The sequence below is a fragment of the Carya illinoinensis genome, chromosome 6 (assembly GCF_018687715.1).
Source record: "Carya illinoinensis cultivar Pawnee chromosome 6, C.illinoinensisPawnee_v1, whole genome shotgun sequence".
NCBI classification, from domain to species: Eukaryota; Viridiplantae; Streptophyta; class Magnoliopsida; order Fagales; family Juglandaceae; genus Carya; species Carya illinoinensis.
In genome coordinates, this window is record NC_056757.1 from 35330406 (window position 1) to 35384446 (window position 54041).

The window sequence follows — 54041 nt, forward strand, 5'->3', positions numbered from 1 at the left end:
TTATATCTTTAGTACATGGTACAGATTGATAGATGGGGGGTTGCATGTGGGTGGGTTTGATTGCATTTTGTGCCAAAAAGATTCACTTGGTTGATTCCTCAAATTTCAGAATCAATTTCAACCTATCGTTCTTGCTAACCAAAACCCAAATATCTTAAGACCTAATTTGGTGGCTTAGGAACTCGAGCATTCCTAAAAATTAGAAATAAATATATGTATATATTAATCTTAGAAGGAGCCATCAGCACTTTCATAGGTTACAATAGCTGTTCATTCTTTTATTTATTTTTAAGCATGTTTCATTCGTAAAGTTATAAAAAGATATAAATTAGAGTGTTGTAGCAATTTAATTATACAATAAAATGAGGATTTTTGTCACTCGGGAAATTCAGTACACGATGAGGAATCCAAATTAGGAAAATGATTCTATACATTTAGTTGGAGGCTGTCTATTACACTAAATTGTATTCATATTGATTTTGAGATCGATGAATTTTCTTTTTTACAGTTCATTGTTCAAAGTTACACAGCAGATGTTGACTGTCTCTAGTGGTTGTCTGGATTGCCCTTATGTTACAACAGCTGTTCATCATATTAGAAATGTCTAGCATTTCAAGAATATTTTGAAAAAAAAATTATTCTATTATTAAGTTAATATGCAGAACATACTATACATATTATTTAAATGATAATATTTAATTTATAAAATTTAAAATTTATCTTAAAAATTAAATTATGTATTATAAATAATTTATTAAATATATTATCTGACTTAATAAATTTGTATAATTTTAAGTTAATTTGTAGATTCTTTTTATAAATATATCATTTATTGTGAGCATAACATCAGCTCGTGCCGACTCAGCAATTAAGGTAAAACCTTGTATTCTCTGACCACTCACCACTCTGTTCTGTCCGCTGCCGTAGAATTGCCGCATATTTCATCTGTTTCGCCCCCGCACCCTCCAACAGTGGCATTTCCCGTAAATAATCCCGTAACTTCTTTCCCCTTTCTTCCTCTCTCACCGCTCACCATAACTGCTCAATCCTTCAAATTTCCTGTACGGTTTAATTACCTTGAACGTTGGATTTCATTAAAAAAGAAATTTCTTCGCATTTTCAATTATTATACCACTGCGGTAAAACTGAATTATAGGTTTTTTTTCAAGGATAATTCAAGCTTTTTAATAGTTACTGGAACTTATTGGGTTTGAGATTTAATTTAAATCCTTGATATTTTCGCTTTTGAATTGTTGTAATTCCGAAGAGCTTTCTCCTGCAATTGTATTCGTAAATTTCAGGTCTATTTTAGGACCTTCCGCTGTGAAGACTTTTTTTTTTTTTTTAAATATTATATATATAGATTTTGCTGTATTTATGAAATTTAGCTTTTTATTAGTGCTTCAATGTGTTTATGAATTCTAGGGGTTTCTGTTTTTTGTACTTCGGAAAAACAAATTGAATGGGTCCTGTAAAGTAAAGCTGCGACAATGCCGGAATCGATTCGTGAAGCTTCGATGTACAATTCAGGAGCAATTGACAATAACATAGAGAGTCACGTTGATGAAGAAGACGAAGATGTTGCAGGAGGCGAAGAGTCCATTGACAACCCCCATATGCGGTTCGAAGACAACGCCTTAGCGGTGACGTTAAACGGTGGCGTCCAGGAAGTTGCTGCAAATTCTATGTATGTTCCCGGCTCTGAATACCCTCCAGTGACCGGTAACGGAGGCGCTGACCAACTCACTCTCTCGTTCCAGGGCGAGGTTTATGTGTTCGATGCGGTTTCTCCGGATAAGGTTCGGGTTTTTTCTTCTAGGTGCTGCTGAAGTTTGTGAATTGTGCTTTGTTTTATGTGTTGATGGTGATTTGGTAGAAAAAAGGTTTAGGATCTTGACATGGGTTTTGGTTCATTTGGTGAATTTTCTAGTCGTTTTGCCATATGGTTCCTTTTTTCTTAATTATGCTAGGTTTCATAAATTTCTGATGCGGCTTAGGGCTTACCCACCCATTAGGGTTTGGGTTAGGTTTTTGGAATTTAGTATGATTATGTGGTATCTTAACTATTTTCGTTTTGCAAATTTATGTTTTGCTAGTGTCCACCTAAGCTAGTTTGGTTTTCCCTTTTTGGTCAAATTCGTGCATCTGATTTACTTTTATGTATATAGCTTTCATTTACCCTCAAAGACTATTAGGACTTTTCGATTGGATTTTGGCTATAATGCCATTTTTATGTTTGGATGCTGTGTAACCCGAAAACAATTACTCTTCTATCTGCTGGCTACGTTTTTAATGACGTATGTGCTTCTCCTTTCTTTTTCTCCCCGTTCTTTCTCAAGTTTTAAGAAATTTTTAGTGCATTGAAGAATCAAAAGGTCATATTAGGCTTGTAATTTATATGGGATATAAAAGTTATATTGGTTTTTGTCAGTGGTGATAGATTTGGGTGAACTAAGTGTCCATGAGTTTCTTGTAATGGGTGTTCATCAAGCATAGGTGCATCTATTGTATATGTCGGGTATTTGGGCTATGCCTATATTCTTCATTAATAAAGTCCTTCATTACTTATAAAAAAACAGTTGGTTTTTGGGTTATATTCCTGTAACTTTTTTTATTTTCCTGAATCATTTCAGAGTTCTAGACTTGTACAAAGATCTAGTTGTGTTATAGTTATCAGTAAAATACTGTTTTTTTTTTTTTTTTACATTTTTTTACATATTGCTACTCGATGATGGATTGTTTTTCCAGTTTAAACAGCCATGTAAGTCGAAGTGGTTCTTTTAATGGATCTTGGTTGTGGTAAGAAAAATATTAGAACCAGATTACTCTATCCAAGAAAGAGAAGGAAACAAATAATGCGGTTCTGGTCATCTTCATACACATCCAGTATTTTAGGGTTTAAGGCTTGTAAATATGAAACAGTAAGTAATTTAAGATTTTCTTGGGTTGATTTGACAGGTGCAGGCTGTGTTGTTACTTTTGGGTGGATATGAAATCCCTTCTGTCATGCCGACCATGGGAGCAGCACCTCTTAATCTAAGGGTGATAAATGCCTAAATCACACAAGTTTTCTGAAAACTATGGCATGTTCCAAAGTTGTTGATTTGTTTGTACTTTCACTGGCTACATCTGTTCCAGGGTATTAATGACTTTCCTGGAAGATCAATTCAACCACAGAGAGCTGCTTCTTTAAGCCGTTTTCGAGAGAAGAGAAAAGAGCGGTGTTTTGATAAGAAAATCCGTTATAGTGTACGGAAAGAAGTTGCACTCAGGTATGTTTAAATTGCACTTTCTAACTGTAAAACAAGTTGCAGATTAAAATTTGATTATTCTAGTTGAACTAGCTGTTCTCATATTAAGTCTAATGTTGGTTTTATATCCAACAAAAATAAAAATTTAGTTAGATATACTAGAGACTCAAAGAGGTTGGCTTTGAAATACTTGTGATCTCAATAATAATTTAGGGTTGCACTGTCTCTCTCTGTCTCTGTTTTTGAGAGAAAAAGGAAGGAAAAGGGAAGAGGAGGGGGGGGGGGGGGGGGGGGGGGGGGGGGGGTGGTGTGGTGGTGGTGGAGGGGAGTAAGTTGGATATTATGGAATAAATGCAGCATTGTGAAGCTTTGCCCCGTTCCCTCTCACTGTCTATTGGTTTCTTTTTTCCCCGCCTATATCTTTATTGCCTTTCCCCTTCTGCCAGAATGGGTTTCCTTCTGGTCACCTTCTCATCTTTCATCCGTGCCTATATGCAGGATGCAGCGTAAGAAGGGTCAGTTTACATCATCGAAGGCCATAGCTGATGTAGTGGGGTCAGAGTCTTCAGTTCTTAGCGGAGCACAGGGTTCTGGACAAGATGATAGCATGCAGGAAACTTTGTGAGTGCAATCTCTCTCTCCAGTGTATACTTTTCTATTCTGAGGACCATAGAATGGATCTTCCTATCACCTGCCTATAGTGCCCTTCCCATTTAAGTTGATATAAACGCTCCCCAAGTTTCTGATGCGTCTTTGAAGAAGTTGATGGTGGCAGGTTTGAACTTAAGATCATTACATACTTATGAAAAATATGCTCTCTCTCTCTCATTTTGTAAAATCTTTTCTGTGACGTTCTTTGCAGATGTACACATTGTGGAATCAGTTCAAAGTCCACTCCAATGATGCGTCGAGGGCCAGCTGGTCCAAGGACTTTGTGTAATGCATGTGGGCTCAAGTGGGCCAACAAGGTTTGTGCAATTACAAAAACAATATACTGAAGTCATGTACATTGAGTGCTTTGTGGGTTGCAGTACCGGTTCTGTAGATCTTCACATTACTGTTTATGGCTGTATTCACCTTGTTTAATTTGGTTATTTAGTTAACCTCTATACTGTCTACTTCCACTTCGACCTTGGGTTGATCTTTCCTCCTGGCTTCTAAGGGATTTTGTGAGGGTAGATGAGGTTGTAGAATCATAGATTTCTTTTACTTCGTTTTTTATCTTTACCACATGGCACTTGAATTGTGTTCCTTTTTGTTCATCCACACAAAGTTGAATATTTAACTAATCTTGAAGACACATCATACTCACAACCATGCATGCTAAGCCTTGTAAATTTCCTCAAAGATATTGTGCTCTCTCCAAAACTAATTCCAAGTGCTTTGAGTGATCTTAATATCATAACTTGGGTTTTGTAGGGAGTTTTACGAGATCTTCCCAAGGTTTCCAATGTGAGCGTCCTGGATTCCTCTGTGAAGACAATTGAACAGGTAGAGCTACACCCCTTGTGAAGATGTCTGTGAACCCTTCCCCCCACCAGACAATTCTTTTTCCTGCCCTCGTATATTTTTTTTTTCTGTATATTTGTGGGTATGTGCGTGTGATTTTCTATTCCTCCGTCTTCCCCCTCTTCCTCATGGGTGCTTATCACAGAGCGATGGTGACGCAATCGATTCAGATGCTGTAACCCCGGCTGCAGAACTGGTCTCCTCTGCTAATGGCGATAACTCAGCTGTAACTGCAGAAAGATGACTGACAAATTAGCAGCCTGCATTGCAGTAGTTGGGGATCTAAATTCGCCTGTAGTAACGTACAATTTGCTTTGACCGTGTACATATAACGCTGTATCTTCAACTCTTATTTTACATACATGTCATTTATGTTACTTTTCGATTACCTACTGAAAAACAAAAAAACTTGTTCTTTGTGTGTGTGGCTATAATTTGTACGGGCGACAATGGGTTCATCTCCTCTGTTTTGGGCAATTCTTTAATGTCGCAGCAAGAATCTTGGCATTTCTTTATACCTGCACACGAAGATGAACGAACATCTTCGTTTTTCACGTGGAGACCAACAACTCTAGGGGGAAAATGAAAAGGTTATTACTACCGGAAGGAAGTAGAGCTAAATCATCTTACAATTTTTTATACAATTATATTTTAATTTATCAATTACCGACATTATTATAAAATAATTTAAAAATTAAAATCATTTTATATAAATATTCTTATTTTAAAATATGGTTATATAAAGAATAAAAAGGTTGAGTGTGTGTCATTACTCTTTTCTAATACTGATAGGAATAATGGTAAAATCAGTTTACGATTTATGGTTTTAATGTTCACAAAAATTAATACTTGAATGAGTAATATTATATATAGTTCATTTTAGAAAATGTAGAATCTATCATTAAAAAAATAAATTTTTATATAAATATCAGATTCATCCACTATTTTAAAAGAGTTTCCAAAGTCTTAAAATTATAAATTCATTTCTTTATTTCGAATAATGTTGAGATAAGTTAGGATTAAGGCTGAAAATTAAATAAAATATTATTAAAATATAATTTTTTAATATAATTTTTATTTTAAAATTTAAAAAAGATAAATTATTTATTATATTTGATACGAGAGTTTAAAAAATTTATAATAATTATATGATATAAAATAAAATTAGATGGTTAGGTTACTTAAGATAGAAGTTAAACGAGTTTTTTTGTACTTGATATTTGTATTATTGGTAGTGCTATTATACTACTCAAGTTTATCGTCTTGGTGGGTTCTTAATATAAATTATAATTTTTTTTATTTTAAATATATTTAAATATTTTTAAAAAATTTAAAAAAATACTAATATATTAATAATTACTTCTATTAAGTAAAAAAATATTAAAAATAAAATAAAATACATAAGAATAAACTGGAATTTGAGCCGATTAGAAAGAATTATATACCATAAAATATTGGACTTAGTATGACAGCAGCAAGCATAAAGATAACGCTCCTCTCTCAACCATTGGATGTGTTTTCAACGGTGATACACGTGGAAGTTCGTTGGGACTCCTTCGTGTCCGTCCCCACTTGACACACACCCTCCTCCTCTCCGTTCCACACCACGTGACCTACTACGTCTTACTTCATGGGCCCCACGTAATCTCTCCATCACACCTTCCTCTATTCAACGGCTCCGATCGCCGTCAATCTCAAGTTTCTGGAAACAAGTCTTGAAATATTCTTCTCTTTCTTCGTTTCAGTATTCCAATGGACTCTTCCTTCTAGGAAACTCCAACCAACATAGCTTTCATTATCTTTCCATTTTCGTCGTCATGAGTCCTATACTTGTATACATATATAGGGTTTTATAACTTGGGAATTGAAGCGATTGGGGGTTTAAGCGTCCAAGTTCCTGTCTGGAAAGCGAGAAATTTTTTTAGGGCCGAGAAATTTCGGATAGGGAGAGTGACTGAGTGGGTGATGTTTGTGGAATGAAGATGGTGAATGCGCAGCCACTGCAGGCGAGGCCATTCGAGGAGCCAGAGTACCAGCTGGTGCAGGTGCCGATAGAGGTGGTAGGTGGATCCGAAGACGAATACGTGAATGGAGGTGCCCCGCACGAGGCCATGAATGGAGTGGAAGAGGTGGAAGCTCGGGTGAATAGCGGTTCCGTGTTGAAGTCTCGCACCAGCGAGCTCACGGTTGCGTTCGAAGGCGAGGTCTACGTTTTCCCCGCGGTCACGCCGGAGAAGGTTGGCGTTATTTGTTACTACTATCTTCGTCTTGGTTGTTTTCGGTCTTTGAGGTCTGATTGGTTCTGTTTAACAAAAGAAAATAAAATAAGGAGGATGAAAATCAAGTGGTTAACAAAACTAAGTGGCTGTCCTTCAATTTTATTTATTTATTCATTTTGGTAAACGATTATAAGCGATTTACAATTAGGATTTTTTTATTAGAAATTCGTATATGATTGAGATATTTTAGTCGGCCTGCTTGAGTTTTAGGTTTCAGGATGACTGTCGCCCTATAGAAATGCATCATTTGGTTAAGCCATTTCCCTTTGGGATCTAGATTTATTTTTTTCGCTTTAATAGGACTGGGATGTAGATTGTTGACTCACTATTTTTTCTACTTATTTGGGCTGGCATGGGATGGGTTGTATGGAGTATTCCGGCCACTGGTGGTCTCTTATAAGGTTGTTACAGCCTGATGAGTTTCAATAGATAAGGGCCAAAGTGTCCAAATACTATTCTATCAGAGGGGGATGTGATTAGGTTTTGTAGTTATCTCGTTTCAGTGGGCTGCTTGAGTCGTTAGTTTGGTACCAAGTTGACTATTATGTTTGTTATGATTTTTAATATTTCATGTGTACTTCTACTCAAATTGCAATAGGAATTTTGTTTTGGTGTACTTTAATCTTTAGTTTGGTTTTCTTCTTGTTTGAATGGCATTGGCATGTGATGCTTGAGAGTTTTTTGGGTTAAATAAGCCTGATTTGCTGGAATTTGCACATGCAGGTGCAGGCAGTGCTACTACTGCTGGGAGGGTGCGAAATACCTGATAGTGTCCCTAGCTCTCAGTTTCTGCTACAACAGAATAGCAGGGTATTCCACTGAAGAACCGCTGTGCTTGTGAAAATTCTTTTAAAATTTCCTTATTTTCATTTTTTATTTTTTCAATTACACATTAGGGTATAGGTGATACGTCACGTGGTTCAAAAATTTCGCGAAGAATTGCATCCCTTGTTAGATTCCGTGAAAAGCGAAAAGAGAGATGTTTTGAAAAGAAAATTCGGTACTCTTGTCGAAAGGAGGTTGCTCAGAGGTTAGTTCTAAGCATGTTTTGGAAACTTCTGTTATACGCAGAAAAGCAAGGCCTTCATATATATATATATATATAATGTAAAGTTGTTGACTTCAAATACTCAATATTATCTTGAAGGGATCTCTCTGGGATTTTCGCAACATGCTTTGTACACTCCTTACCAAAAGTTTTATAGATCTTCGCAAGGACATGGTTCTATAAAAGGCACATTATACAATAACCTAGATTTTCATCTATAGAACTTCTAAAGAATTGAAAACCTTGATGTTGATGGTTGATTTCTTTCCTAATTTTCCTTTGACTCTTACTGCATCACTCAATTGAGATGTCAAATAAGAAAATGCTTAGAGACAACCATAAAACCAATTACTCTTGTTCTCTTATTCTTTTTTTCTTTTAAATTCATGGCATTTTGTTGTATTTTATACTCTTTACCTATCAAAAAAATTTATGGCATTTTGAGCTAGAGAAAAACTGAATCATTTGTTGAACCCAGTACACCATCATCCAATTCCAAAGAGCTCTGACCTATTAAATCCTAGTTATTCCTAATCGGACAAATTATGCCACCAATATTGAATGAGAACTGAAGCATGTTTGTATCACTTCAAAAAATATATCTTTATTATCAATACAAATTTTGTTTACCAATAAAAAAATGTAAAATATATCTAGTGGTGTGGAGAGAGCGACTCTCTGAAATTCTCTCCTTTCTTAACCATTGTGGTAGAGCTAACTTTGATTTGTCTTTTAGGATGCATCGTAAAAATGGACAGTTTGCGTCTTTAAAGGGCACCTACAAAGCGGCTGCAGAAAATGGGGATTCAAGTGATGGCACACCTAGTCATGCAACTATGTGAGTTTGAAGCTAAATGTTCATTTGCTTGTTTAAACTTCATGGACAAAAGTTTAAGTCAGTTTTCCCCAAGTATGTCATGGTGCTTGTAGCATCCACTACTCAATGCTGAGATGGCTCTTATTCTTTTGTTTTGATTGCTCTGTTTTTGCATTGTGTGTAGTTTACGTAGATGTCAACACTGTGGTATTAGTGAAAAGTCTACTCCAGCGATGCGTCGGGGGCCAGCTGGGCCTAGATCCCTGTGCAATGCATGTGGACTTATGTGGGCAAACAAGGTAGGTGTTGGCAGATTATGCACACACACACACACACACACACACACACATGTTATTGCAATTATCAAAGAATGTCTCTGTGAAGATTGCTTCTTCATTTAATCTTTCAAGTCTTTTGAAGATTCTATGAGGCAGGGCTCTTTATGACAACAGAGATTGATATTGCTTATGGTATCCTCAGATTTTGGGAAAGATTTATTTTGTGATGAAGCAAGGTACGAAAATATAAAAAGTAGATTTCCATGAGAATGAAGACAACAAAACATGAAATATAAGATGGGCAAAAAAGGAAAGATAAAATAAATATTTATATACCCAAAGCCTATGAACCAAAGTTTTGAATTCCGTTTTGGTGACCATTCTGGTTGAAGCACTGGAACGGAATATTTCAGTACCGGTACGTTTCGGAATCGAAGTTATATGAATAAATTATATAAATTTTATATATAAACAATTATATATCAATACCAAAAAAAAAAAAGTTCGGATAGCATATAAATATCTTAAAAATAAATCATATGCTTAACATATAAATAAATTCAGTTATTAAAAAAAAATAATCGCACGTAGCAGAACTTGGACCATCTTCCAGAATTATCAACCCATTATACGAACAACATAAATATAAGAGCTTTAAAGTTTAAACCTTTTTTATTCACGATTTTTTTTAATCATTATTATATTTTATCTACATTTTACTAACACACTTAAGTTACTGACACAGCACGCCCCTTTCCCAAGATTCTACCTAAGCACTTCAACTACATGGTCAACCAGTCACCTCAAAAGCAAGTTGACTCTTTTTTATTTTTCATCTCACCATTTCAGACCGAAACACTAATTTCGGCCGGAATGGACTGGAACAGGTTGAATTGCCCGGAATTTTAGCCGTTACGGAATATCTACCTCAACCATTCCGGTTACTGTTCCGGCACAGAAAATTCTGGCCATTCCGGCCGGAACAAAACAAAAATAAAAACTATGCTATGAACTATGAATTTACTCAGCATCAGTATTTGGCTAGTGCAGTCAAAATGGATGCCAACAAGCCAAAGCCAAGCCAAATATCAGGCTGCTCAACCGCAGCTCTGATGGTTTTGGATCCGATAAACCTTGGCTAGATCTGAAGTCAAGACTGAAGTTCGCTGTTCCATGCAGATTATCATAAACTTGAGATGATTTAGTTAGAAATCTGACAGATGATCACATATCTCAAATATTTCTTTGGATTTTATGGCTGTAAATTTTTTAAAAGAAAACTGATCGAATTAAATATATATCCTGATCATGAGCCCACTTGAGCTGTTCTTGAGCCTTGCCAGTACTTTTAGTGGGAAATCCTGCCATCTTTCAGTGTTGTTTAACATTTTTAAGGAATGGATTGCTGATTTCCCAATCTTGAGGTGTAGTACACGAAATCTCTCGACTTGCAACTTGGGAACTATTTCTGGCATGGCTATTCTATTATAATGGGATCATCATTATACTTGTTATTGCTAACTTTATGTTTACAATTATTTTCTGTAAATATTGTTGAATATGTTCATTCAAAAGGACTTATAAAAAACAATTAGTTTTACGGGAAAGCTCAAGTCAAGGGAAGACTAAAAGGAGGGCATTTTGAAGACGTTCTTGTAGTGGGATTTTTGGGTAGAGGATTAGTTATACAAGAAACAAGGGGCTGGGGTTGGGGATGTGTGTTACATTCCAATTTGGGCTTGGTGTATTTTGGGTAGTTTTCACGGATTTTTTTGGTCATTAGGGGCTCTCCAGTATGGGCTAGGTGTTTTCTTGTATACATCCAGTGTAGTTGGTTACTCTTATTGATATATATAATATTTTTACTTATAAAAAAAATAAAAAATAAAAAACAATGATGTTCATTCAAAAGGGATTGGGTGTTTAAGATATGAGAGGGGGTAAGTTTCTTTATGTAACCCTTAGGTCAAGTGTTTATTTTTCATCTGGAGTGCCCATTCTTGCAAAAATACGTATTACCTCTCTGCCATGTGTATTGAAGTGTTTTTGTATTGATGTTCTTAAATTCTTTTTTAGCTTCTCTCTTAAACCTGTATTCTTGTTTGTAATATTATTTAATTTATAATGGTATTTTCCTTTTGGTTCTACTCACCCTTTTTTAATCTTTTTACCGATCTTGAAGGGAACCTTGAGAGATCTTGCAAAAGCAGGAAGGATCATTCCTCTCGACCAAAATGAGCCTGTACGTATTTTGATCTATATTTCCTTAATACTGTCCCACATGGTATCTGCATGCATTTGTCACTGGGAAATGCTACTACACACGATGTGTAATGAAATTCTTTGAAAGTGGATGTATGCCACATCTAGATACATACTCGAACCTGACATCACAAAGCCGGTTTAGGACAGATCGAGTCATAAATATTAAGAAAGAAATTCTCGTCAATAAAATCCTTATTTAACAATCAAAAGAAAAATTAAGAAATTTAAGATTAAATAATTTTCCTTAAGCTGACAAAAATCGATGTTCGTTATGGGCAATGTTTTTAATGCCTTCTTTCTTTATTTAGATCTTTTATGATTTATCAACTGAAAATCTGGTGGTTATAGGGTACTTTGTGGACTCATCTGCCAAATTTCTCGTAACATGTAGTTTTAGTATAGAATGTCATTCATGAAGATATTGTTTGTACCTCAGGACACTCCTGCTGATATTAAGCCTTCGACGATGGAACCTGAAAATTGTTATGCTGACGAGGATGAGCAGGTATAAATTCTTAGGATTAGTGGTGATGCATTTGAGCTAAACAAATAAATCTCCAATGCTGATTTATCTGAAATGTGTGTGCACCCATGCGTTTTTTCCCATCTTTTTTTTTATTTTTTTTCCAATCCTAACAATTGGTTGTATTGGTTTCCCCTAACCATCGGTGGGTTATTGAAGAACCTCCTGGAAGCTTTGTTTGATTACAAGTGAGAACCGAGAAGTTTAATGCAAAAACCTTGTATTTTTACTCAAATACCCCAAACTTATCTTACGATTTTAAGATACATTATCATTCAAAAAATTATTTGTCAAATTGCTTTCTGAAATTGTGTATTTGTTGATTTTTCCAAGAGTGGTTCCAGATAAAACATATTTTATGCTTAATAAATGCAGTCTAAAACTATTATTGTATATTACTAATACTAATGTTCTAATACCGAATTCTCCTGTGTCGACTGCTCAGGGAAACCTGAATGATGCAAAACCTGTACCTTTGGAGCTTGAAAATCCTTCTACGAGGTCAGGTGAGCAGGTAGGACATGCTCCGTTCTTGACCAGACACTGGAAAACCTAGTTGGCTAGCATGTTGTATAATATTTCACAATGTATTATGTTTTTATCCTATAACATATCAAAACAAAATCTTTTCATCTTATAACGTAGATGCTATGATCCTTTGTGGTCTCACATTCATGTCACTGCTTTAGTACATTAGAGATCCTATTTATAGCAGAAATGCTGCCTAGAAGTTGCCAATTTGAAAGTGACAGCTTGTATATCTGTATCTGGTTTAAGTAAAACATTTATAGCTGATGCAGGATTTCCTGCAAACAACGGAAGCTGTTACTGACCGTATGTCCATAGAACTGGAGAATCCATCCGTTGACCTTGGTGATCAGGTACCGGCATAATAATATATTCTCAGCCTTATAAAAAATATTATTATCTTAGCATCTGTATTATATTTATCAGTTATCGAAATGAATAACATAGAAGATTAGAGAGAGATGCAACTTGCCAAAACATGAAAACATAAATCAACGAGTATGGCTTGCTTCTCTTTCATGTTCTTCTCAGCGTCTTAAGGAACTTATTTCAGATCATTCTAGAAGGAAGCTCTGTGGTATGATTTTACACGCTTGGAGGTTGTTGAAACTTATCTGATTTTTGCAGGAAACCATTGATGAACTTGCAAATGCTTCGGGCACAGAATTTGAGATACCTGAGAACTTTGATGAGCAGGTATTGGTTTATACATGCCAACTTTGATATAAGTTTTTGTTAGTTCTTGAACTTCATGTATGCGTACTGACAGGTTGACATTGACGTCTCGAACACGGGGACTGATTGGCCAAGGAGCTGAAAGTGTGCCCATGTACCCCATAACATGGGGGGAATATGCCTTGCTCTTGACCGGGACGCAGGTACACCGCTGGTTTTCACTAACGTTAGATATCCAGAGGTGGTTTATGTTCATAGACAATTGACTTGTCGATGCAAGTTGTACAACACACATTTTACTTATTTATGTGAGTGGCGCCGTACATTGCATTAGATCTATATTGTGAATAATTCTCCTTTTTTCCTCGTTATTGCCTCTCTCGTCCACTCAATTGCACTTTATTTTGATTGTTTAAGGAGAATTGGGAAAAAAAAAAAAGATATTTGTAGTCTAGAGTGTATAAATCCCATGAAAATGAATAAATAGACAATCTATATAAAAAAATTAATTTTTTAATAATAGATTCCATTCTTTCTGAAAAATAAAAAAAAGTGCGAGGTCTTACCTACTTTAAAAACTGGATCTAACATTAATCGATGTCGAGTCAAATAGTTGGAGGCTAGCAAGAATGGCATTCCATCCATACACTTTTTCCTGTTCAATTAGAAAGGAGAAATAATTTATACAGGGCTCAAATTGTAATGCTACTAGCCTCTATAGAAGGCTCAAGCCATTTGTCTCTTCTCCAAAAGTTTCAAAATAATTAATCAGTATTATTGGAGCTCTATTGAAATATTATAAAAAAGCAAAAATTTCTTTCTCAAAATATTGTAAAATTTTATACACCATCTATTCTTATATGAGATCCTTATTCTTATCATATAGAGCATCACACAAATAGACAAATTCTGTACAGTCTCTGAAAAACATAAAATCCACCACGAAAAAGTAACATTTCGTATGCTAAAATAACAAAGTTATCTCACAAAAATTAGTTCACAAATTTGACGTTGGCGTGCGTGATATGATATGATATTTATTTTATAGTAAAAAAATACTTTATAATCTAATGCATCGTTCGTAAGTTTATTTTCCATCAGATTTCTTTATCATGAATAGAATAGAAAGACTGCAAATCGAATCAACACGATATTGATAAAGAAGCCGATACAAAGTGGTATGAATCAAATAAACCAATAACATATTCATGGAAAAATACTGCTATAATAATATATTCTCTTCAATTACAAAACATTCCATTATGATCAACACAGCCTTACATGTAAAGCGTCAACAACAGAGCAAAGGAGCTTGACTGAAACAAACCATCCTCCCATTTGGTAGCGGCGCATATTGGCACAAAACCACAAACATGGATTATAACTATACAACTGGCTGAAGCCATAACCATTCAACAAAATCTCAAACCAAAAAGCTCGTAAAGAAAAGAGAAGGAATATGTGGTAAGGCTGCTGGTTCTGACAAAAAAGAGAGGTATATGTGCTCCGTGTTATTCTTCTTTTTGCACACTCATTAATAATGCAATTATCGCCTATATTATATTATATTAGAGGAACCAAAAAGAAACATATAAAGAAGAAAATGATACCAATATCTGGCTTTGCACAAAATCTAGGTGGGAGAGAATATGCTGACTCCCCAACCGACAAGCCAGCCCTGACAGGTCAAATTCCAACCATCTCCAAAGTTGGGACAGGGTAATGAAATGAATAACAAAGCCTTGATATCGTTAAGAAAAGGACATGGACCAACACGCAGAGTCAAATACCTTACAGATCCACCGTTGGATAGAGACCTGGCATGTACATGCGTCCACTTCCATTAGAGTCTGCATTACTATAGATTGGTGGCTGAAGCTCCCCCGAGTGAGATGACTTTCGGGACTTCGGATTTTTGGGAGAAGCTGAGTAGGAATCATTGGAATTGCTCATAGAATACATAGATGATGTTGGCAATCCATGGATCTTTGGCAACCCTGTCGGATCACAGCCCAAACTGTAGCCCTTCTCAACTGTCTCAGCTTCTAAAGGCAATTCATCCAAGGTCTACACAAAAGAACTAGTCTCAATGAATTCCACCAATTTCCCATCAAATTTAGTGAGCTTATTGAACCTAAGACAAGACTATGGAATTTATAGCATCTTACAGCTAGTAAACTTAAGCAAAGAAAATTCACCTCCATAAACCCAAGGCTACATAGTTATACACGGTCAGGAAAAGAGCAGTGGGGAAGAAAAAGTCACCCACCATGCAGACAACAAATATTGCTTCCACTAGGTTTATAATAAAAAACCAAACAGAATGGAGAAATTAAAATTTAATTTTGGAGACCCTATAAATACACTAAAGCCTCTGATGCTGGTTACCAATCAGGAAATGATTACCCGGAAAGCCTGTTGAAGAACTCGGAGTGTTTCTCGAGTGCGCTTTCTCTTCATCGCTACCTCCTCTGGCTCCTGCAACATCTCTTCAAACAGGTTCTCCCTGATTTCGACCATAAAAATACATGGAACAATCAACTATCAGCAAGGACAGAAATGAGTATCAAAAAGTCAAATTATTTAGGTACACTGCTCTCCCTTACCGGTAAAGTTTTTTTATGAAAACATTGTGCAGCTCACGTTTCGTATGGTTTACCTGGATGCATGGCAATAAAAGTTGTGGAACTATCAGAACCAAAACAATGCATGATGAAGGAATATTTTACCACACAAATAATGATAGAGAGAACGAAGCTATATAAATTTTTACAGATTGTTGACATGCACATTGATTCAGATGCAATCATAAGAAATAATGTGTAAGACAGATGGATGGCACGTTCTATGCAAAAATACAAAATAATTTTTTTTCCATGATATTACAGGGAAAGCGGATGAGAATACCAGAAAGTGCATAATTGCTTTAGGTACACAGTCCTCGATGTTCTTCCGAACAATGTCATAGTATGATCTCAACAGCAGCTTTATGGCTATAATTTCAATAGCCTCCTCCTCTGATTGGTTTTCTGTTGGCCTCAAGACACTTGGGGGCTTAAAGGATATCAATAAATATTTATTAGAAAATATGAACAGGGGGAAGAATATCAGTTAGTCCACAACAGACACTGGACAGCTAAAAGTACCTCTCTCAACTGGATTATAGAGACGGATTGCTCCAAGCTATGAACAGGTTCACTAAATGACTTGTTTATGAAGCTTTCTTTTCCAGAAGTGCGGTTATCATTTCCACCAAAAATTGATGAAATTCCCCAACTTGAACCACTTGTATTTCCTGATCAATTATCATTCCTCCCAAATTTTAGAATATCTTGGAATCCTAGTACAGATTCTTGATTTTTACCCGCTTTTGCTGTCAGGAACAGCTTTTGCAACCAAGGAAAAAAAGATTTTTTTTTAAAAGTAACCAAGGAAAAAAATATTAAAAGCCTTGGGTTTCAGCTGCTTTCACGCAATTCGCATCATCGAGGATTTGAGGAGTGTGTATCATACAAATTCCAAAGAATGAAGTACAAATAATAATATCAGAATAACACATTACCAGACGATGCAACTTTTTCAACGTCAGCCACAGGCCTAACACCCTACCAGTCCATCAAAATAAATCACAAAACAAAAGTAATTAGACCAACCGTGAATATTAGTGTAAATAAAACCTTGTATCTTAAATAGTATAATGACAAGTTCGAGCACAAATTTTGCATAGTTTTTTTTTTTTTTGTCGCTGTATAAGGGAACTGCTCATTTGCCATCAGAAAAGGACAAAAAATACCTGATCAGACACAACTCCATTGGCTTGCCTGGCAAGCATGGCTCGAGACTTCACACTCCTTTCTGATGTCGGCACCTTATCAGGCTCTAAACCATCCTTTCAGACCAAGGGATGTAAAAAAAGCATCAGGAGAAATGAGAGATCTTAACAATTGCAAAATATACACAACTATAAGCACAGCAAATGTATACCTTTTGCCTGGAAAGAGGGAGAGAGACCTTAGGAAGCTGTTGCTTTGCAATCTCTACAGCTTTACTCCCACCAATAAAATTTGGGTGGGAAGTGTTTATGTAGTCCATCTGCAAATTTGGTTTTATACAAAATCCTCAGCATTCTTTTTTTTTTTTTTTTTTTGGGACAAGTAAAATCCTCAGCATTCTTATGCTTCACAATCAAGTTAAGTGCAGCCAGTATGTATTAAAAGATTCATAATACAAAGCAATATGAATAATTGTATTGCAGAAATAACGCAAGGGAAGTAAGCAAAAAGGACTTTAATTTCTTACTGCTGACCTCATTATTATTATAGACTCCCTGTCCATCAAATACCATATTAGTTATTATCTCCCGCCCCCACGGCCCCAGGAGAGGAGGGGGGGGGGGGGGGGGGGGGGGGGGGAATAACTAGCCACAGAAAATAGATGGATCTTCTGTAGCTACCAATAATGTTTTTATGCTACATTATGCGTATAGGCATGCTTAAAAGAAAAATAAAACAGTCTGATAAGAAATGTTTCGATGCAACAAATGCAACTAAATTAGATGAAAGATTAACAACAATGAAATTACCGATGACCAACACAAGCAAACCACATAATATACAGATGCCAAAATCACCACCATAATTAATCAATCATATCTTTTGCAATGGCTTTGATACCTCCTCCTAGACCATTAGGTTCAATCCTCAATGGGTACCAATTAAACCAATAATCTTAACGTTAGTAAGCATTGTAACATTTGATGGCAAGAAATGTGAAATCCAAGTCGTGTTGAAAATCAATTGCTGTTATCCAGGTTTATAAAGTGGAACAAAAATTAAATTGGAAGGCCCCATAATGAAAAGAAAGTAAGAACATGTCTATCTTGACTTCAGCATACCTCCATCTCAATAATATGCCCAATCATTGTTTCCGAGGGTTGAAGGCCTTCTCGGAGAAAGTTGCCTATAACTTCATCCATACGCTTTCTCAAAACAGGAAATCGCTGCAGTTCATTGACTAGACAGCGGTGGCTTATCTGAGAAGAGAACTATTTTATTTTGAGATTAAGATTTACATGTAGTGGCATTGTGAGACCACCAGAGACAGGACATAAGAAATCCCCCACCTTAATCAATTCGTCATATATGAACCTGGCACACTGAAGGCTTGGATCCAATAGTCGTGCTATTTGCCTTCGAACAAGAACCTCAAACGGCACCTAATACATGGAAAAAAATTAGAATGATATTAAAGCACCAAAATCAAAATGATATTACAGAAATCATTATGTAAAAAAAAAAAAAAAAGGTAAGACCTACTTCCGGAGCAAATAATGCAGATCTAGTGCCAGTTGCATTCTGAATAGAAATTCGAACATCATCATCAGTTAGGTCCTCACACGGATCCACCCCCTGCAAGAGAGATCAAATTGCGTCAGAGACGGTCAATATCACACTACAAACTGGCACTTTAGCCCAGCTACCAAAATGGAATTCAGCACATCACATCTTGGGTGCAAGCTAGCTCACTCATGAAAAATAATTTTAATCAACAAGAGGTTTGGGTGATAATCAGCTATACACTAGTAAACAGTTGTAATGAGTGGGGTATAGACTATCAGGAGCAACTTTGAAAGAGTGATGTTCAACGTTTTTTTTTTTTTTTTTTTTTTTTTGATGCTGGGGAACCTCTCCAAGGCAAGGCCCTTCGGAACCACCCCTGCAAAGTAAACCCTGGTCCCATGTACCACACCCTTGGAAGTTTCCCTACACAGAACTGGTTAAATCGTTGGCTTTTCACCAGGGGGTGTGGCCCCAAATGATTATTTGCACCCATGAGGTGTTAAACCTTGGACCTTGAAGGGAGTGAGACCCTAAGACCAAAGCCTTCACCACTTGGGCCAACCCCTTGGGGTCATGTTCAACAGTTAATTGGTTTAAGGATATCTTTTGAGGTGAATATGAATTTATACACAAAAATCAAAAACTACCATAAATTTGTTCACTTAAAAAATAATCTAAAAATCCAAATCTAACATCATTTACAATTTTCTATATCATTGTGATGTTGGTGGTACAGAAAGACCAATGATTATAGATTAAAAAAAAAAAAAATCATTGAAAGAAGTACCACAAAATCGCAACACCAAACCAAAAAGTGTAAAGCAAATCCCATTGGGAAAAAAAGGCCCAGGGAAAGTGCCTATAGATATCGAAACACACCTCTAAACTCTTGACAAAGATTGATTGAAAAATATAGTGAATTCTTGCTCCACCAGACAGCTCCAATGTTGACATTTCTTCATTTTTCCCCTCCACCATCGAAGAAAATGCTGTTTACAAGAAGGCACAAATCTTACAATCAATGAACAAAACATGGACAAAATAGACATGCTACAGAACGTTAGTTTGAGAAGGCATTGTATATAGAGGGCTAAAGACAACAAATCTAAGGCAAAACCATATTTACCTTCAGAGTACTTTGAAAGAATGTTAAGAAGAAGAGCTCCCTGACCAGCCTATTGAATCCAATAAGTGAGTTAATATATGGGAAACATTCTAATAACATAGAAATAGGATGCCAGAAAAAGCAAAGACTTAGAAAAACTGTAGCAAGATGCTAGTAGTAAAAAAGAAGTTTCCAACTAAGTGAATAAAGAACAGATTATGAAATCAGTCAATGACATCTGAAAAATGTGGAGCCAATCCAACACACAGAAGAAAGTAGATCATAGGAATGTAAAATGCAGGAAGAGTTCCCTGACAAGCTTCTTAGATGTGAAGGATAGAATGTAGGAATCAGTATAAACATTTAAAGAAACGACAAGAGTGGACAGCTTTGAAGTAAATATAAGCAAAGCGTTAGTAATAGCCAACAGAAGCTGCCAAGCAATTTAAAAAAAAAAATATCAACATCAGTCATCAAGTAGTGACAACATTAGACAATATGAAAATTGATTCAAAAACATTCCTTACTGTAGATGACACTGGATCTCAGTGGCATGGAATGCAAAAATAATAATAAAGTCCACTGTCATGACTAGGACAAAACCAATAAGCTTATGACATGCAATGACGATGCAAAGTTGTATGCACTTTCAACATAATAAAACATGCCTTTGATTCTGTGATTTCTCCATAACTAGCATGCTCCTTGGCAACAGAAACCAGTGTAGAGCTTATGCGTGACTTCAGCCCTGGAAGCACTGTCTTGATATGTTGTACTAGAATCTGCAAATGAATCAGATGTAACAAATCTCAGGTTCATAAAGAATTTAAGGATTAAAACCCTAATTTAGCATTCAAGAGAGGAAACTTCTGGGACATATCCAGAACCGCACTAACTTACAACGGGGAAAAATAATTGGATGATAATGCCGAATGAAAGGAAAAAGGGCAGGACAAGGGAACAAGGTGTGTTGCATGTGAACATACACTTGAATTGCAGGAGATGATGAAAAACAATCATCTATTTCAGAATAGCTCAATTACGTTCCAGACTTCCAGTATATTTTTGTGATTAGTGAGTTGTAAAAGTATCTACCTGGTTCAACTTCTTTGCTAACTGAGGAACGCCACAGCGATCAGCTAGACCATTATATACCTATTGAGAAAAATAAAATTAAGTCAACAATTTTATAATGGAATCCAACTCACATAAAGCAATGAATAATATGGGATGGCATGGGCATACTGGACGACTCCGGAAGAACTTTTCCTCAGCCACAAGAGCATCTTTGATACTCCGGTTGAGCATAATATCCTGTTCAAAGCATTAAATTGAACAGAGAAATCAAAACCTAATCCAACTTGCTAACTAGAACTGTATGCTACTTTGTCCATCTCAGTCTTGATTTAAAATTTAAAATTAAAAAAAAAAAACCAAATAAATAAATAAAACCTAAAGAGTTACATGATTACCTCTTGACTACGATTAACAACTCCCACATATCCAAGTCGGAGGGGAATCACTTTCCCAAGCAATAAATTACGGGCATCAGTACCTCTATCCATTATATCCAACTAAATTCATATAGAGAAACACCAAACCTCATCAGAGAATGACCACAGTTTGACAATGTTTGACAAGAATTTTTTTTTTTTTTTTTTTTTTGCTAAGTATGTTTGAAAAGAAAATTAATAGTGAAGAGAATCAAGTTAAGGTATAAGGTACCTTTGTGATTATACCTATGGTTCTATGACCTGCCATTAGAAAATTAACACTTAAAAGTCAATTAAATACATGTAAAAACAACACACAGAAAGAAAACATACCAAAGCAGAAATTTTCCTCAATTCAGAACTCACCATCAGGATCAGCATTTCCAGCAATCTGAAGCGCATCTGAATTTGCTAAATCTGAATTTGCTGGTGTAACAGCCAGAATTAGACAACTTGGTGTTCTAATGTACGACATGATCATTGTCCTAATTCGTGCTTCAATATCAGAGGGCTGGTCACCAACGGGAACCTTTGTTATACCCGGTAGATCCACAAGGGTGATATCAAGAACATTTGGTGAAAAAATCTTCAGACGAATCTGCTTGTCTGAGACACCTTTGTTGCCTCCTGCTTCCCTCTCTGTCTCAGCCTATAGTCCATTGGGAATTATTTAAAAATAAAATATGTGACAAGAAAATAAAAGAAAGGAAAGAAAAGCCAGAGTTCATGGTTTACAAAAACTACTTAAAAGTTCGTTACAAGGATATGTTAAACAATTTGAATTGAGAAAAACAAGCAATCACAAACTAACTTAGCCTAAGAGCAATGAAGAGAGAGATATAGGTGATGTTCAGAGCTTCAAAGAACCTAGCAAAACTGTCACTTATAGCCTACGTTTATATATATATATATATATTTATATATATATATATATATATATATTCTTGGATCAATAAAATCTCTTTTACCTATCAAAATATATATATTACATTAAGTTACAGTAATGTTTCTCTTTCTATACAAACCTTGCTCATGCACAACGAGCAGATTACCTCAATATCAGAAAGAACCGGAGAAAGAAGACAATTTGACTTACACACTGGGTGAGTGTGTGCATGTCAGTGCACCTTCAAATACAATTGACATCATGAATAAAGTACCTGAACTTATAAGGCTAATGCAACAGCTCCAGTGCAAATTAACCAAACCATTCCAGACCGATCAAAGATTTTTGCGCCAGTAATACTAATGCATTCTCATGTATCGTATACTAAGAAATCACGTATCAAAATCAAGATTCATTATCTTCTCCCAAACGTCCTAAGCAACCAGACTCATTTTAACCGTGTATACTCTCTCCATCACTTCCTCAGCAAACAAACAGAAAGTACAGAACCATTAACCCCTCCACTAAAATCTACGAGTCCTACCAGATAATCGAAATCATCACATTTAATCATATTCTCCTTTCTCAGCAACTAAAAACAATCTCCATTGGAACAAAAATTCGAAAAGCAACAGATTAGAAAAGGCACCTGAATTTCTCTCCGAATCTCTGAGAAATCGAAGAACCGTTTCCCCGGCAAATGGAGGAACTCCCCGTACTCCTCCTCCGTTCCGTCCGGCTTCCTCTTCGTCTGCAACAACTGCAGCACGAGCGGCCTCCGAGTGCAGATTTCCGATCCCCTGGGTAGAAAGTCGCGGCCGACTAGGGCCTCGAGCACGCTGGACTTGCCGCTGCTCTGGCTCCCGACCACGGCTACCTGTGGGAGCTCGATGGTCGACTGGCTACCGAGCTGCGCGAAAATGTCCTGTAGCTTGTTGACTATGGGAATCACCGAGTGGCCCAGCGGCGGGGCCGATGACGTCGACGAAGGTGACTGGGACGCCGACGGGACTGCCTCGTCCGCCATGGATGAATGGAACCGGAGTGGATGGGATTGGATCGGTGGGTATGTATGTGGAAGAGTGGAACCACACCTAGGGTTTTGGAATTTAGAGGGAGAGGAGATCGTGGATGTGTGTAATTAGTTATTCAGAAATTTAAAATAGATACCAATATAATACAATACGAAAAATATATTTTGGGATTGAATAAATAGTAATTACTCGGGAAGGTAGGATTCTGTTTGTAGAATTTTTGTGACAATTCCTTGGGAAGGTGGCACACGCCACACGGCTTGACGGACCCTTTCAATTCATTTTTTTAATATAATTTTTTCTCATCGTCGTACTTCAGTCAAATAATATAATATTTTAATTAGTTTTATTTTTCAATTATTTAAAATATATCACATTAATAAATATATTTAAAATATTTCAATCATGTTTAAGAGACACTTAATACCATACAATTAATCAATAGAGTCCATAAAAAAAAAAGAAATATTTCTGTCTTATTATATTGTTACGAAATTCTACAATTTTTGCATTAGCTTTCATTATTTAAAAACAAAAAAAAAGGGCAAATAAACCAGTTCATAAGTTAATGAAAAGCACTTCATTGGTCAAGTGCAAAGTAATCCTCTTGCCTGGCTAATAATTCACAATTACAGGAGTACAAATTTAAATCAAAATTAAATTATTCAAATGTTGTGTTCCAATCTTGAATGAATGATTGAAACTGCCAAGTGCCAAGCTTTTGACAAGGAGAAGCCGCCAAATATATGTATCCAAGAAGAAGTTGCTCCTGGCTATATTAAGCCACCAGTGTAGGGCACTCCTGTCCGAGGCAACCAGTTTTCCCCCAGTAACATATCAGACGCAGTGAAATTGACAGCATCCGTGGTGCTTTTAATCACATGACAACCAGGCCATGTCACTCGAGCTGCAGTGTCCGATCCAGGTCCTGTGTTGTTATATTCAGCATAATACAAGGTGCTTAGTGCAAAACTTCCATCCCATTCACGCCAACCAGCAGGATTTATCAAACTATCCATAAAACTCTGCATGAAAACTGTCCTCGAGTACTCCTTCCATGGCCTTCCCAGGTATGTCTGAGTATTTGTATTACTGGAGGCCAGGTCGTCGGCGGCTCTAATCGTGCAATTATGAATGGAAGTACCCGTGTTTTGATTAGGGTCGATTCGCCCTTGTGCTGTTATAGCATTGAATTGTCCACTCATTGGCAAACGGGGATATATGTTGCAGTTCTGCAGAACAACCGCAGCATTTCCAAAGATGAAATCAACTGTACCATAGATATCGCATTCTCGGTAGAATTGCCTGAGAGAATGTGTGTATAAGGTGTCTTGGTACCCTTCAAAGCTGCAGCGATAAAATGTAGACATATCGGCTCCATTCCTAACTGCCACTGCCTGGTGCTTTATTGCTCCGGCAGTGTTGCGAAAAGTCATGTCCACGGCTACAAAACCTGTTGCAACCACAGCTGAAATGGCGGACATGAAAATCCTTGATCAGATTCCCTCCCATGTTATACAAACAGTTAATTAGTTCAAAAAATAAAAACTTGACATGAGAAGAATATAGAATTCTTAGTTACCAAATGTTGCGGAATTGAAGGTTGTCCATCCATCAACAACGCTTCTGTTGCCTGTGACAATCGTCTGATTGATGCCATCTCCAACCATTAGCAAGTACCTCTTGCTCTTAGGAATGGACACATTCTCATCGTAAACACCCGCCGTGACATAGATCAAGAAATACCCATCAGTAGGGTTGATTTTGCTTGGAGCTGCATTAATGGCATCAGTGATGTTGGTGAAATTTCCGCTTCCATCTTGGCTCACGACCACAATGTCAAACACGGTAACCTGATCATCCACCGATTGGAGAAGTTTCCTCCCCCTCACGGAGTCGTAAATAGCACGAGTCCGACTAGACATTTTAAAGGGTAAGCGTCCATTTCTGAATGTGACGTGTTTCCTCGTGGGCTTCCATGTTACGTTGCTTGGCACCCAACCCTTGGTGAAGAGGGCTAGCGAAACACTGTACAGCTTGTTGTTATTGGAGATTGTGCCCAAAAGCCCATTCGTCACACTTGAAGCTGACCCCGTTTCTTTTAGGCCATCTAAACAAGTTTGCTGGTTGGTTAGAATGGCACTAAGAAAGGTTTGGAGCCTGTCTGCTTCCAAGTCGGGAAGAATCCAACTGGTTCTATTGACATTCTCAATGGAGCCTGACAAGAAATCCATGTTTAGTCCGGTTAGAAACCGGCAATCTTGAAGAGCGCTAACTGTGGTTGTGGACAAAGAGGACCCGCGTTGAAGATATTTCTCCAGCAGGTTAAAAAATGTACTGGACTGCGACAGTGATTTCTGGATCGAAAATCGGCCATAGCCATAGACGTTTGAGGTCCCGTTAGGGAGCAGAGATTTGCAGAAAGAAGGGTATGGGGTGTGAACGCAAATGCTTCCTGGGGAGACTGTTTTGTTTGGGTTATTGTTGCTCTCTGCAGCATAAGATAGAGAGGCAAAGAAGAAGGGAAGAAGGATAACGAAAAAGGGAACTGAGATGGGAAAGAAAAGTTTGGAAGCCATTGATGATGCTTAGGAGAGAGGTTTGAAGATAACGTGAGTGGAATGCTGGTGATATTTATACACGAGGGAGTGACGAGCTAGGGAGATCAGAGATATATAGCTAGTTAGCTAAAACCTTAATAAACAAATTGCATGTTGGCCGGCCTGTTGAATTTGGCGGATGGTTCCAATTTCTTGAGCATAGGGTACATTACTGTTTGCGAAGTGAATCTGCATGACTTTGTCAAAACGCGTTAGATTAATTTGACCTTGAATCTTGATCATGTTAGTGGATGCCTGGAAATCATGCGAAGAAGAAATTAGATCAGGGGACGATTTGTGAACTGACGGTTTTGATTATACACACACACACACACACACACACACACACATATATATATATATATATAATATAGTTGGATGGCTCGTTTTGTCAATGAACCGGTAGGTGCAACCTAATGTATTCAATCCAAATTTCGAATACCAAACTTGTCGGAGCACTTACAAAATTCATTTTCTTAAGAACTAAATCCAAGCAAAGTCCCCAAGTTGTTAGAATTTATAAATCAAATTAAAAGGAAAATTGCCGTTCTTTCATGACAAGTTTAGGGTACTACTAGATTTTAAACCTATTATCCACACAATGACACAAAGACTCTACTTGTTGCACTCAAATTTAATTTAACACATTTCTCTTCTTGCCTTTCTACACATCTTGAAAATGGCTTGCAAAAATCATCGCTTGTGGTCCGAGTGAAATTCAGTCAAAAAAGATGGATAACAAAAGAAGAAAAAGAAGCAATCAAGAAAAAAAAATTAGGTACAATTTTATTTAGGTGAAGGTGCATATAAATTAAGGTCGAATCTTCGTCCGACGTCGGGAAATGTAGAGTAATGTGGTTGGAATTTTTGCATTATTGTAGTCAACATATTCATTTGTCGTTTGACCCGCATTGATTTTATGGTAATTAGTTCTGTATTAAATTGGTCATTGTTGACATGGTGATCATTATTAATGGATGGTTAAACTAAGTATTTTATTCAACAAAGAACGGATAGAAAGGGAAAATATAAAAGAAAACAAAAGAAAATGAGGGAGATAATAATGCATGCAGCTTTTTGCTTTTTCTTTGTGAATAAAATGTGAGCAATGGTGATTGAGAACTTCGACGCCATGAGTGAAAGATACATTACAATGAATCCGCTGACGTTCATGAAACTGAGCATTAATTAATTATAATATTTAAAAAAGTAAAATAAAATATTTAGTATTAATTAATTTCGTTCCAGCTTTTAGCTTTTTTCACGAAAGGTAACGTCGAATATCCGATTAGCATTTTTCACGAAAGCATTCTCTCATATCGACCGACACAGAACGTACGTAACTGCGTGAAAGTACTGGCCGGCTAGAGAAATTGCTAGTGGATGATGCACCGATCCATATTAATGCATGTTTCCAGACGTTTTAAAATAATAAAAAAAATGTTTTTCTTTTATATATGTTAAGAGTCAATATCCATGGAAGTAGGCAGCTTCTTGATCAATAAGAAATATTGCTTTCAAAATGTAGTTAAATTTTGACCTGAATTCGGCAAAACAAAGAGTCAAAGTTGTCGTAAACTAGCGGAAAAGTTTGAACATGCAGAACATGACCAATGGATCCTGGATATATATGCATATGCTTTCTGTCATGGTTTGGAGGGACTTTTGGAACAATGGATTCTTAATTATTAGTTCAACAAAGAAATTAATCTTGCACCAACGACTCCTACCTCGTCACTGATCATGGGGTCCCGACTCCCTTATAATTATTGTTTGTTGCATGTCCAGTATCGCATCAAAGAAAATATATTGGGTTCCCATTGGTACTGTTTGTATAATGTTTTTTATTTTTCGGATTAATACATGCATTTACTTGCTTATAACCAAAAAGTTGCAAGCCAAATTTAGTAATTTACTGTAATTTTGTTGAATTTGTTACGGGGTGCTGACTAGTCAAATTTTAACTAAATTTAATATAGTCAAATTCAATAGAATGCACAAAAAGTACGCAAAAATAAATTATATGTAACATTATTCTTTTAATTATGACTAGTTCACTACAATTACTCTAACACCAAGTATAGCACTGTCCAAAACATGAGTTTGCAAATAAATTGGAGCATATATACAATAAGAATGAGAATATGAAATTTTTAATTTCAACCGATAGAAAGCTAGATCAGCTGTGTACGTACGTACCAAGATCATTGATCAATATTTCAGCCGATGAGAAAACGCTTATAACGTTGATGTATCATGAGTACGATTAGCATTATCGTATATATTAACTACAAGAAAGTTGGCCTTTTGTGTAGTGAAAAATGTCCACAAAATCCCAATTTACAGCCGCAAATTATCTTCCTTCGCTGTAGACTCAACGCAATGATTCATCTCAAATGTTTTACACACTTTAAAAGAACAAGCGTACGATGAAAAGAAACTGCAAATTAAGCAGCTATTTCATGATACATACATATTATTGTCACAAACACTTGCACACTTTAAAAGAACGGCACTCCCTAACAAATATTTTACATTTTTAGTCGCATTTAATTCAAGTCCCAACTAGCCGTCATGGCAAATTAAAGGTTGAGTGTGCTTGATGCAGATAATTTATTGTTTGGACTTATAACATTATTAATCTATCTCATCTTATTATTATATTTTTTTAAAATTTTTACGTAAAATATAATAAATAATTTAATTTTTTTAAATTTTAAAATAATAATATTAAAAAATAATATTATAATAATATTTTATTTAATTTTTAATTTTTATTTAAATTCATCTCATATCTTCTCACTGTCTAAACAACCTGCCTAGTTTTGATTGAAAGGTAATTTCACCTTATTTTAACTCATCTCATTTCATCATTATAATTTTTTTAAATTTTTACATAAAATATAATAAACAATTCAAATTTTTTAAATCTCAATTTAATTTTTTTCAAATTTCAAAATAATAATAATAATATTTTATTTTTTATTTAAAATCTTCTCATTTTATTTTATCTCTAAATCTTATCCATGGTTTTAGTCCTCGATACATAAACTAAATATCTAAATAAATAAACAAATTAAAAAAATATCACACGGTTTCCAATTTCCAATGAACTTAGCATGGATATCCTCCCATGCATCTCTCATAAATCCTAGGGCTAGGACAGAGACACTTGTTTCTATCCGGGTACACGGAACTTTTGATATCCATAGCGAAACACGTCAAGCATCATCGATTTACGGTTCACCCCAGCTACTAACAGGTCAAAGCGACGTCGTTAACCTCGCATATTCTGAAAGAATTATTCCGTTCAAACTATAAATTATAAACTTCAGGTTTTGGGCATCATCTCTCTACGCTTCTGGAATTTTCACCCCTCTCCGCCACCGCTACACGAACCATGCCTCGCCGAAGCTCCGGTGGTGAGTGCCTTCATTATCTTTCTTCAGATATGTGATCCTCCTTTTCAATATACATGGTCTTTTTTAGGGTTTATTTCATGTTCCTCTTCATTCCTGCACAGTACAGTTTCTAGGACAGTACTTGTCTTCGGTTCCATTGTTATCCCAGGGTTTTGTTCTCTTCATTTTCTAGATATTTTGAAATTTTGCATTTAAAATTTGCTCTTTTTTTCACATTTTGTAGGTAATTTAATGAAAGGGTGCTTATTTTCATTCTGTCTATTTTTTCGCTTGCAATTTCGGCATAGCTGGTATTGAGTTTATGTCGAGCTTGAAGATTGTGCCTTGAGGAATAAGGATTTGTTGCATTTATTTTTTTGATTAAATATATTTAACTGTGGATCTGTATGATATGATAAGAACATCTGAGTCGACATAATGCTTTCGTTTTCCCTTTTCGTTTTATTGCTTCGACTTCCTAATGGTTCCGACTTCCACTGCAGGAAGACGTGCTTCCCGTGCACCCCCTCGCCCTGCTTCAGTGCGAAATCCACCTCAGCCAGGTATTATTGCTTTAAACTATGTATGCATTACCAACGAGATCTTTCTAAGTGTTTAGTTTTGTTTGGCTACCTATACCTTGTTCACACTTCATGGTATTGTTTTGGTCTCTGCACGCTGATTCATTTGCTTGTCTTTCTATCGAGTCTCTTCTGTCTGATTACGTGTGTGTATAATTTTTGTTTTGTTGCAGTTAACCATGCTCCTTCTCCAGCTCCTGCACAGGCTGGCAGTGGTGGATCCATTCTAGGAGGCATTGGTTCAACCATAGCTCAGGGAATGTGTCGGAAGATTAATGCTTTTGTATTAGGATATGTATTATGTTTTGTTTCACGATACATATCGTTGCCTAGTCATTTCAAATGGGAGCTATTCTAAATTTGTCGTCTCTAATTACAGGAATGGCTTTTGGCACTGGAAGTGCAGTGGCCCACAGGGCTGTGGATGCTGTGATGGGTCCTCGCACTATTCAACATGAAACTGTGGTCTCTGAGGCAACTGCTGCTGCCCCGGCTCCTACTACAAACAGTCTTAGCGGCTCTGATGCATGCAGTATTCATTCCAAGGCATTCCAAGATGTATGAAATTCTCTACTCATATAATTACTTGTTTACAGAAGTTATCTGGTGGTATCTTTTGAGATATAAGAGTAATTTTTCTTCTCTTCCATACATGTTGGCAAAAATTGCTCATATATGTGGTCATAGATAAGGATTCAATATTTTGTCTTGGCAGTTGCATTCTGCAAAATCTTCTGGACTTAATCTAGAACATTCACTGCCTACTGAGGTTGTGACCTACCATCTTTAGGATTATTGTTTAAAGCTACTAGCTTTCCTATATTACTGCTGGAAATTAGCTGAAGTTCTGTGTCATAGGAGCTTGTATAGAAATGAATTAGTCTGTTTCTTCATTCTAGTATCTTGAGAATCCAAGAGTTTGGTGGGCAGTTATAAGTTTCATGTCAATTTTATTTTCTGAAACCTGTTTTTTTTTTTTTTTTGGGTGCCTCTATGTTTTAATATAATTATTTTGATATTCCATGGATATGCTTTATAAATTTTAGAAGTGGAAAGTTAATTTGGTGGTAACTGCTCTTTGGTTTTGTTTTATTTTAGTGCTTGAACAACTATGGGAATGACATCAGCAAGTGTCAGTTCTACATGGATATGCTGGCCGAGTGCAGGAGGAACTCTGGTTCTATGTTGAATGCCTAATCAAATTCCCTTTGCCATTTAATGGAAAATTTGCACCACATATCCTAATTTTATGTTTGTGATGATGGTGATTTGGTACTCCAGTTAGGGTTGAAGATTTTATGTCCTTAACAATCTAGAAAGACTATAATGGTTCTTTATTCATTCACCTCTTTTTTATTGTTGGAAGGGGAACTTCCAAAACAATCCTATTCTGATTGCTGAAATCTTGAGGTTTTTACTATTTTCTTTTCCGAGATTTGCTTTTGGGCGTAGAGCTCCTTTGGAGCGGCTCTCTCATCCTCCCAAAGGTTAGTTTAGACAGTAGTTTATCTCAGATATTCTATGAAAAAATAATGTTAAAATATTGAATAATAGTGAAAGTAGTAAAAAGTAATGAAAATCATGTGAAAAGTAATGATAAAATAATAAATTGTAATGGAGTATTCTCATAACAATTATCTAGTATTCATACTAGTGATATTATGATGACATATTGTAAATCAAGAGTATTTTTTATGAATTTAATTGATGTGATTGATTAAAATAATTATTTTATATTAAAAAATTAATTTAATAAATTATATTAACGGAGTGCGTAAAAAATACATAATATATATAAAATTTTTATAAAACTTTTGAATTAGAGGATGGACCATTTAGAGAACAAGGTTCCTAATGGACATTGTTCCCCACAGCCACGGGATTAAATATATTTTACTCTCTAAAAGTTGCTTTTGGTAAATCACACGTTATAACATGGACGAAACAGTATTACTGTCAGTATATATGGTACCTAGAAAAATAACAATCTACCACATGCACAATCACAATAGATAAAGACTGATCTTTGAAAGGGAGAGGTAGCAGATACTTCCAATTTTGATGTTTCCTTTTTCATCCAAAATTTTATATAAATATTGGACTAAATTAACATAAAAAAAACGTGAGAGGGTAGAGCGAGCGAAAGATTGTGTTCTTTTTAGTAAATTAATGACATGAAGGCTGGTTAGCTCAGGAAGGGGCCTCCCATGCAACAACAAGAAGTCAACAATGGCAACAACGTTTCCTACATTTATAGCTTAATCTGATTTTCGTCTAAAATACGTACGTTGCGAACTACTATATATAGCACTATGTTTATATATGTCGGTGCCCCCAAAATGTTGTGAAAAATATTTAAGAGATAGTTCGGTTATTTTGTCACAAAATTATGAAAATAATGATTTTATATTATTATTATTAAGAATGGGCTCTCAAAAGCCTCGATCGGCCTTCCTTATAAGATGTTGGTTTTGTCGAAAATAATGTTGTTAGTTGTAAGAGAAATGATATTTACAGTCGTGATTATGTAAGCGACACACAATCTCTTTAAAAAAAGTAAATTAATATAGAATCTACATGAAAAAAATTTAATTTTTTAATTGTAGATCTCACTCGTTTTCAAAGCGATTGCGCAGCGTTTACATACTTCATGACTGCATATAACATTACTCTAATTGTAAACAACACAGCAACAATAGCAACAAGTAAAAACATAAATGCATGTATGTAAAACGCCATTTAAAAAAAAAAAAAAAGTAGATTAGATAGAACTTACATTTTTAAATAAAAAAGTTTATACGTTAAATTTTTATATACTTTTTATGCAGCCCATTAATGTAATTAATTACGTTATTTTTTTAATATAAAATAATTAATTTAATTAATCACATCAATAGAGCGTAAATAATACGTAAAAGTAAATATATGTTGTAAAAAATGACTGTACATCATATTTTTGTTTGTACTGTTAATTCGTCTAAAATTGTTATGAAATAGTATTGTCAACACGCCCAAATAATAACTCAAAAATAAAACAGTTAAAAATAGACAAAAAAATAAAAAGATCTCCATTACAAATATGGGACTAGTTTGTAAATTTCTACTTTCTCGCTATGCACGAATTACAGTTCATCAATAACATCTTGATGAAGATGATGCCAACTCAGAAAACAGCTAGCTAGGTAATTAATTAAACTAAATTGCCTCCTAATATTGCAGCTATATATAGTGCTAATTAATTAACTTTCATAATAGCTATATGTATAGCTGATGACTGCCTGCCTTATCACACTACTTAGATCTCCCACTCGATCTTAATTCCTTCTACTACTTCAATTCCGTAAGAACACGATCGAGTACTAACTATTAACTAATATTTACAATTTTCTTTTATTGATCTAACGAAGTCCATTCCAGTACCCTTGAGAAAGCTAATGCACAGTTTCTTCCATGCCTCTGCATCCGGCTCATGACCTTTCCCCATCTTAGTTCTCACCTCCTCAGCATAGGATTCCTGCATAAAATACATTGCCAAAACAATGTTATTCTCCGAATATATATATATATATAGATATATAATAGTTGATGAGACGGATAATTAAGGACATACCACAATCATATCGCATTGGAGAAGGCGGTCAACGAGGTGAAGAAGAATGTCGGGTGTGTACTCGGGATGACCTTGGATGCCCATGAAATGATTCCCATATCTAAACATCTCGATTCCTGTTTTCTCAGACCATGCAATCACCTCAGCCTTGGCAGGAAGTTCCAGGACCTGACATGCATATATATATATACATGTAAGTAGATATGTCACATTAAGAAAACATATGATTAATTAGTACTTGTGCTTGCAAGTGTCGTTCCTGCTAGCTGTCAGGTTACAAAGTGATGATATTTCGCTTCCATTTAGATAGAAATACCTCGTCTTGGTGGCATTCGATCAGAGAGAGAGTTGCAGGAATTTTCAGAGAAGACAGGAGCTTTGAGGAGGATGATAAATGGATTGTCGTGACTCCAATGTCCCAGCCCGACATGTTCCGACCTGTCTGTCCTCCAATTGCACGGGCTAGTATCTGATCAATATCGTAATTCATTAATTTTTACATAACAAATAAAATTTGTTCAAAAGCACGAGGCTAGTAAATTATAATTACAGAACAGCTATATACAATCACTAGAGTACGTAGTTCATTAATGTAATTAGTCATAATAATTATTTTATATTAAAAAAATAACACAACTAATTATATTAATAAAATATATAAAAAATACATAACAATAACTAAACATAAAATTTTTGTTATATAAATATTTACAAGTTACAACAAGAAAATTGATCCTTCTACCTAAAATTTAAAAAAATAAATAGCCCTAATGGAGTATCTATCATAAAAAATTATCCATTAATAAAAGTAATATTTCATTGGTCAGAAATTATGAAAGTAAACGATCGTACGTCATACGGATGTAACGCAAGTGCCAAGGCATCCTTTTCGTACTCAAAGAGTGGCCCGGTCACGATACAATACATCTTACTTCAATTCTATTCATAAAAAAACAAGACATATCATTTCCAATATTTTACGACGTCGGGGCAGTCCCAGATCGAGAATTAACTGCCCCCACCCGCAGAATTGATCATTTGCAGCCATCACGTTTTAATTTCTAAAAGAATGATATATATTGATTTACAGCCTACGAAACGACAAATGCTGTGAGTCACTCATGCATAGAATGAGCCTATCTGTCTATATATGTGCTCTTGTCCACGTTGTGAACATTGATGTAGAAACGATAATATATTTTAAAGTTTTGATCTTTCTTCAAGTCTTATCTTTTGCGGAACATTATGGTGTTTAATTCTCTCTCTCTCTTCTTTTTATGGGACATGGTATTTACTCAATATGGCTATCTATTTATTTAATGGTGCAAAGCGTAATTTTACAAAGACAATAGTAAGGGTACTTGAAACATGCATGATATTCAAGATTTTCACCTTACTAAATTAATATTCTTCACGTGACATTCAATAAATTTGGCTTCCCTCCTTGTCACTCTTTGACTGTTAGGTTTCAACAAGTCCTAGTCACGCCCAAGATATGGTTACATGGCACATTCATCAATTATATCTTCATAGTACTACTTCATTAAATAGTTTTCACTATTTATATATCGTTTCAATTCTCATTATCGAATGATATGACATCAAATAATTGAAAACTAATTATTATATTTCACTTAAAAATCTATCATCGAATGCTACATAATAGAATGATAAGAAAATTGATGATGAATAGATTTTTTCAAAAAGATATATTACTCTCGAGCCAAATATCTTTTTTATTTAAAATAAATGAACGAAATAATAATTGTTATCAAAACTTTTAACATAAATTGATTTCAATAACAAACAAAAACTAAATAATTTTCACAAAAATTAAAAAGAAAAAGACCTCTCACAAACATTTCAATCCAAACATATTCTTGATGAATTTCATTTTTTCAAACTCTGATAAAAGAAAAAACAATTCAAAAAATTCAACAAATCTCGCCACCTAACAAAATAAAAAAAGAAACCTATGGTTTTTCACCAAAATTTCAAAATTAGAACTCACATACACAAACACCCTGCTCGACTATCATCCCGAGGATTGAGATTCACTGAAATTAATAAATAAAAAAAAGGTATAAAGCCAACAGAGACACGACAATACATGTAACATGAACCCTAAAAACCTCGTACAACACACGCCTACTTCCCTCATGAGTAGACTGGGTCTCAAATCTTACCCAAGCGGTTTCAATTTGCAATTAAGGATGGCTCACATGTATAACATGGTAGTCTCCGTCACCATAGCTCACATAACTTCCAATATCAAGCTCGTTTGTATTTAGAGTGTTTATCTTATTTTATTATTATAATTTTTATAAATTTTTACAAAAAATATAATTACAATTCAGTTTTTTCAAATTTTAATTTAAAATTTTTTAAATTTCAAACAAATAATATTTTTACAATAATTTATTCAACTTATGTGTGTAATCGGTTCGATTCGGTCTAGTTTTGGACAAAATTTAAGATCAAATCGATATGCACCAATTTTATATTTTTCAAAACTGATTACCTTTTTAAACCGGTACTCTGATTTTCGGTCTAGTTTTTTCGATTTTAATATAGTATAATATATTTATATAATATAGTATATTATAATATATAATATTATAATGATAATATATTATAGTATATTATAATATATTATAATATATTGTAATATATAGTGATATAGTATTAGTATAACTATTAATATGTATTATATAATATTAGTATAACTATTAATACAGTAAATAAAAAAACTATTTTATATATAGTTATATATTATATATAATATAAAAAATTAAAAAATATATATAAATTGGTCTGGTCCGGTTTTGAAAAAAGAAAAATCGAAACCGGACCGATTTTGACCAAATTTAAAAAGATAAAATTTGGATCAAACCAAACTCGATACCATACCGATCACACCGGTTTAGTCTGATCTGATCCAATTTATCGGTTTATTAATTTTTTTTAACACCCTTAATTCAACTTGAACTAAAAGTCTCATCTAAACCATATTTCATACTTAATAATCGGTTGCGAAGGACACATCCTCTTCTTTGTTGACTAGACATATATAATATGATTTATAAAAGAATTTAAAAATGAAATATTTTGAAAAGTGATATCAACGAGAATATATATTTGCACCAATTTATAAATAGAAAAATTAAATATAAAATTATACTTCATTTAAAATGTAATTTCACAAAGACTGAAAAAAAAGGCTATACTTTCCGTCCAAACGTGGTCAGCGTGACAGTGACACTATAACCGGACCACTGGCACATAAATTTCTGTGCGACGGACCCCGCGACAACCGGCTCGACTTTTTCAGTTTCATCTCTCTCACCCTCTCTCTCTCTCTCCGCCTCACACAACTGCTGCAGTGGCGTGTGCTTTTGTTTTTGGCCAGTGAGTGAGATATTGTGGCCAAAAAAAAAAAAAAAAATGCTGAAAAAATCATTTACAGATTGAAAAGATCAAAATGCTAAAACCCAGAAACTAAAAAGTAGAGAGAACTTTTGATATGGATAGATAAACAGCTTGGGTTTCCCTTTAGATCAGGAGTGCTTGGATATGCAATGTGGCATCCATCGATTTCGAGTGCAACAGACATGGGTGCATTGGGTGGAAGGTGGAGAATCAATAGGCTGGCACCAAATCCCAACCGGAGTTATTTAAAGCACGCAAAAACAGAAAAACAAACCACTAATGGCCGAATAAGGAGATTAAACTATGAAGACAAATAGAATTAATTACCTGGTGTCCAAAGCATATCCCCAGAACTTTTTTCTTCATGGAGTCCAGTTTCTTCAACAGATTCAACAGTTTACAGATCCAAACGTCGTTTCCATGCGCATCGTTGCAGCTTCCGGTTATCACAAACCCATCAAAAAGACCGATCTCTTCGTCGTCCGGGAACTCGCCGCAGGCCACGCGGTACATTTTCCACGTCTCGCCTTTCTCGGCCAGCATTCCCACGAACACCTCAAAGTACCCTCCGTACATCTTCTTCACGTAGTCCGAGCCCTCTGCGCACAGAAGAACGGCGAATCTCTTCCCACCCATTTCCATTTTCTCTCCCCTCTCAATTCTGTCTCTCTCACTTTCACTAAATGGGGGTTTTACAGAGATAGAGAAAGACAAGGAAGAAATACTGTTTCGGGCTTTCCCTCTCCTTCTCTATCTGTAAATGTCCTCTTTCTAACTCCAAAACCCAACTCTGAAAGAGAGAGAGAGAGAGAGGAGACTGATGATCGAACTTCTCAAGAGAAATATAAAGCGTTGAGGTTGTCGCTCTCTCTGTTTTGTTTTTTTTGTTCGGAGGTTGCCACAGATGGACAAGAAGGAAGCTGGTTATAAACTGGTGGTGGGTTCCAGAAAGGGTAATCTTCGGCCACCTAATTACAAGCGTAGCCTCGTCCCCCGATTGATCGTTTACCAGAATTACCCTGGATGAGAAAGCTAGGTAAGCTATTCTTTTTTTTTTTTTTCTCTAGTCAGCTAGGTAAGCTATTCATTTCTATTCAAATTACCATCGGTGACAACCTCCGGACGGTTTACAGTAATGAATGAATCTGACCGCATTCCTGGATGGATTAGGACTCAGCATTGTACCTTGCTTCAAACTACGTACAGTTGGTCCCCTTCTTTTTCGCACTAAACGACCTCACTTCTAGATTTTTTTTGAAAACACCTCACTTCTAGATTGGATTATCTTCACGCAAACCAAAAAATAATCTTCCTAATCAGGCGTCGGTGCGGAGTGAAACATTAGTCGAGATGATTTCGTGAGAATAATAATTAGATATTTTCAGCTGACTTCGGACGGAGGATAAGTTAAGCTGATTTGATGTTAAAAGTTAAAAATTAAATATAATATTATTAAAATATTATTTTTAAAAAATATTATTATTTTAAGATTTAAAAAAAAAGGTTAAATTATTGATTATATTTTATATTAAAATTTTAAAAAATTATAATAATTAAATGAAAAGAATTGAGATGTATTTAAAAATCAAATTAGTCTTTTGTGTTATGATTATAAAATAGACGCAATAGTTAAATAAGGACGGGTCCATAGGGTGTATATATACACATATCTCTATCTATTAAAATATAAAAAAATTTAGTTGTAAGCATGATTGTGTAGTAATCTATATATTAATTTAATGTGATTAATAAAAAAGTAGATATTATTAAAAATAATATTAATTTAAATTTTAAATATAAAGGAATCAGTATTAGTACATAAATTAGTATGCGACTTTATTTATATGTAGCAAAACTCTTAAAATATTTGTGCTTAAAAAAATTGCACTAAATAGGACACATAAAACTGGAACCAAAGTTGGTTAAATTTTCTTCAAATCCTAAAATGTAACTTATACAAATTATCTCAATGCACCATGCTCATGATTATTGATTGGCATCTCTATGGATAGCATTAAATACATTAAAACCCATAAACTCAATGCTATAGCCTGTAGGACCTTCTCCACATGCCAGTAACATAAACTTGCTATTATTATCAAAAAAAAAAAAAAAACATAAACTTGCTATTGTACAGAACCTAGCATTTCTATACTAGAATCAAATCCCTTTTTATTTATTTATTTATTTATTTTATATATATATATATATTGTCCAATCCATTAAGAGAGAGAGGAAATCAGGCTCGCTGAGTCGCAAGACCTGAAAACAATTTTATGTATGCTCTTCACACAATTTTATGTATGGACTTTCCCTATCCATCCCTTGCTAAGAAACAAAACATAAACATCGTACCATCAGAATCCAGCAAGTTCTTTCATTTTCTTTTCGGGGCAACCAATTAAACACAACGTAATAGACCAGAAAAATACCTAAAAAAATACATCTTGGTTCTTTGAAGAGAGAATAAATAGGGTAATTGTCTTTTGAAAATCGCACATTTCAATCTCAAGACACCGATTAAAGATGAAACAATCATAAAAAAATGAAAAAACAATCATAAAAAGAACGAATGGAGAGTGAGACAAACGGACGGAGGGAAAAAGAAGGGAGAAATTAAGAGAGGAATGGTGAGAGAAAAGGACGGAGAGAGAGGAAAGAGACAGGAGTTAAGTTTTGTTCCATTATTGTTATAGAGAGAGAAAGAGCATGAGAGAAACGGAGAGAGAGAGACTCATCAGCTTGGGGAGGAAGCGACGGGGCGACTGTGGGAAGTGGCAACAATGGGCACATCATAAAAGAGAGAGAGAGAGAGACTACAAGAACGAAAGCCAAAATACCGGGATAGGAGAGAAGAAAAGAAATACAAGTCTAATTTTGAAATTGTGACATTTTGTGGCAACAATAGTCGCCGTAAAAGGTTTATTTGCACCACCCGATTTTGGCTTCCATCAAATATCGCTATAAAAGATACTAAATCGTAGCAGTAGCAATAACTTTAGAGAGAATGCTTTTCCGGCGGACTTATTAGCCATTTTTAATGGCTAATTTTCTATCATCGAATGTGATCATCTTGTTACAATAGCTTAATTCATTTTCCACAGGCATTTTTTGTGCGATCAGTCCCATATTTTTCACCATGGTGTTTCTTAGAAAAAAAATTTGTGGAAAAATACCAAATTTTTTGTAGTGTATATGCAAAAATTAAAATTCAATAAATCAATTAAAATTTGTATATTTCTTAATAAATGGTACTATCCGGCCTATTGCTTGATTGTAAAATGAATTGTCAAATAATTGTGTCCATCTATCCTAATTCTTTTCTTAATTTTGTTGGTTTGAAATTATTTCATCAACCATGTACAATTATATGTCTTCCTAATAAAAACTAGTGCATGAACCTGCGAAGCCACATCAAGGCCCTGCGTTTGAGTGGTTGTAGTCACATATCACCAAGTCATCAGCTGAGTGATCAATTTGTAAGAAGTAGACATGCACAATTCCATTCTAGCCGTACTCGAAGTTTCTAATTTGTCTTCTTCTTCTTTTTTTTTTTTTTTTTGAATCTTGATTTGTTTTTTGTTTTGCTATTTTTCATTGGCCAATGATATTCCAACCACTACTTCGAAGCTAGTCCACATGAGTGATGGTTTCGATCGACTTTGATTGGTGGAGTCTGATTATGATTATCCTATATATTTTGCCCATATATCTATTGCGGGTTCCTATTTATAATACCAACAAATTAATGACGTTGTGATAACTAGCTGGAAAACCACTAGGGAATATCAATTCTAATTACATATTATATATATAAATATCCTATATATATGCATGCATGATGCCATAATTAAGATTAAAGTTCTTTGCAATATATGCAGGTTGATAACTCCTCCATTAAACTTTAATGCAACTATCTTCGATAAATATGAATTAATGCAAGAGTACGCAACTTTTTGTTCAACATTATATATCTTTAATTGGTTCCCCTCTTATAGCAGGGAAATGAAGAAATGAAGTTAAGGCTGTGTTTGACTGCTGAGACCATCTCAGATTAGTCTACTATTATTCACAAATAGTTTCTTATTATTCACTATTATTTTACTACTATTTATAAACTACTTTACTATTATTCATAGATAATCTGAGATACTTTTAACATCCAAATGTATTTTAAAGCTTTAAAAATTAAGAAATATTAGACTTGAAAAATATTCCCAAAAAATTTGTTTTCTATAATTAAACTTGTTAGTGTTGATGTGATATCTACGATTTATCATATGGAAAATACTTTAGCTAAAAAGGAATTACAAAAATGTAAATTTATAAATTGATATGATTTGATGTGATATGTCAAATTTTATAATTATAATTATTATAAAATAGATCTAATAAATCACATGAAATGACGTTAGTTTGTGACTTTATTTTTATATAATCTCTTTGTATATATAATATTTATCTTATCATATAAAACAACTTCAATTTATAAATTTTATATTTTCATAATATGCTTTTAAACTTAACATTTCTTTTGTAGATAAATATGTTGGTCTTTCCAAAAAGTAAGAGAATTAAAAGGAAGAGAAGAAGATGAACGAAGGTGGGCAAAATGGTAATTGAGGCACAGACATTATAATATTGAGGGCACTGTAGCAAAATTGTGAATAGGCAAAAATTGTATGGGGGCGGGCGTGGAAGATGCATGCAAAAGAAAAGGATTGCTCCCAATATTATAAGAGAAATGCTTTTTACAGTCGGGCTGGGGAGACGCTGCGGAGTCGTGTCCGACGTGGCACCAGTTTTATTGAAACGGTGCGTTTCGTCAGGTAGGGTTAACCAAGCTTCCTCTCTCATTTTCACCAGAATCCCAAGCGTTTCTCGTGCTCTTTCATTTCTTCCCTCCCTCATTTTCACCAGAACCCTATTTCCCCTTTCCCCTTCTCTTCGAATGCGACTGCTTCGATTCCATCTCGTTCTCCAGCTTCGAGTCGGCCATTCCATTTCTGAGGTTATTTTGAGTGTATACTTCTCTGTTTTTTAGGTTATTTGTGGTGTATATTTCTGAGAGAATCTGAGAGAAATAGTTCTCTTCGTTCGATTTCACCATCTCGAACCGTGGTAGTCTTCATCTGAGAAAATCCAATGTCTGTTTCTGAGGTTATTTTGGGTGTATATTTCTGTTGTCTTCGTTCGATTTCACCATCTCCTTCCGTCGTACTCCTCATCTGCTAAAATCAAAGTCTGTTTTTGAGGTTATCGTGGGTGTATATTTCTGTTGTCTTCGTTCGACATGGGCCATCTCCTTCCGTCGTCGTCTTCATCTAAGAAAATCCAAGTCTGTTTTTGAGGTTATTTTGGGTTGGGATTTCTGTTCTCTTCGTTCGACACGGGCCATCTCCTCCCATTTTCTCTTCATCTGAGAAAATCCAAACCCTAAAATTTCTCCAATTTTTCCCCGAAAACCCTAACCCTAAAGTTTCCCCAATTTTTTTATGCAAAAACCCTAACCCTAATTTCCCCTTTACCCGAAATGCCTAAAATTTCCCTAATTTTATCTCCAACAGCCTAACCCTAAAATTTCCCCAAAAACCCTAACCCTAAAATTTTCCCTTTCCGAAATGCCTAAAATTTCCCCAATTTTATCCCCAAAACCCTAACCCTAAAATTTTCCCAATGTTTTTCCGTAAACCCTAACCCTAAAATTTCCCCTTTTCCCAAAAGCCCTAAAATTTCCCCATTTTTTAACCGGAAACCCTAACCCTAAAATTTTCCCTTTTCCCCTTTTTCCTAAAACCTAACCCTAAAATATCCCGACATGGTCTTATTCTCGAGATGACTGATTGGCCTAAAGCTTGGTAAGCTCTCTAACCCGTGTATTTGAAAATGTTAGCTATTTATAATACAATAGGTTCTCTAATATTTGGCATCTGATGATTTGTTAATGCATTTGTAGGTTTGATTGAGTGTGCAAGAACCCTGACTCCAATCATTTCTGTCTGGTTTGGATTGCTACATTATTGTGTTTGAATTTGAGGAAATCAGTTCTAATATTTGTTTTGGATTGCTACATTATTGTGATTTAGTTTAAGTAAATCAATTATGTTATTTTGTTTGGATTGCTACGTTATTGTGGTTCAAGTTAAGTAATGTATTTTAACTTAAGTAAATTAGGTATGTTTTTGGGTTTGGATTGCTACATTATTGTGTTTTAATTTACGTAAATCAGTTTGTGTGTTGGTTTGGATTGATACATTATTTTGTATTAATTTTAGTAAATCAGTTTTAATTTATTTAAATCAGTTCTGTTTTTTTATTTGCATTATTGTGTATTAATATCGAGGTTCATGTTAATGGTAGCTTTGTCAAGTTGGTTGATGGTGGCTATTGTTACTCCATGCTATTTATGTTGCCCAGATGACTAACACAAGAGGGGGGGTGAATTGAGTTGTATTAAAAAAAATTAACAATTATAAATCAAATATATAATATAAAATATAAACAAAATATGAAATAACAATAAATATAAGGAGTAAGGGTAAGAGAGAAGCAAACTCAGTATGTTAACGAGGTTCGGCCCCACTGCCTACGTCCTCGCCTCAAGCTACCCCTTGAGGATTCCCAAATTCACTATTCAACCTCCTTCAGGTGGAGATAGAAACCTATTACACCTTTGAACAACACCGCTACAAAGGATCCGTGTAGAACACCCTCTACACTTGCAATCACCTTACACGTGGTGATTCAACTATTCCCTGTGTAGAATACTTTCTACACACACAAGGGTTATACACACCCTTTTTCTGATACAAAAGCTGATAGTGGGTAGGTTATCAGAAAACACTCCTCAACGAGTGAAATAAAAACAATACAGCTCAAGCTATATCTCTCAAAATGAACAAGGATTAAGGCTCAATATTTAGAGAAGAGAGAATGAAAGCTTTGAATGAATGTTGTATGCTCTTGGTGTTGTCAATGTGAAGCTCTCAAATGATCTATTTATAGGCATATGAGACTTCATATTCAAATTTAAAAAGATTCACATGTCAAAGACAACATCATTCACTTTTTCAAAAAATTCAAATAAAAGGTTCTTCTTTTTCAATTGTCAAAGACAACATCATTCACTTTTTCAAAGAATTCAAATAAAAGGTTCTTCTTTCTCAATTGTCAAAGACAACATCATTCACTTTTTCAAAAAAATCAAACCTAATCTTTTACTTTTGGCATATGACAAAATGAGCACACTTTCATTTTCAAAAAATTCAAACCTAATCTTTTACTTTTTGTATAAGTCTAAAAAAGCATCAATCACTTTTGAAAATATTCAAATAAAACATGCACATGTGAAAGATGACAATCAATCATCTTTAATATTTTCAAAGTTCAACCCTTTAATCAAGGCATGCACATGCAAAAGATGACAATCAATCATCTTTCAAAATTTTCAAATTTAATTTTCAAAAATATTCATGCACATGTGGAAAATGTATTTTAATGCTTTATGATAAAATATTAATTTTGAGCATTAATCCTAATTTCGAATTTTGAAGAGATTTACAACATTACTCTATAATTTTAATGTGAACTTGTTCCCTTCTTGCTCATGCTTGTTTCCTTGATGTGCTTGACTCCATTGTGTAGACAACTTGAGCTTGAGACTTCTTTATTCTTTGAATTCATTTGTTATCATCAAAATCCATGTGTAGATTTATAATCACATGAAACTTGAAATCTTGAGTTCAACAATCTCCCCCTTTTTGATGATGACAAATATTTGATAGAACTTGAAACCTATATTAATACTTAAGCTCCCCCTGAAAATATGCGTTAGTTTTTCAAGCAAAAGTATAAATATAATTCCAAGCATATATAACAAGTTTAGCAATTTAAACAATGTTAATGTTCTAGTCTAACACTTCTCCCCCTTTTGGCATCATTAAAAAGGATCCGCAACAAGAAAATGGACTGAAGAAAACGATGCGTTTAATAGTCCCTGTAGATAGTTGAAAAATGGAGCCGTCCGTGACCCGACAAGTGCTGCAAAGCCTCGAGGCCTAACTCTATGAATTTAATACGGCTGAAGATTTAAACAATCGCCTGATGTTGTTGACAAACGGGATTGAAGGCTCCGAGTTTCTATAAAAAAATGATCATTTTCATCTATCGGATGCCAAAAAAATAATCACTTCTTGACCTGAGTTCTGTTTTTCCACAACGATAGAATGGCTGAGCAATTCTCTTCCACTAATGTTCCAGACTTGAATCAGGAACCCTTGACGCATCAATCATCAATCTTCTCTCCTGAGGCCGTCAATACCATGATAGGAGCAGTGAACCGTTTTTCTAGTAAGGCTGATTCTGAGATTATTGCAGAATCAAGAATGCTCAGTAATCAATATGCTGCCTCTGTTACGATCATGTCTCGAAGGTTAATGGCGAGGGTGAGTGAGATTGATCATCTTAACATGCAAATATCTGAGTTACGACAGAAGCTTGCTAATAAGGATAGTGAGAATAAAAGGCTAAAGCAAGAAAACCAAGAGTTGAAAAAATTTGCAGATTGGTATGCTCATGATCTGCAACCACGAATAGAAGAGCTGGAACGAGAAAGGGTTCAGATACAAGGTCAACATCGGCAGATAACAGCAGAGGTTCATCGTTTACTAAAAAAATAGGGACAATCTACTGTTAATCTCGCTGGCTTAGTAAGAAAACTTTTGACAATGTGTGTCCAGCATATCTTGTATTTCTTTTGACTAAATAAGATTTGAAGAGAAAATAGTTTGTCTTATTCTTTATGCTATCTCTATAAAATCAGTCCTGAAGTTCATCTAATCCGCATCAAGTTTTCATCTCATCTCTATAACTCATCTGCATTCCTTCAGCATTCTCGTTTTAACCCTTCTATTCTTTTCTCAATGGCTCATTCTTCTAACATTTCTCTAGATCCATCCATGAGGCATTCTGCATCTCAACCTCCTGTTCTTTCTGCAGCTACCATTGGTGCCATGTTGCAGCAAGAAAATAATAATCTGACTAATAAGTCAGATTCTGATGCTATTTATGACTTGGTGAGTCTTGGGACTCGCTACTCTTCCTCTATTGTGGCTTTTTCTCAGCGGCTACAAGCCAAAAATCACGAAGTTGAAAAGCTCAAAGAACAAATTGTTGTACTTCAACAAATTGTTCAAGAGTCTCACACAAGGGAAGGAATCATTCGGCAGAAGAATAAACAGTTGAAATCTTTATTAGATTCTTCATTCCGCTTGCCGGTTCCCATGAATAAGAATGACATGATATTGTATGAAGAGAATGAGCGTCTCAAACATGAGGCTAAGAATCTCAAATTTATGTAAAAGTATTAAAAAAAATCTATCTCTATTTTTATTGACTCAGGTCTATCTTTTAAGAGATATTCATAGCATGCATCATACCTATTTCTCTTCTGATCATACATAATCTATCTTCTGGTAAAGGTTTTGTGAAAATATCTGCTAACTGATCGTGTGTGTTTGTGAACTCTAACATTATATCACCTTTTTGCACATGATCTCGAAGAAAATGATACCTTATTTCAATATGCTTAGTTCTAGAATGTTGTATTGGGTTCTTTGAAAGATTTATAGCACTTGTATTATCACATTTGATTGGAATGTGATTATACATGAGTTTAAAATCTTCAAGTTGTTGCTTCATGTAGAGAACTTGAGCACAACAACTACCCGCAGCAACATATTCTGCCTCAGCAGTAGATAGTGCAACAGAATTTTGTTTTTTACTAAACCAGGAAACTAATGCATGACCTAAGAAATGGCATGCTCCACTAGTGCTTTTTCGATCTATTTTACAGCCAGCATAATCTGCATCTGTGTAGCTGATTAAATCGAAAGATGTGTGCTTAGGGTACCATAACCCTAGGTTAATTGTACCACTAAGATATCTAAGAATGCGCTTAACTGCAATTAAATGTGATTCTTTTGGAGATGATTGAAAACGTGCACATAAGCACACACTAAACATAATATCTGGTCTACTGGCTGTTAAATATAATAAGCTACCAATCATACCTCGATATATCTTCGAGTCAACTGGCTTACCGGATTCATCTTTATCAAGTTTAGTTGATGGGCTCATTGGTGTTCCAATTTCCTTAGCATTTTCCATCCCAAACTTCTTCAGTAATTCCTTAATATATTTTGATTGATTGATGAATGTCCCACTTTTTGCTTGCTTAATTTGCAATCCGAGAAAGAATGTAAGTTCACCCATCATGCTCATCTCAAATTCTTCCTGCATAGTCTTAGCAAAAACTTGACACATATTTTCATTAGTAGCACCGAATATTATATCATCAACATAAATCTGAATCAAAAGAATATCATCATTTTCATATTTAATGAAAAGAGTTGTGTCGATTTTTCCTCTTGAAAAACCTTTTTCAATCAAGAAACCACTGAGTCTCTCGTACCAAGCTCTAGGAGCTTGTTTAAGTCCATATAGTGCTTTTGTGAGTTTGAAAACATGATTTGGGGAAATATGATTTTCAAAACCTGGAGGTTGCTCAACATATACCTCTTCATTTATAAAACCATTTAAGAAAGCACTTTTAACATCCATTTGAAAAAGTTTGAAATCTTTATAACAAGCATATGCAAGTAGCATTCGAATAGCTTCTAATCTTGCGACAGGTGCATATGTCTCATCATAATCGATTCCTTCTTCTTGATTAAAACCTTGGGCTACAAGTCGAGCCTTATTTCTAGTAATGACTCCAGACTCATCTTTCTTGTTTCTAAAAACCCATTTTGTTCCAATAATAGTATAATTTTTGGGTCTAGGAACAAGTGTCCAAACATCATTTCTTTCAAATTGATTCAACTCTTCTTGCATAGCTAGAATCCAAGATTCATCAAGAAGTGCGTCATCAATATTTTTGGGTTCAATTTGAGATAGAAAAGCAGTATGATTACAAATATTTCTAAGAGATGATCGAGTACTTACACCTTGTGAAGGTTCTCCCAAAATTTGTTCCACTGGATGATCTTTCACAAATTTCCACTGTTTGGTTGCATCTTGTATTAAATTTTGATGATCTTTCCTGATGGCTCCATGTTGAACTTCCTCTATTGCTTTCTCTTTGTTGAGATTGAGACTTTCTGTGTTATTTATACCTTCTATTTCTTCATCAATAGATTTCTTGGAGAGTGGAGAATTAGATTCATCAAATACTACATGCATAGATTCTTGTACAGTTAAAGTCTTTTTGTTGAATACTCTATAAGCTTTACTATTAGTAGAATACCCGAGAAAAATACCTTCATCAGATTTTGCATCAAACTTGCCTAAATTATCTCTGTCATTCAAAATAAAACATTTGCATCCAAATACATGAAAGTAACCAATGTTGGGCTTTTTCTCATTCCAAAGCTCATAGGGGGTTTTATCTAATTTAGACCTTAACATAACTCTATTTATAACATAACATGCAGTACTTACCGCTTCGGCCCAAAAATAACTAGGCAAGTTGTTCTCATTGAGCATTGTTCTTGCCATCTCTTGAAGAGATCTATTTTTCCTCTCTACTACCCCATTTTGTTGAGGAGTTCGAGGAGCAGAAAAATTATGAATAAAACCGTTTTCATCACAAAATGTTTCAATATTTTTATTAACAAATTCTTTTCCCCTATCACTTCGGATACTTGAAATAGTATAGCCCTTTTCATTTTGAATTCTCTTGCATAACTTGGTAAAGGCATTATGTGCCTCATCTTTATGAGCAAGAAAGATGACCCAAGTATATCTAGAGAAATCATCAACAATAACAAATGCATAATATTTTCCTCCTAGACTTGCAACTCTATTTGGTCCAAAAAGATCCATGTGTATCAGTTGCAATGGTCTAGTAGTGGAAATATGTTTCTTAGTTTTAAAAGAAGTTTTTGTTTGTTTACCAAATTGACATGCATCACAAATTTTGTCTTTAAGAAAATATGTTTTTGGTAAACCTCTCACAAGATCATTTTTTGAAAGTTTGGAAATAAGTTCCATGTTGGCATGACCTAATCTTCTATGCCATAACCAACTAGTTTCATTTTGAGCTGACAAGCAAATAGCATCTTGTGAGGTAATTTCTTCAAAATCAATTATATAAACATTATTGTTTCTAAAAGCAATAAAACAAATATTACAATCATGATCATTCAAAATAATGCATTTATCCATTTTAAAAGTAACTGTAAATCCTTTATCACATAATTGACTTATGCTCAAAAGATTATGTTTTAAACCTTCAACAAGTAGAACATCTTCAATTATGAGAGAAGATTCATTACCAATTTTACCTATTCCCACGATCTTCCCTTTCGAGTTGTCTCCAAATGTCACGTGTCCTTCTTCTTTAGATCTAAGATCAAAGAACTTAGTCTTGTCTCCCGTCATGTGTCTTGAACATCCACTATCTAAAAACCACTTATTTTTGCTTGTGGATGACTTCATGCATACCTATAAAAACAATTAAAATGATTTTTCTTGGTACCCAAGTTCTTTGGGTCCTTTATTTATTAGTATTAGAAGAAACAAGATTTTTAGGTACCCATATGGCCCTAATAGTCATTGTATGATTTCTTCTAATAGGACAAGTATGATAATTATGACCATTTCTATTACAAAAATTACAAATAGCATGTGACATATATGAAAAACTTGAATGATTATAATAATATCCTTTTTTGACAAAATTATTTTTATGAAAAGAATTTTGAATATTAGTCTTTGAGGTAGAATGATTATCAAAGAAATTTTTATAAGGTTTGTATTTTTGTTTTGGCATATATCCCAAACCTGCCTTGTCAAAAACACATCTTTGACTACCAAGAAGTTTTTCAAAATTTCTTTTTCCATTCGTAAAGTTTTCAACAATATTTTCTAAATCGGTTTTCTTCTTATTCAATTCAAGATTTTCATCTTTCAAAATGATACTTTCTTTTCTTAAAATTTCAATTTCGTTTGTTAAAGAAGAATTTTTCTTTTTCAAAGCAGTATACTTGATACCCAATTTTTCAAATTCCTCATAAATCTCTTCTAAAACATTTTGCAATTCTTCATATGAAGGATTTTCAATATTATCAAGATTTGTTACCTCAATGTCATCTTTAGCCATAAGACAAAGATTTGCTGATTCTTCATTGCTTGCTTCACTATCTGAGCTACTTGAATCATCATCCCATGTAGCTTTCATTGCTTTCTTGCCCTTGTTTCGATCTTTCTTTAGTAGAGGACAATCTGGCTTGATATGACCAGGTTTATTGCATTTATAACAAATTAAAGTGTCGTTTTTACCTGAATCTTTCTTGGAAAACTTTTTGAAAGATTTCCTCGGAGGAGTTCTATTTTTCTTCAAGAACCTCTGAATTCTTCTTGTTATCATCGCAACTTCTTCATCTTTATCGTCATTTTCCTCATCTTCATCACTTTCACTTTCATGAGGAACAGCTTTAAGTGCTAAACTCTTCTTTGGCTTTCCTTCTTCTTCTCCTCTTTTCAATGTGTACTCATGGGTGATAAGTGACCCGATGAGTTCATTGACTTCGAGCTTCTTGAGGTCTCTAGCTTCAAGAATCGCTGTAACTTTTGATTCCCAACGTTTTGGTAAAGAGTTGAGAATTTTTCTTACTATCTCTACCTTGGAATAAACTTTGTCAAGAGCTGTCAAGCTGTTTATGATGTTAGTAAAACGAGTGTGCATACTAGAAATAGATTCATCATCATTCATCTTAAACATTTCATATTCATGAGTAAGAATATAAATTTTTGATTCCTTGACTTGCGAAGTTCCTTCATAAGTTACTTCCAAGTTATCCCAAATTTCCTTTGCCGTAGCGCAATTCATTATTCTATTAAACTCATTTCCATTAAGAGCATTATATAATAAATTCATAGCAGTTAAATTTAAAGTATAAAGTCTATCGTCTTCACGATCAAACTCTTCTTCTTCCTTTTTGACCTTTACTCCACCAACCACTTTTGTTGGAATATAAGGTCCATTTACAATACATTTCCATATTTCTCTACCTTGAGCTTGAAGAAATATTCTCATTCTAACTTTCCAGAATGAGTAATTATCTCCACAAAAGAGTGGAGGCCGACTACTAGATTGACCTTCACCAAATGAAGCTGCAATGTTAGCCATAAGATCTTAACTCAAAAGATAGTTAATCTTATAATAGAGCTCTTAGCTCTGATACCAATTGTTGCCCAGATGACTAACACAAGAGGGGGGGTGAATTGAGTTGTATTAAAAAAAATTAACAATTATAAATCAAATATATAATATAAAATATAAACAAAATATGAAATAACAATAAATATAAGGAGTAAGGGTAAGAGAGAAGCAAACTCAGTATGTTAACGAGGTTCGGCCCCACTGCCTACGTCCTCGCCTCAAGCTACCCCTTGAGGATTCCCAAATTCACTATTCAACCTCCTTCAGGTGGAGATAGAAACCTATTACACCTTTGAACAACACCGCTACAAAGGATCCGTGTAGAACACCCTCTACACTTGCAATCACCTTACACGTGGTGATTCAACTATTCCCTGTGTAGAATACTTTCTACACACACAAGGGTTATACACACCCTTTTTCTGATACAAAAGCTGATAGTGGGTAGGTTATCAGAAAACACTCCTCAACGAGTGAAATAAAAACAATACAGCTCAAGCTATATCTCTCAAAATGAACAAGGATTAAGGCTCAATGTTTAGAGAAGAGAGAATGAAAGCTTTGAATGAATGTTGTATGCTCTTGGTGTTGTCAATGTGAAGCTCTCAAATGATCTATTTATAGGCATATGAGACTTCATATTCAAATTTAAAAAGATTCACATGTCAAAGACAACATCATTCACTTTTTCAAAAAATTCAAATAAAAGGTTCTTCTTTTTCAATTGTCAAAGACAACATCATTCACTTTTTCAAAGAATTCAAATAAAAGGTTCTTCTTTCTCAATTGTCAAAGACAACATCATTCACTTTTTCAAAAAAAATCAAACCTAATCTTTTACTTTTGGCATATGACAAAATGAGCACACTTTCATTTTCAAAAAATTCAAACCTAATCTTTTACTTTTTGTATAAGTCTAAAAAAGCATCAATCACTTTTGAAAATATTCAAATAAAACATGCACATGTGAAAGATGACAATCAATCATCTTTAATATTTTCAAAGTTCAACCCTTTAATCAAGGCATGCACATGCAAAAGATGACAATCAATCATCTTTCAAAATTTTCAAATTTAATTTTCAAAAATATTCATGCACATGTGGAAAATGTATTTTAATGCTTTATGATAAAATATTAATTTTGAGCATTAATCCTAATTTCGAATTTTGAAGAGATTTACAACATTACTCTATAATTTTAATGTGAACTTGTTCCCTTCTTGCTCATGCTTGTTTCCTTGATGTGCTTGACTCCATTGTGTAGACAACTTGAGCTTGAGACTTCTTTATTCTTTGAATTCATTTGTTATCATCAAAATCCATGTGTAGATTTATAATCACATGAAACTTGAAATCTTGAGTTCAACAATTTATATTGAGGAAAAGTGGTTCTGTTTTCTAGTTTGGAAGAGGTACATTATTGTGTATTCATTTAATGAAGCATCTAATAGTGGCTTTGTGAAACTGGTTGATGGTTGCTGTTGTTACTCCATGCTGTTAGAATTGAAGTAAATCAATTCTGTTTTTTGATTTGGAAGAGGTACATTATTGTGTATTCATTTAATGAAGCGTATAACTTTATCTTTGCCTTATTGGTTGATGTTAGCTATTGTAAAATGTTTTTATTTTTTTCTGCTGTTTAGATTATTGTATTGTGAATCTGGTTTTGGTTAGAATGTCATCATCATCAATGTCTTCTGCATCTGTTGATAATCGTACTTTGAGTACACCAGTGTGCTTCTGTGAGGTGGAAGCCACACTGAAATACTCAAATACTAGAAGAAATCCTGGCCGGCCTTTTTTAGGATGTCGAAAGTACAACACTGAGGTAATTACAGCACTGCTTTTGGTTACGTTATTTATTTTGCATTTTAGAACTATGAGATATTGTTGCATATCTAATCTTTTGCATTAAAATGGTTAGGGACTACCGTACTGCAAATTTTTCAAGTGGGCAGATAGTGAAGACATAGAACAAGACCTTCTGAAAAGGAAAAATGATTTGCTAAGGAAAGAGGCAGACCTGGTCAAGATGCTCGAGGATATTGAGAAAAGGGAGATTCAGCTCCGAAAGAAAGCGGATGAGATCGAGAAGAAGGAGATTTTGCTGGCTAGCCTAAATGAGGAGATTATGAAAAAAGAGTGGATGCTTCTTCAGCAACAAGCAGAAATCAGGCGCTCCCGCACACTATTCAGGCTGTTTTGGGCTGTAGTCATTTTTTTTATTTGTTACATACTAGTATGTAAGTGATGTTGGATTGTATGTTGGATTGTACTAAGGTTATTGAGAAAAATGTGTAATTGCATTTAGTGTTAAGTAAGTCAGAAGTAGATGGTAGAATGCCAGAAATTGTATTTTGGTCAATTTGAACAGGATATTGGTGTAATTGTATGACACCAATTTGAACCTATGTGATACGAAATTTCCATAGCTTTTGAACTCTTGTGGGAATTGTAAAGAGGTTTTTAGAATTCTGGTGTCGAATGTTTAAAGTACAAGAGGAATTGTACTTTGCAAAGCTATTCTGTTGTGCTTTTGTAATGTTATGGTCTAACCTGATTGTTAATGCAAGAGGAATTTATCTGGTCTCAGAATCATCTAAATATCTATACATTATCTTCATAATAAATTGGTAAAGTTCCTGGTAATGAATTATTGTCCAGGTAACCTATGTCCAACAACCCAACTCTCATCTAAAATGTAAAAAAAGGCAACCATAACGTGCAGTTCATATAACCATGAATGCTTCACTATCAACTGTTAATACAAACGGAAATGAGTTATCCAATTAAATTCCAGGCAACACTTCATATAACCCACAGAACCCACAAGAAATCATCACAAATCACCCGTGATTTCTCATACACATAAAAATGTAACATAACCATGTGATAACATAACCCATCCCATTACACCAACAACCAATACAATTGCAATAGGATCTAAAAGTCTGCAACTCCATCAAAAGAACACAACCAAGTCAATTATTCCCACTTCTACACCAAAAATATATAAAATCTGAAACTTTCATGTTATGGTCAATCATGTTGCTTCTCAATCAACCGAACTCTTCAACAGCTCCAACAGAACATTTTCATCGATCTACTGATTCTCTTACCCCGGCTGTGATCCATCCAACCCAAGTTTCATCTGTAATGAACTTTC

General features: G+C 34.7%; 8 protein-coding genes across 17 annotated transcripts; 4 read left to right on the plus strand and 4 right to left on the minus strand.

The window, feature by feature from the left end:
- The first annotated feature begins 855 nt into the window (after positions 1-855).
- LOC122314377 (GATA transcription factor 24-like) lies at positions 856-5237 on the plus strand. Of its 3 annotated transcripts, none has more exons than XM_043129911.1 (8): positions 856-995; positions 1426-1799; positions 2959-3042; positions 3139-3272; positions 3750-3872; positions 4114-4219; positions 4671-4742; positions 4906-5237. In XM_043129911.1, the coding sequence occupies exons 2-8, from the start codon at positions 1491-1493 to the stop codon at positions 5002-5004; spliced, it is 927 nt and encodes a 308-aa protein (XP_042985845.1). In that variant the 5' UTR covers positions 856-995; positions 1426-1490; the 3' UTR covers positions 5005-5237. The 3 variants fall into 3 exon arrangements, with proteins under 3 accessions (XP_042985845.1, XP_042985846.1, XP_042985844.1); XM_043129912.1 differs by having other exon boundaries at positions 858-983; XM_043129910.1 differs by having other exon boundaries at positions 910-1061.
- Positions 5238-6435: 1198 nt separating this feature from the next.
- LOC122314427 (GATA transcription factor 19-like) lies at positions 6436-13544 on the plus strand. 6 transcript variants are annotated; one of them, XR_006243707.1, is made up of 11 exons: positions 6437-6997; positions 7763-7849; positions 7936-8069; positions 8824-8925; positions 9089-9203; positions 11365-11424; positions 11884-11952; positions 12416-12476; positions 12762-12851; positions 13126-13194; positions 13268-13544. XR_006243707.1 is itself a non-coding variant. In XM_043130029.1 (11 exons), exons 1-11 carry the CDS (start codon positions 6737-6739, stop codon positions 13313-13315), a joined length of 1104 nt encoding a protein of 367 aa, XP_042985963.1. In that variant the 5' UTR covers positions 6438-6736; the 3' UTR covers positions 13316-13544. The 6 variants fall into 6 exon arrangements, 4 of the variants coding, with proteins under 4 accessions (XP_042985965.1, XP_042985966.1, XP_042985963.1 ...); XR_006243708.1 differs by having other exon boundaries at positions 12771-12851; XM_043130029.1 differs by having other exon boundaries at positions 6438-6997; positions 12416-12484.
- A 782-nt stretch (positions 13545-14326) lies between these two features.
- Positions 14327-23259, minus strand: LOC122314426 (dynamin-related protein 3A-like). Of its 3 annotated transcripts, none has more exons than XM_043130026.1 (21): positions 22646-23259; positions 21477-21759; positions 21343-21371; positions 21090-21191; positions 20863-20931; positions 20713-20772; positions 20286-20399; positions 19639-19687; positions 19392-19501; positions 18489-18581; positions 18296-18388; positions 18068-18217; positions 17158-17265; positions 16967-17062; positions 16736-16778; positions 16320-16468; positions 16081-16227; positions 15780-15832; positions 15580-15679; positions 14964-15240; positions 14327-14851 (listed from the first exon to the last, which is right to left on the minus strand). In XM_043130026.1, the coding sequence occupies exons 1-20, from the start codon at positions 23021-23023 to the stop codon at positions 14965-14967; spliced, it is 2502 nt and encodes an 833-aa protein (XP_042985960.1). In that variant the 5' UTR covers positions 23024-23259; the 3' UTR covers positions 14327-14851; position 14964. The 3 variants fall into 3 exon arrangements, with proteins under 3 accessions (XP_042985960.1, XP_042985959.1, XP_042985962.1); XM_043130025.1 differs by having other exon boundaries at positions 14327-14874; XM_043130028.1 differs by having other exon boundaries at positions 14327-15240; positions 18068-18205; positions 22646-23256.
- A 224-nt stretch (positions 23260-23483) lies between these two features.
- LOC122312967 (probable pectinesterase/pectinesterase inhibitor 20) lies at positions 23484-25923 on the minus strand. Its single transcript, XM_043127653.1, has 2 exons — positions 24613-25923; positions 23484-24498 (listed from the first exon to the last, which is right to left on the minus strand). The coding sequence occupies exons 1-2, from the start codon at positions 25607-25609 to the stop codon at positions 23804-23806; spliced, it is 1692 nt and encodes a 563-aa protein (XP_042983587.1). The 5' UTR covers positions 25610-25923; the 3' UTR covers positions 23484-23803.
- Positions 25924-28903: 2980 nt separating this feature from the next.
- LOC122312886 (hemiasterlin resistant protein 1-like) lies at positions 28904-31032 on the plus strand. Its single transcript, XM_043127556.1, has 5 exons — positions 28904-29052; positions 29535-29594; positions 29786-29869; positions 29992-30170; positions 30711-31032. Exons 1-5 carry the CDS (start codon positions 29031-29033, stop codon positions 30807-30809), a joined length of 444 nt encoding a protein of 147 aa, XP_042983490.1. The 5' UTR covers positions 28904-29030; the 3' UTR covers positions 30810-31032.
- A 1625-nt stretch (positions 31033-32657) lies between these two features.
- Positions 32658-37569, minus strand: LOC122312454 (gamma-glutamyl peptidase 5-like). Its single transcript, XM_043127063.1, has 4 exons — positions 36979-37569; positions 33539-33691; positions 33223-33390; positions 32658-33126 (listed from the first exon to the last, which is right to left on the minus strand). Exons 1-4 carry the CDS (start codon positions 37291-37293, stop codon positions 32983-32985), a joined length of 780 nt encoding a protein of 259 aa, XP_042982997.1. The 5' UTR covers positions 37294-37569; the 3' UTR covers positions 32658-32982.
- An 8562-nt stretch (positions 37570-46131) lies between these two features.
- Positions 46132-50809, minus strand: LOC122312814 (the record flags this gene model as incomplete). The annotated part of the gene is made up of 3 exons (XM_043127464.1): positions 46132-47331; positions 47872-49116; positions 50210-50809. Coding segments are annotated over 3 exons (3045 nt in total), but the record flags the coding sequence as incomplete, so codon positions are not given.
- A 1554-nt stretch (positions 50810-52363) lies between these two features.
- LOC122314397 lies at positions 52364-53334 on the plus strand. Its single transcript, XM_043129941.1, has 2 exons — positions 52364-52703; positions 52800-53334. Exons 1-2 carry the CDS (start codon positions 52551-52553, stop codon positions 53124-53126), a joined length of 480 nt encoding a protein of 159 aa, XP_042985875.1. The 5' UTR covers positions 52364-52550; the 3' UTR covers positions 53127-53334.
- The last annotated feature ends 707 nt before the right edge of the window (positions 53335-54041 follow it).

Coding starts and splice junctions, on each gene's coding strand:
- LOC122314377 (XM_043129911.1), top strand. CDS start 1,491: ATGCCGGAATCGATTCGTGAAGCTTCGATGTACAATTCAGGAGCAATT. Junction 1,800..2,958: donor ATGCGGTTTCTCCGGATAAG/GTTCGGGTTTTT, acceptor TTGATTTGACAG/GTGCAGGCTGTGTTGTTACT. Junction 3,273..3,749: donor CGGAAAGAAGTTGCACTCAG/GTATGTTTAAAT, acceptor GCCTATATGCAG/GATGCAGCGTAAGAAGGGTC.
- LOC122314427 (XM_043130029.1), top strand. CDS start 6,737: ATGAAGATGGTGAATGCGCAGCCACTGCAGGCGAGGCCATTCGAGGAG. Junction 6,998..7,762: donor CCGCGGTCACGCCGGAGAAG/GTTGGCGTTATT, acceptor TTGCACATGCAG/GTGCAGGCAGTGCTACTACT. Junction 8,926..9,088: donor ACACCTAGTCATGCAACTAT/GTGAGTTTGAAG, acceptor CATTGTGTGTAG/TTTACGTAGATGTCAACACT.
- LOC122314426 (XM_043130026.1), bottom strand. CDS start 23,023: ATGGCGGACGAGGCAGTCCCGTCGGCGTCCCAGTCACCTTCGTCGACG. Junction 19,502..19,638: donor TCTTTCAAAGTACTCTGAAG/GTAAATATGGTT, acceptor TCTTGTAAACAG/CATTTTCTTCGATGGTGGAG. Junction 18,582..19,391: donor TCTTTGTCAAGAGTTTAGAG/GTGTGTTTCGAT, acceptor TCTCTCTTGCAG/GGGGTGGATCCGTGTGAGGA.
- LOC122312967 (XM_043127653.1), bottom strand. CDS start 25,609: ATGGCTTCCAAACTTTTCTTTCCCATCTCAGTTCCCTTTTTCGTTATC. Junction 24,499..24,612: donor CTTCAATTCCGCAACATTTG/GTAACTAAGAAT, acceptor CCGCCATTTCAG/CTGTGGTTGCAACAGGTTTT.
- LOC122312886 (XM_043127556.1), top strand. CDS start 29,031: ATGCCTCGCCGAAGCTCCGGTG. Junction 29,595..29,785: donor GCGAAATCCACCTCAGCCAG/GTATTATTGCTT, acceptor GTTTTGTTGCAG/TTAACCATGCTCCTTCTCCA. Junction 29,870..29,991: donor TGGTTCAACCATAGCTCAGG/GAATGTGTCGGA, acceptor CTCTAATTACAG/GAATGGCTTTTGGCACTGGA.
- LOC122312454 (XM_043127063.1), bottom strand. CDS start 37,293: ATGGAAATGGGTGGGAAGAGATTCGCCGTTCTTCTGTGCGCAGAGGGC. Junction 33,391..33,538: donor TCGAATGCCACCAAGACGAG/GTATTTCTATCT, acceptor TATGCATGTCAG/GTCCTGGAACTTCCTGCCAA. Junction 33,127..33,222: donor TCCAATGCGATATGATTGTG/GTATGTCCTTAA, acceptor TATTTTATGCAG/GAATCCTATGCTGAGGAGGT.
- LOC122314397 (XM_043129941.1), top strand. CDS start 52,551: ATGTCATCATCATCAATGTCTTCTGCATCTGTTGATAATCGTACTTTG. Junction 52,704..52,799: donor GTCGAAAGTACAACACTGAG/GTAATTACAGCA, acceptor TAAAATGGTTAG/GGACTACCGTACTGCAAATT.